The sequence below is a fragment of the Hoplias malabaricus genome, chromosome 2 (assembly GCF_029633855.1).
Source record: "Hoplias malabaricus isolate fHopMal1 chromosome 2, fHopMal1.hap1, whole genome shotgun sequence".
Classification (NCBI taxonomy): domain Eukaryota; kingdom Metazoa; phylum Chordata; class Actinopteri; order Characiformes; family Erythrinidae; genus Hoplias; species Hoplias malabaricus.
In genome coordinates this window covers 47,595,344-47,667,432 of record NC_089801.1, presented here as the reverse complement: position 1 = coordinate 47,667,432, position 72,089 = coordinate 47,595,344, and positions in this window count along the sequence as shown.

Below are 72,089 nucleotides of genomic sequence, written 5' to 3'. Positions count from 1 at the left end.
AACAAATCATCAACGTCTATTGATGTTAGAATGGCAAGTTGAACTGACGTTAAAATTCAGAGGTTTATCAGACGTTGGGATTTGGTCACCATACCTTACAGCTTAATGTTGGTAATTTATGTCAATTTGACATCAGGATGTGACGTTTGGAAGATGTTAGATTTTGTTTACATAACATCACTACTTAAAACCAACAAATTATCAATGTCTATTGATGTTAGAATGGCAGGTTGAACTGACGTTAAAATTCAGACATTTATCAGACGTTGGGACTTGGTCACCATACCTTACAGCTTAATGTTGGTAATTTACGTCAATTTGACATCAGGATGTGACGTTTGGAAGATGTTGGATTTTGGTTACATAACATCACTACTTAAAACCAACAAATTATCAACGTCTATTGATGTTAGAATGGCAGGTTGAACTGACGTTAAAATTCAGACGTTTATCAGACGTTGGGACTTGGTCACCATACCTTACAGCTTAATGTTGGTAATTTATGTCAATTTGACATCAGGATGTGACGTTTGGAAGATGTTGGATTCTGGTTACATAACAGCACAAATTAAAACCAACACATTTTCAATGTCTATTGATGTTAGAATGGCAGGTTGATCTGACATTAGAAGTTTGACGTTTACAAGATGTTGGGTCTTAGTCACCATACCTTACAACTAAATGTTGGTAAGTTACGTCAATTTGACATCAGGATGAGATGTTTGGAAGATGTTGGATTTTGGTTACATAACATCACAAAATAAAACCAACACATTTTCAACGTCTACTGATGTTAGAATGGCAGGTTGAACTGACGTTAAAATTCAGAGGTTTATCAGACGTTGGGATTTGGTCACCATACCTTACAGCTTAATGTTGGTAATTTATGTCAATTTGACATCAGGATGTGACGTTTGGAAGATGTTAGATTTTGTTTACATAACATCACTACTTAAAACCAACAAATTATCAATGTCTATTGATGTTAGAATGGCAGGTTGAACTGACGTTAAAATTCAGACATTTATCAGACGTTGGGATTTGGTCACCATACCTTACAGCTTAATGTTGGTAATTTACGTCAATTTGACATCAGGATGTGACGTTTGGAAGATGTTGGATTTTGGTTACATAACATCACTACTTAAAACCAACAAATTATCAACGTCTATTGATGTTAGAATGGCAGGTTGAACTGACGTTAAAATTCAGACATTTATCAGACGTTGGGACTTGGTCACCATACCTTACAGCTTAATGTTGGTAATTTATGTCAATTTGACATCAGGATGTGACATTTGGAAGATGTTGGATTCTGGTTACATAACAGCACAAATTAAAACCAACACATTTTCAATGTCTATTGATGTTAGAATGGCAGGTTGATCTGACATTAGAAGTTTGACGTTTACAAGATGTTGGGTCTTAGTCACCATACCTTACAACTAAATGTTGGTAAGTTACGTCAATTTGACATCAGGATGAGATGTTTGGAAGATGTTGGATTTTGGTTACATAACATCACAAAATAAAACCAACACATTTTCAACGTCTACTGATGTTAGAATGGCAGGTTGAACTGACGTTAAAATTCAGACACTCATCAGACGTTGGGATTTGGTCACCATACCTAACAACTTATTGTTGGTAATTTACATCAATTTGACATCAGGATGTGACGTTTGGAAGATGTTGGATTTGGGTTAAAATAACATCACAAATTAAAATTAAAATTAAAATTAAAACCAACAAATTATCAATGTCTATTGATGTTAGAATGGCAGGTTGAACTGATGTTAAAATTCAGACGTTGGAATTTGGTCACCATAACTTACAGCTTAATGTTCGTAATTTACATCAATTTGACATCAGGATGTGACGTTTGGAAGATGTTGTATTTTGGTTACAAAACAGCACATATTAAAACCAACAAATTATCAACATCTATTGATGTTAGAATGGCAAGTTGAACTGACGTTAAAATTCAGACTTAGGGATTTGGTCACCATACCTTACAGCTTAATGTTGGTAAGTTACGTGAATTTGACATCAGGATGTGACGTTTGGAAGATGTTGTATTTTGGTTACATAACAGCACAAATTAAAACCAACAAATTATCAATGTCTATTGATGTTAGAATGGCAGGTTGAACTGACGTTAAAATTCAGACGTTGGAATTTGGTCACCATATCTTACAGCTTAATGTTCGTAATTTACGTCAATTTGACATCAGGATGTGATGTTTGGAAGATGTTTTATTTTGGTTACATAACATCACTGCTTAAAACCAACAAATTATCAATGTCTATTGATGTTAGAATGGCAGGTTGAACTGACATTAAAATTCAGACGTTTATCAGACGTTGGAATTTGGTCACCATAACTTACAGCTTAATGTTGGAAATTTACGTCAATTTGACATCAGGATGTGACGTTTGGAAGATGTTGGATTTTGGTTACATAACATCACTACTTAAAACCAACAAATTATCAACGTCTATTGATGTTAGAATGGCAAGTTGAACTGACGTTAAAATTCAGAGGTTTATCAGACGTTGGGATTTGGTCACCATACCTTACAGCTTAATGTTGGTAATTTATGTCAATTTGACATCAGGATGTGACGTTTGGAAGATGTTAGATTTTGTTTACATAACATCACTACTTAAAACCAACAAATTATCAATGTCTATTGATGTTAGAATGGCAGGTTGAACTGACGTTAAAATTCAGACATTTATCAGACGTTTGGATTTGGTCACCATACCTTACAGCTTAATGTTGGTAATTTACGTCAATTTGACATCAGGATGTGACGTTTGGAAGATGTTGGATTTTGGTTACATAACATCACTACTTAAAACCAACAAATTATCAACGTCTATTGATGTTAGAATGGCAGGTTGAACTGACGTTAAAATTCAGAGGTTTATCAGACGTTGGGATTTGGTCACCATACCTTACAGCTTAATGTTGGTAATTTATGTCAATTTGACATCAGGATGTGACGTTTGGAAGATGTTAGATTTTGTTTACATAACATCACTACTTAAAACCAACAAATTATAAATGTCTATTGATGTTAGAATGGCAGGTTGAACTGACGTTAAAATTCAGACATTTATCAGACGTTGGGACTTGGTCACCATACCTTACAGCTTAATGTTGGTAATTTACGTCAATTTGACATCAGGATGTGACGTTTGGAAGATGTTGGATTTTGGTTACATAACATCACTACTTAAAACCAACAAATTATCAACGTCTATTGATGTTAGAATGGCAGGTTGAACTGACGTTAAAATTCAGACATTTATCAGACGTTGGGACTTGGTCACCATACCTTACAGCTTAATGTTGGTAATTTATGTCAATTTGACATCAGGATGTGACGTTTGGAAGATGTTGGATTCTGGTTACATAACAGCACAAATTAAAACCAACACATTTTCAATGTCTATTGATGTTAGAATGGCAGGTTGATCTGACATTAGAAGTTTGACGTTTACAAGATGTTGGGTCTTAGTCACCATACCTTACAACTAAATGTTGATAAGTTACGTCAATTTGACATCAGGATGAGATGTTTGGAAGATGTTGGATTTTGGTTACATAACATCACAAAATAAAACCAACACATTTTCAACGTCTACTGATGTTAGAATGGCAGGTTGAACTGACGTTAAAATTCAGACACTCATCAGACGTTGGGATTTGGTCACCATACCTAACAACTTATTGTTGGTAATTTACATCAATTTGACATCAGGATGTGACGTTTGGAAGATGTTGGATTTGGGTTAAAATAACATCACAAATTAAAATTAAAATTAAAATTAAAACCAACAAATTATCAATGTCTATTGATGTTAGAATGGCAGGTTGAACTGATGTTAAAATTCAGACGTTGGAATTTGGTCACCATAACTTACAGCTTAATGTTCGTAATTTACATCAATTTGACATCAGGATGTGACGTTTGGAAGATGTTGTATTTTGGTTACAAAACAGCACATATTAAAACCAACAAATTATCAACATCTATTGATGTTAGAATGGCAAGTTGAACTGACGTTAAAATTCAGACTTAGGGATTTGGTCACCATACCTTACAGCTTAATGTTGGTAAGTTACGTGAATTTGACATCAGGATGTGACGTTTGGAAGATGTTGTATTTTGGTTACATAACAGCACAAATTAAAACCAACAAATTATCAATGTCTATTGATGTTAGAATGGCAGGTTGAACTGACGTTAAAATTCAGACGTTGGAATTTGGTCACCATATCTTACAGCTTAATGTTCGTAATTTACGTCAATTTGACATCAGGATGTGACGTTTGGAAGATGTTTTATTTTGGTTACATAACATCACTGCTTAAAACCAACAAATTATCAATGTCTATTGATGTTAGAATGGCAGGTTGAACTGACGTTAAAATTCAGACGTTTATCAGACGTTGGAATTTGGTCACCATAACTTACAGCTTAATGTTGGAAATTTACATCAATTTGACATCAGGATGTGACGTTTGGAAGATGTTGGATTTTGGTTACATAACATCACTGCTTAAAAGCAACAAATTATCAATGTCTATTGATGTTAGAATGGCAGGTTGAACTGACGTTAAAATTCAGACGTTTATCAGACGTTGGAATTTGGTCACCATAACTTACAGCTTAATGTTGGTAATTTATGTCAATTTGACATCAGGATGTGACGTTTGGAAGATGTTGGATTTTGGTTACATAACAGCACAAATTAAAACCAACACATTTTCAATGCCTATTGATGTTAGAATGGCAGGTTGATCTGACGTTAAAATTCAGACGTTTATCAAACGTTGGGATTTGGTCACCATACCTTACAGCTTATTGTTGGTAATTTACATCAATTTGACATCAGGATGTTACGTTTGGAAGATGTTGGATTTGGGTTAAAATAACATCACAAATTAAAACCAACAAATTATAAACGTCTATTGATGTTAGAATGGCAGGTTGAACTGACGTTAAAATTCACATGTTTATCAGACGTTGGGATTTGGTCACCATACCTTACAGCTTAATGTTGGTAATTTACGTGAATTTGACATCAGGATGTGACGTTTGGAAGATGTTTTATTTTGATTACATAACAGCATAAATTAAAACCAACAAATTATCAATGTCTATTGATGTTAGAATGGCAGGTTGAACTGATGTTAAAATTCAGACGTTGGAATTTGGTCACCATAACTTACAGCTTTATGTTCGTAATTTACATCAACTTGACATCAGGATGTGACGTTTGGAAGATGTTGTATTTTGGTTACAAAACAGCACATATTAAAACCAACAAATTATCAACATCTATTGATGTTAGAATGGCAAGTTGAACTGACGTTAAAATTCAGACGTTGGGATTTGGTCACCATACCTTACAGCTTAATGTTGGTAATTTACGTGAATTTGACATCAGGATGTGACGTTTGGAAGATGTTGGATTTTGGTTACATAACATCACTACTTAAAACCAACAAATTATCAACGTCTATTGATGTTAGAATGGCAAGTTGAACTGACGTTAAAATTCAGAGGTTTATCAGACGTTGGGATTTGGTCACCATACCTTACAGCTTAATGTTGGTAATTTATGTCAATTTGACATCAGGATGTTACGTTTGGAAGATGTTAGATTTTGTTTACATAACATCACTACTTAAAACCAACAAATTATCAATGTCTATTGATGTTAGAATGGCAGGTTGAACTGACGTTAAAATTCAGACATTTATCAGACGTTGGGATTTGGTCACCATACCTTACAGCTTAATGTTGGTAATTTACGTCAATTTGACATCAGGATGTGACGTTTGGAAGATGTTGGATTTTGGTTACATAACATCACTACTTAAAACCAACAAATTATCAACGTCTATTGATGTTAGAATGGCAGGTTGAACTGACGTTAAAATTCAGACGTTTATCAGACGTTGGGACTTGGTCACCATACCTTACAGCTTAATGTTGGTAATTTATGTCAATTTGACATCAGGATGTGATGTTTGGAAGATGTTGGATTTTGGTTACATAACAGCACAAATTAAAACCAACACATTTTCAATGTCTATTGATGTTAGAATGGCAGGTTGATCTGACATTAGAAGTTTGACGTTTACAAGATGTTGGGTCTTAGTCACCATACCTTACAACTAAATGTTGGTAAGTTACGTCAATTTGACATCATGATGAGATGTTTGGAAGATGTTGGATTTTGGTTACATAACATCACAAAATAAAACCAACACATTTTCAACGTCTACTGATGTTAGAATGGCAGGTTGAACTGACGTTAAATTTCAGACGTTTATCAAACGTTGGGATTTGGTCACCATACCTAACAACTTATTGTTGGTAATTTACATCAATTTGACATCAGGATGTGACGTTTGGAAGATGTTGGATTTGGGTTAAAATAACATCACAAATTAAAATTAAAATTAAAATTAAAACCAACAAATTATCAATGTCTATTGATGTTAGAATGGCAGGTTGAACTGATGTTAAAATTCAGACGTTGGAATTTGGTCACCATAACTTACAGCTTAATGTTCGTAATTTACATCAATTTGACATCAGGATGTGACGTTTGGAAGATGTTGTATTTTGGTTACAAAACAGCACATATTAAAACCAACAAATTATCGACATCTATTGATGTTAGAATGGCAAGTTGAACTGACGTTATAATTCAGACGTTGGGATTTCGTCACCATACCTTACAGCTTAATGTTGGTAATTTACGTGAATTTGACATCAGGATGTGACGTTTGGAAGATGTTGGATTTTGGTTACATAACAGCACAAATTAAAACCAACAAATTATCAATGTCTATTGATGTTAGAATGGCAGGTTGAACTGACGTTAAAATTCAGACGTTAGAACTTGGTCACCATATCTTAAAGCTTAATGTTCGTAATTTACGTCAATTTGACATCAGGATGTGACGTTTGGAAGATGTTTTATTTTGGTTACATAACATCACTGCTTAAAACCAACAAATTATCAATGTCTATTGATGTTAGAATGGCAGGTTGAACTGAAGTTATAATTCAGATGTTTATCAGACGTTGGGATTTGGTCACCATACCTTACAGCTTAATGTTGGTAATTTACGTCAATTTGACATCAGGATGTGACGTTTGGAAGATGTTTTATTTTGGTTACATAACATCACTGCTTAAAACCAACAAATTATCAATGTCTATTGATGTTAGAATGGCAGGTTGAACTGACGTTAAAATTCAGACGTTTATCAGACGTTGGAATTTGGTCACCATAACTTACAGCTTAATGTTGGTAATTTACGTCAATTTGACATCAGGATATGACGTTTGGAAGATGTTTTATTTTGGTTACATAACATCACTGCTTAAAACCAACAAATTATCAATGTCTATTGATGTTAGAATGGCAGGTTGAACTGACGTTAAAATTCAGACATTTATCAGACGTTGGGACTTGGTCACCATACCTTACAGCTTAATGTTGGTAATTTATGTCAATTTGACATCAGGATGTGACGTTTGGAAGATGTTGGATTCTGGTTACATAACAGCACAAATTAAAACCAACACATTTTCAATGTCTATTGATGTTAGAATGGCAGGTTGATCTGACATTAGAAGTTTGACGTTTACAAGATGTTGGGTCTTAGTCACCATACCTTACAACTAAATGTTGGTAAGTTACGTCAATTTGACATCAGGATGAGATGTTTGGAAGATGTTGGATTTTGGTTACATAACATCACAAAATAAAACCAACACATTTTCAACGTCTACTGATGTTAGAATGGCAGGTTGAACTGACGTTAAAATTCAGAGGTTTATCAGACGTTGGGATTTGGTCACCATACCTTACAGCTTAATGTTGGTAATTTATGTCAATTTGACATCAGGATGTGACGTTTGGAAGATGTTAGATTTTGTTTACATAACATCACTACTTAAAACCAACAAATTATCAATGTCTATTGATGTTAGAATGGCAGGTTGAACTGACGTTAAAATTCAGACATTTATCAGACGTTGGGATTTGGTCACCATACCTTACAGCTTAATGTTGGTAATTTACGTCAATTTGACATCAGGATGTGACGTTTGGAAGATGTTGGATTTTGGTTACATAACATCACTACTTAAAACCAACAAATTATCAACGTCTATTGATGTTAGAATGGCAGGTTGAACTGACGTTAAAATTCAGACATTTATCAGACGTTGGGACTTGGTCACCATACCTTACAGCTTAATGTTGGTAATTTATGTCAATTTGACATCAGGATGTGACGTTTGGAAGATGTTGGATTCTGGTTACATAACAGCACAAATTAAAACCAACACATTTTCAATGTCTATTGATGTTAGAATGGCAGGTTGATCTGACATTAGAAGTTTGACGTTTACAAGATGTTGGGTCTTAGTCACCATACCTTACAACTAAATGTTGGTAAGTTACGTCAATTTGACATCAGGATGAGATGTTTGGAAGATGTTGGATTTTGGTTACATAACATCACAAAATAAAACCAACACATTTTCAACGTCTACTGATGTTAGAATGGCAGGTTGAACTGACGTTAAAATTCAGACACTTTTCAGACGTTGGGATTTGGTCACCATACCTAACAACTTATTGTTGGTAATTTACATCAATTTGACATCAGGATGTGACGTTTGGAAGATGTTGGATTTGGGTTAAAATAACATCACAAATTAAAATTAAAATTAAAATTAAAACCAACAAATTATCAATGTCTATTGATGTTAGAATGGCAGGTTGAACTGATGTTAAAATTCAGACGTTGGAATTTGGTCACCATAACTTACAGCTTAATGTTCGTAATTTACATCAATTTGACATCAGGATGTGACGTTTGGAAGATGTTGTATTTTGGTTACAAAACAGCACATATTAAAACCAACAAATTATCGACATCTATTGATGTTAGAATGGCAAGTTGAACTGACGTTATAATTCAGACGTTGGGATTTCGTCACCATACCTTACAGCTTAATGTTGGTAATTTACGTGAATTTGACATCAGGATGTGACGTTTGGAAGATGTTGGATTTTGGTTACATAACAGCACAAATTAAAACCAACAAATTATCAATGTCTATTGATGTTAGAATGGCAGGTTGAACTGACGTTAAAATTCAGACGTTGGAACTTGGTCACCATATCTTAAAGCTTAATGTTCGTAATTTACGTCAATTTGACATCAGGATGTGACGTTTGGAAGATGTTTTATTTTGGTTACATAACATCACTGCTTAAAACCAACAAATTATCAATGTCTATTGATGTTAGAATGGCAGGTTGAACTGAAGTTATAATTCAGATGTTTATCAGACGTTGGGATTTGGTCACCATACCTTACAGCTTAATGTTGGTAATTTACGTCAATTTGACATCAGGATGTGACGTTTGGAAGATGTTTTATTTTGGTTACATAACATCACTGCTTAAAACCAACAAATTATCAATGTCTATTGATGTTAGAATGGCAGGTTGAACTGACGTTAAAATTCAGACGTTTATCAGACGTTGGAATTTGGTCACCATAACTTACAGCTTAATGTTGGTAATTTACGTCAATTTGACATCAGGATATGACGTTTGGAAGATGTTTTATTTTGGTTACATAACATCACTGCTTAAAACCAACAAATTATCAATGTCTATTGATGTTAGAATGGCAGGTTGAACTGACGTTAAAATTCAGACATTTATCAGACGTTGGGACTTGGTCACCATACCTTACAGCTTAATGTTGGTAATTTATGTCAATTTGACATCAGGATGTGACGTTTGGAAGATGTTGGATTCTGGTTACATAACAGCACAAATTAAAACCAACACATTTTCAATGTCTATTGATGTTAGAATGGCAGGTTGATCTGACATTAGAAGTTTGACGTTTACAAGATGTTGGGTCTTAGTCACCATACCTTACAACTAAATGTTGGTAAGTTACGTCAATTTGACATCAGGATGAGATGTTTGGAAGATGTTGGATTTTGGTTACATAACATCACAAAATAAAACCAACACATTTTCAACGTCTACTGATGTTAGAATGGCAGGTTGAACTGACGTTAAAATTCAGAGGTTTATCAGACGTTGGGATTTGGTCACCATACCTTACAGCTTAATGTTGGTAATTTATGTCAATTTGACATCAGGATGTGATGTTTGGAAGATGTTGGATTTTGGTTACATAACAGCACAAATTAAAACCAACACATTTTCAATGTCTATTGATGTTAGAATGGCAGGTTGATCTGACATTAGAAGTTTGACGTTTACAAGATGTTGGGTCTTAGTCACCATACCTTACAACTAAATGTTGGTAAGTTACGTCAATTTGACATCATGATGAGATGTTTGGAAGATGTTGGATTTTGGTTACATAACATCACAAAATAAAACCAACACATTTTCAACGTCTACTGATGTTAGAATGGCAGGTTGAACTGACGTTAAATTTCAGACGTTTATCAAACGTTGGGATTTGGTCACCATACCTAACAACTTATTGTTGGTAATTTACATCAATTTGACATCAGGATGTGACGTTTGGAAGATGTTGGATTTGGGTTAAAATAACATCACAAATTAAAATTAAAATTAAAATTAAAACCAACAAATTATCAATGTCTATTGATGTTAGAATGGCAGGTTGAACTGATGTTAAAATTCAGACGTTGGAATTTGGTCACCATAACTTACAGCTTAATGTTCGTAATTTACATCAATTTGACATCAGGATGTGACGTTTGGAAGATGTTGTATTTTGGTTACAAAACAGCACATATTAAAACCAACAAATTATCGACATCTATTGATGTTAGAATGGCAAGTTGAACTGACGTTATAATTCAGACGTTGGGATTTCGTCACCATACCTTACAGCTTAATGTTGGTAATTTACGTGAATTTGACATCAGGATGTGACGTTTGGAAGATGTTGGATTTTGGTTACATAACAGCACAAATTAAAACCAACAAATTATCAATGTCTATTGATGTTAGAATGGCAGGTTGAACTGACGTTAAAATTCAGACGTTAGAACTTGGTCACCATATCTTAAAGCTTAATGTTCGTAATTTACGTCAATTTGACATCAGGATGTGACGTTTGGAAGATGTTTTATTTTGGTTACATAACATCACTGCTTAAAACCAACAAATTATCAATGTCTATTGATGTTAGAATGGCAGGTTGAACTGAAGTTATAATTCAGATGTTTATCAGACGTTGGGATTTGGTCACCATACCTTACAGCTTAATGTTGGTAATTTACGTCAATTTGACATCAGGATGTGACGTTTGGAAGATGTTTTATTTTGGTTACATAACATCACTGCTTAAAACCAACAAATTATCAATGTCTATTGATGTTAGAATGGCAGGTTGAACTGACGTTAAAATTCAGACGTTTATCAGACGTTGGAATTTGGTCACCATAACTTACAGCTTAATGTTGGTAATTTACGTCAATTTGACATCAGGATATGACGTTTGGAAGATGTTTTATTTTGGTTACATAACATCACTGCTTAAAACCAACAAATTATCAATGTCTATTGATGTTAGAATGGCAGGTTGAACTGACGTTAAAATTCAGACATTTATCAGACGTTGGGACTTGGTCACCATACCTTACAGCTTAATGTTGGTAATTTATGTCAATTTGACATCAGGATGTGACGTTTGGAAGATGTTGGATTCTGGTTACATAACAGCACAAATTAAAACCAACACATTTTCAATGTCTATTGATGTTAGAATGGCAGGTTGATCTGACATTAGAAGTTTGACGTTTACAAGATGTTGGGTCTTAGTCACCATACCTTACAACTAAATGTTGGTAAGTTACGTCAATTTGACATCAGGATGAGATGTTTGGAAGATGTTGGATTTTGGTTACATAACATCACAAAATAAAACCAACACATTTTCAACGTCTACTGATGTTAGAATGGCAGGTTGAACTGACGTTAAAATTCAGAGGTTTATCAGACGTTGGGATTTGGTCACCATACCTTACAGCTTAATGTTGGTAATTTATGTCAATTTGACATCAGGATGTGACGTTTGGAAGATGTTAGATTTTGTTTACATAACATCACTACTTAAAACCAACAAATTATCAATGTCTATTGATGTTAGAATGGCAGGTTGAACTGACGTTAAAATTCAGACATTTATCAGACGTTGGGATTTGGTCACCATACCTTACAGCTTAATGTTGGTAATTTACGTCAATTTGACATCAGGATGTGACGTTTGGAAGATGTTGGATTTTGGTTACATAACATCACTACTTAAAACCAACAAATTATCAACGTCTATTGATGTTAGAATGGCAGGTTGAACTGACGTTAAAATTCAGACATTTATCAGACGTTGGGACTTGGTCACCATACCTTACAGCTTAATGTTGGTAATTTATGTCAATTTGACATCAGGATGTGACGTTTGGAAGATGTTGGATTCTGGTTACATAACAGCACAAATTAAAACCAACACATTTTCAATGTCTATTGATGTTAGAATGGCAGGTTGATCTGACATTAGAAGTTTGACGTTTACAAGATGTTGGGTCTTAGTCACCATACCTTACAACTAAATGTTGGTAAGTTACGTCAATTTGACATCAGGATGAGATGTTTGGAAGATGTTGGATTTTGGTTACATAACATCACAAAATAAAACCAACACATTTTCAACGTCTACTGATGTTAGAATGGCAGGTTGAACTGACGTTAAAATTCAGACACTTATCAGACGTTGGGATTTGGTCACCATACCTAACAACTTATTGTTGGTAATTTACATCAATTTGACATCAGGATGTGACGTTTGGAAGATGTTGGATTTGGGTTAAAATAACATCACAAATTAAAATTAAAATTAAAATTAAAACCAACAAATTATCAATGTCTATTGATGTTAGAATGGCAGGTTGAACTGATGTTAAAATTCAGACGTTGGAATTTGGTCACCATAACTTACAGCTTAATGTTCGTAATTTACATCAATTTGACATCAGGATGTGACGTTTGGAAGATGTTGTATTTTGGTTACAAAACAGCACATATTAAAACCAACAAATTATCGACATCTATTGATGTTAGAATGGCAAGTTGAACTGACGTTATAATTCAGACGTTGGGATTTCGTCACCATACCTTACAGCTTAATGTTGGTAATTTACGTGAATTTGACATCAGGATGTGACGTTTGGAAGATGTTGGATTTTGGTTACATAACAGCACAAATTAAAACCAACAAATTATCAATGTCTATTGATGTTAGAATGGCAGGTTGAACTGACGTTAAAATTCAGACGTTGGAACTTGGTCACCATATCTTAAAGCTTAATGTTCGTAATTTACGTCAATTTGACATCAGGATGTGACGTTTGGAAGATGTTTTATTTTGGTTACATAACATCACTGCTTAAAACCAACAAATTATCAATGTCTATTGATGTTAGAATGGCAGGTTGAACTGAAGTTATAATTCAGATGTTTATCAGACGTTGGGATTTGGTCACCATACCTTACAGCTTAATGTTGGTAATTTACGTCAATTTGACATCAGGATGTGACGTTTGGAAGATGTTTTATTTTGGTTACATAACATCACTGCTTAAAACCAACAAATTATCAATGTCTATTGATGTTAGAATGGCAGGTTGAACTGACGTTAAAATTCAGACGTTTATCAGACGTTGGAATTTGGTCACCATAACTTACAGCTTAATGTTGGTAATTTACGTCAATTTGACATCAGGATATGACGTTTGGAAGATGTTTTATTTTGGTTACATAACATCACTGCTTAAAACCAACAAATTATCAATGTCTATTGATGTTAGAATGGCAGGTTGAACTGACGTTAAAATTCAGACATTTATCAGACGTTGGGACTTGGTCACCATACCTTACAGCTTAATGTTGGTAATTTATGTCAATTTGACATCAGGATGTGACGTTTGGAAGATGTTGGATTCTGGTTACATAACAGCACAAATTAAAACCAACACATTTTCAATGTCTATTGATGTTAGAATGGCAGGTTGATCTGACATTAGAAGTTTGACGTTTACAAGATGTTGGGTCTTAGTCACCATACCTTACAACTAAATGTTGGTAAGTTACGTCAATTTGACATCAGGATGAGATGTTTGGAAGATGTTGGATTTTGGTTACATAACATCACAAAATAAAACCAACACATTTTCAACGTCTACTGATGTTAGAATGGCAGGTTGAACTGACGTTAAAATTCAGAGGTTTATCAGACGTTGGGATTTGGTCACCATACCTTACAGCTTAATGTTGGTAATTTATGTCAATTTGACATCAGGATGTGACGTTTGGAAGATGTTAGATTTTGTTTACATAACATCACTACTTAAAACCAACAAATTATCAATGTCTATTGATGTTAGAATGGCAGGTTGAACTGACGTTAAAATTCAGACATTTATCAGACGTTGGGATTTGGTCACCATACCTTACAGCTTAATGTTGGTAATTTACGTCAATTTGACATCAGGATGTGACGTTTGGAAGATGTTGGATTTTGGTTACATAACATCACTACTTAAAACCAACAAATTATCAACGTCTATTGATGTTAGAATGGCAGGTTGAACTGACGTTAAAATTCAGACATTTATCAGACGTTGGGACTTGGTCACCATACCTTACAGCTTAATGTTGGTAATTTATGTCAATTTGACATCAGGATGTGACGTTTGGAAGATGTTGGATTCTGGTTACATAACAGCACAAATTAAAACCAACACATTTTCAATGTCTATTGATGTTAGAATGGCAGGTTGATCTGACATTAGAAGTTTGACGTTTACAAGATGTTGGGTCTTAGTCACCATACCTTACAACTAAATGTTGGTAAGTTACGTCAATTTGACATCAGGATGAGATGTTTGGAAGATGTTGGATTTTGGTTACATAACATCACAAAATAAAACCAACACATTTTCAACGTCTACTGATGTTAGAATGGCAGGTTGAACTGACGTTAAAATTCAGACACTTTTCAGACGTTGGGATTTGGTCACCATACCTAACAACTTATTGTTGGTAATTTACATCAATTTGACATCAGGATGTGACGTTTGGAAGATGTTGGATTTGGGTTAAAATAACATCACAAATTAAAATTAAAATTAAAATTAAAACCAACAAATTATCAATGTCTATTGATGTTAGAATGGCAGGTTGAACTGATGTTAAAATTCAGACGTTGGAATTTGGTCACCATAACTTACAGCTTAATGTTCGTAATTTACATCAATTTGACATCAGGATGTGACGTTTGGAAGATGTTGTATTTTGGTTACAAAACAGCACATATTAAAACCAACAAATTATCGACATCTATTGATGTTAGAATGGCAAGTTGAACTGACGTTATAATTCAGACGTTGGGATTTCGTCACCATACCTTACAGCTTAATGTTGGTAATTTACGTGAATTTGACATCAGGATGTGACGTTTGGAAGATGTTGGATTTTGGTTACATAACAGCACAAATTAAAACCAACAAATTATCAATGTCTATTGATGTTAGAATGGCAGGTTGAACTGACGTTAAAATTCAGACGTTGGAACTTGGTCACCATATCTTAAAGCTTAATGTTCGTAATTTACGTCAATTTGACATCAGGATGTGACGTTTGGAAGATGTTTTATTTTGGTTACATAACATCACTGCTTAAAACCAACAAATTATCAATGTCTATTGATGTTAGAATGGCAGGTTGAACTGAAGTTATAATTCAGATGTTTATCAGACGTTGGGATTTGGTCACCATACCTTACAGCTTAATGTTGGTAATTTACGTCAATTTGACATCAGGATGTGACGTTTGGAAGATGTTTTATTTTGGTTACATAACATCACTGCTTAAAACCAACAAATTATCAATGTCTATTGATGTTAGAATGGCAGGTTGAACTGACGTTAAAATTCAGACGTTTATCAGACGTTGGAATTTGGTCACCATAACTTACAGCTTAATGTTGGTAATTTACGTCAATTTGACATCAGGATATGACGTTTGGAAGATGTTTTATTTTGGTTACATAACATCACTGCTTAAAACCAACAAATTATCAATGTCTATTGATGTTAGAATGGCAGGTTGAACTGACGTTAAAATTCAGACATTTATCAGACGTTGGGACTTGGTCACCATACCTTACAGCTTAATGTTGGTAATTTATGTCAATTTGACATCAGGATGTGACGTTTGGAAGATGTTGGATTCTGGTTACATAACAGCACAAATTAAAACCAACACATTTTCAATGTCTATTGATGTTAGAATGGCAGGTTGATCTGACATTAGAAGTTTGACGTTTACAAGATGTTGGGTCTTAGTCACCATACCTTACAACTAAATGTTGGTAAGTTACGTCAATTTGACATCAGGATGAGATGTTTGGAAGATGTTGGATTTTGGTTACATAACATCACAAAATAAAACCAACACATTTTCAACGTCTACTGATGTTAGAATGGCAGGTTGAACTGACGTTAAAATTCAGAGGTTTATCAGACGTTGGGATTTGGTCACCATACCTTACAGCTTAATGTTGGTAATTTATGTCAATTTGACATCAGGATGTGACGTTTGGAAGATGTTAGATTTTGTTTACATAACATCACTACTTAAAACCAACAAATTATCAATGTCTATTGATGTTAGAATGGCAGGTTGAACTGACGTTAAAATTCAGACATTTATCAGACGTTGGGATTTGGTCACCATACCTTACAGCTTAATGTTGGTAATTTACGTCAATTTGACATCAGGATGTGACGTTTGGAAGATGTTGGATTTTGGTTACATAACATCACTACTTAAAACCAACAAATTATCAACGTCTATTGATGTTAGAATGGCAGGTTGAACTGACGTTAAAATTCAGACATTTATCAGACGTTGGGACTTGGTCACCATACCTTACAGCTTAATGTTGGTAATTTATGTCAATTTGACATCAGGATGTGACGTTTGGAAGATGTTGGATTCTGGTTACATAACAGCACAAATTAAAACCAACACATTTTCAATGTCTATTGATGTTAGAATGGCAGGTTGATCTGACATTAGAAGTTTGACGTTTACAAGATGTTGGGTCTTAGTCACCATACCTTACAACTAAATGTTGGTAAGTTACGTCAATTTGACATCAGGATGAGATGTTTGGAAGATGTTGGATTTTGGTTACATAACATCACAAAATAAAACCAACACATTTTCAACGTCTACTGATGTTAGAATGGCAGGTTGAACTGACGTTAAAATTCAGACACTTATCAGACGTTGGGATTTGGTCACCATACCTAACAACTTATTGTTGGTAATTTACATCAATTTGACATCAGGATGTGACGTTTGGAAGATGTTGGATTTGGGTTAAAATAACATCACAAATTAAAATTAAAATTAAAATTAAAACCAACAAATTATCAATGTCTATTGATGTTAGAATGGCAGGTTGAACTGATGTTAAAATTCAGACGTTGGAATTTGGTCACCATAACTTACAGCTTAATGTTCGTAATTTACATCAATTTGACATCAGGATGTGACGTTTGGAAGATGTTGTATTTTGGTTACAAAACAGCACATATTAAAACCAACAAATTATCGACATCTATTGATGTTAGAATGGCAAGTTGAACTGACGTTATAATTCAGACGTTGGGATTTCGTCACCATACCTTACAGCTTAATGTTGGTAATTTACGTGAATTTGACATCAGGATGTGACGTTTGGAAGATGTTGGATTTTGGTTACATAACAGCACAAATTAAAACCAACAAATTATCAATGTCTATTGATGTTAGAATGGCAGGTTGAACTGACGTTAAAATTCAGACGTTGGAACTTGGTCACCATATCTTAAAGCTTAATGTTCGTAATTTACGTCAATTTGACATCAGGATGTGACGTTTGGAAGATGTTTTATTTTGGTTACATAACATCACTGCTTAAAACCAACAAATTATCAATGTCTATTGATGTTAGAATGGCAGGTTGAACTGAAGTTATAATTCAGATGTTTATCAGACGTTGGGATTTGGTCACCATACCTTACAGCTTAATGTTGGTAATTTACGTCAATTTGACATCAGGATGTGACGTTTGGAAGATGTTTTATTTTGGTTACATAACATCACTGCTTAAAACCAACAAATTATCAATGTCTATTGATGTTAGAATGGCAGGTTGAACTGACGTTAAAATTCAGACGTTTATCAGACGTTGGAATTTGGTCACCATAACTTACAGCTTAATGTTGGTAATTTACGTCAATTTGACATCAGGATATGACGTTTGGAAGATGTTTTATTTTGGTTACATAACATCACTGCTTAAAACCAACAAATTATCAATGTCTATTGATGTTAGAATGGCAGGTTGAACTGACGTTAAAATTCAGACATTTATCAGACGTTGGGACTTGGTCACCATACCTTACAGCTTAATGTTGGTAATTTATGTCAATTTGACATCAGGATGTGACGTTTGGAAGATGTTGGATTCTGGTTACATAACAGCACAAATTAAAACCAACACATTTTCAATGTCTATTGATGTTAGAATGGCAGGTTGATCTGACATTAGAAGTTTGACGTTTACAAGATGTTGGGTCTTAGTCACCATACCTTACAACTAAATGTTGGTAAGTTACGTCAATTTGACATCAGGATGAGATGTTTGGAAGATGTTGGATTTTGGTTACATAACATCACAAAATAAAACCAACACATTTTCAACGTCTACTGATGTTAGAATGGCAGGTTGAACTGACGTTAAAATTCAGAGGTTTATCAGACGTTGGGATTTGGTCACCATACCTTACAGCTTAATGTTGGTAATTTATGTCAATTTGACATCAGGATGTGACGTTTGGAAGATGTTAGATTTTGTTTACATAACATCACTACTTAAAACCAACAAATTATCAATGTCTATTGATGTTAGAATGGCAGGTTGAACATACGTTAAAATTCAGACATTTATCAGACGTTGGGATTTGGTCACCATACCTTACAGCTTAATGTTGGTAATTTACGTCAATTTGACATCAGGATGTGACGTTTGGAAGATGTTGGATTTTGGTTACATAACATCACTACTTAAAACCAACAAATTATCAACGTCTATTGATGTTAGAATGGCAGGTTGAACTGACGTTAAAATTCAGACACTTATCAGACGTTGGGATTTGGTCACCATACCTAACAACTTATTGTTGGTAATTTACATCAATTTGACATCAGGATGTGACGTTTGGAAGATGTTGGATTTGGGTTAAAATAACATCACAAATTAAAATTAAAATTAAAATTAAAACCAACAAATTATCAATGTCTATTGATGTTAGAATGGCAGGTTGAACTGATGTTAAAATTCAGACGTTGGAATTTGGTCACCATAACTTACAGCTTAATGTTCGTAATTTACATCAATTTGACATCAGGATGTGACGTTTGGAAGATGTTGTATTTTGGTTACAAAACAGCACATATTAAAACCAACAAATTATCGACATCTATTGATGTTAGAATGGCAAGTTGAACTGACGTTATAATTCAGACGTTGGGATTTCGTCACCATACCTTACAGCTTAATGTTGGTAATTTACGTGAATTTGACATCAGGATGTGACGTTTGGAAGATGTTGGATTTTGGTTACATAACAGCACAAATTAAAACCAACAAATTATCAATGTCTATTGATGTTAGAATGGCAGGTTGAACTGACGTTAAAATTCAGACGTTGGAACTTGGTCACCATATCTTAAAGCTTAATGTTCGTAATTTACGTCAATTTGACATCAGGATGTGACGTTTGGAAGATGTTTTATTTTGGTTACATAACATCACTGCTTAAAACCAACAAATTATCAATGTCTATTGATGTTAGAATGGCAGGTTGAACTGAAGTTATAATTCAGATGTTTATCAGACGTTGGGATTTGGTCACCATACCTTACAGCTTAATGTTGGTAATTTACGTCAATTTGACATCAGGATGTGACGTTTGGAAGATGTTTTATTTTGGTTACATAACATCACTGCTTAAAACCAACAAATTATCAATGTCTATTGATGTTAGAATGGCAGGTTGAACTGACGTTAAAATTCAGACGTTTATCAGACGTTGGAATTTGGTCACCATAACTTACAGCTTAATGTTGGTAATTTACGTCAATTTGACATCAGGATATGACGTTTGGAAGATGTTTTATTTTGGTTACATAACATCACTGCTTAAAACCAACAAATTATCAATGTCTATTGATGTTAGAATGGCAGGTTGAACTGACGTTAAAATTCAGACATTTATCAGACGTTGGGACTTGGTCACCATACCTTACAGCTTAATGTTGGTAATTTATGTCAATTTGACATCAGGATGTGACGTTTGGAAGATGTTGGATTCTGGTTACATAACAGCACAAATTAAAACCAACACATTTTCAATGTCTATTGATGTTAGAATGGCAGGTTGATCTGACATTAGAAGTTTGACGTTTACAAGATGTTGGGTCTTAGTCACCATACCTTACAACTAAATGTTGGTAAGTTACGTCAATTTGACATCAGGATGAGATGTTTGGAAGATGTTGGATTTTGGTTACATAACATCACAAAATAAAACCAACACATTTTCAACGTCTACTGATGTTAGAATGGCAGGTTGAACTGACGTTAAAATTCAGAGGTTTATCAGACGTTGGGATTTGGTCACCATACCTTACAGCTTAATGTTGGTAATTTATGTCAATTTGACATCAGGATGTGACGTTTGGAAGATGTTAGATTTTGTTTACATAACATCACTACTTAAAACCAACAAATTATCAATGTCTATTGATGTTAGAATGGCAGGTTGAACTGACGTTAAAATTCAGACATTTATCAGACGTTGGGATTTGGTCACCATACCTTACAGCTTAATGTTGGTAATTTACGTCAATTTGACATCAGGATGTGACGTTTGGAAGATGTTGGATTTTGGTTACATAACATCACTACTTAAAACCAACAAATTATCAACGTCTATTGATGTTAGAATGGCAGGTTGAACTGACGTTAAAATTCAGACATTTATCAGACGTTGGGACTTGGTCACCATACCTTACAGCTTAATGTTGGTAATTTATGTCAATTTGACATCAGGATGTGACGTTTGGAAGATGTTGGATTCTGGTTACATAACAGCACAAATTAAAACCAACACATTTTCAATGTCTATTGATGTTAGAATGGCAGGTTGATCTGACATTAGAAGTTTGACGTTTACAAGATGTTGGGTCTTAGTCACCATACCTTACAACTAAATGTTGGTAAGTTACGTCAATTTGACATCAGGATGAGATGTTTGGAAGATGTTGGATTTTGGTTACATAACATCACAAAATAAAACCAACACATTTTCAACCTCTACTGATGTTAGAATGGCAGGTTGAACTGCCGTTAAAATTCAGAGGTTTATCAGACGTTGGGATTTGGTCACCATACCTTACAGCTTAATGTTGGTAATTTATGTCAATTTGACATCAGGATGTGACGTTTGGAAGATGTTAGATTTTGTTTACATAACATCACTACTTAAAACCAACAAATTATCAATGTCTATTGATGTTAGAATGGCAGGTTGAACTGACGTTAAAATTCAGACATTTATCAGACGTTGGGATTTGGTCACCATACCTTACAGCTTAATGTTGGTAATTTACGTCAATTTGACATCAGGATGTGACGTTTGGAAGATGTTGGATTTTGGTTACATAACATCACTACTTAAAACCAACAAATTATCAACGTCTATTGATGTTAGAATGGCAGGTTGAACTGACGTTAAAATTCAGACATTTATCAGACGTTGGGACTTGGTCACCATACCTTACAGCTTAATGTTGGTAATTTATGTCAATTTGACATCAGGATGTGACGTTTGGAAGATGTTGGATTCTGGTTACATAACAGCACAAATTAAAACCAACACATTTTCAATGTCTATTGATGTTAGAATGGCAGGTTGATCTGACATTAGAAGTTTGACGTTTACAAGATGTTGGGTCTTAGTCACCATACCTTACAACTAAATGTTGGTAAGTTACGTCAATTTGACATCAGGATGAGATGTTTGGAAGATGTTGGATTTTGGTTACATAACATCACAAAATAAAACCAACACATTTTCAACGTCTACTGATGTTAGAATGGCAGGTTGAACTGACGTTAAAATTCAGACACTTATCAGACGTTGGGATTTGGTCACCATACCTAACAACTTATTGTTGGTAATTTACATCAATTTGACATCAGGATGTGACGTTTGGAAGATGTTGGATTTGGGTTAAAATAACATCACAAATTAAAATTAAAATTAAAATTAAAACCAACAAATTATCAATGTCTATTGATGTTAGAATGGCAGGTTGAACTGATGTTAAAATTCAGACGTTGGAATTTGGTCACCATAACTTACAGCTTAATGTTCGTAATTTACATCAATTTGACATCAGGATGTGACGTTTGGAAGATGTTGTATTTTGGTTACAAAACAGCACATATTAAAACCAACAAATTATCGACATCTATTGATGTTAGAATGGCAAGTTGAACTGACGTTATAATTCAGACGTTGGGATTTCGTCACCATACCTTACAGCTAAATTTTTTGATAATTTACGTGAATTTGACATCAGGATGTGACGTTTGGAAGATGTTGGATTTTGGTTACATAACAGCACAAATTAAAACCAACAAATTATCAATGTCTATTGATGTTAGAATGGCAGGTTGAACTGACGTTAAAATTCAGACGTTGGAACTTGGTCACCATATCTTAAAGCTTAATGTTCGTAATTTACGTCAATTTGACATCAGGATGTGACGTTTGGAAGATGTTTTATTTTGGTTACATAACATCACTGCTTAAAACCAACAAATTATCAATGTCTATTGATGTTAGAATGGCAGGTTGAACTGAAGTTATAATTCAGATGTTTATCAGACGTTGGGATTTGGTCACCATACCTTACAGCTTAATGTTGGTAATTTACGTCAATTTGACATCAGGATGTGACGTTTGGAAGATGTTTTATTTTGGTTACATAACATCACTGCTTAAAACCAACAAATTATCAATGTCTATTGATGTTAGAATGGCAGGTTGAACTGACGTTAAAATTCAGACGTTTATCAGACGTTGGAATTTGGTCACCATAACTTACAGCTTAATGTTGGTAATTTACGTCAATTTGACATCAGGATATGACGTTTGGAAGATGTTTTATTTTGGTTACATAACATCACTGCTTAAAACCAACAAATTATCAATGTCTATTGATGTTAGAATGGCAGGTTGAACTGACGTTAAAATTCAGACATTTATCAGACGTTGGGACTTGGTCACCATACCTTACAGCTTAATGTTGGTAATTTATGTCAATTTGACATCAGGATGTGACGTTTGGAAGATGTTGGATTCTGGTTACATAACAGCACAAATTAAAACCAACACATTTTCAATGTCTATTGATGTTAGAATGGCAGGTTGATCTGACATTAGAAGTTTGACGTTTACAAGATGTTGGGTCTTAGTCACCATACCTTACAACTAAATGTTGGTAAGTTACGTCAATTTGACATCAGGATGAGATGTTTGGAAGATGTTGGATTTTGGTTACATAACATCACAAAATAAAACCAACACATTTTCAACGTCTACTGATGTTAGAATGGCAGGTTGAACTGCCGTTAAAATTCAGAGGTTTATCAGACGTTGGGATTTGGTCACCATACCTTACAGCTTAATGTTGGTAATTTATGTCAATTTGACATCAGGATGTGACGTTTGGAAGATGTTAGATTTTGTTTACATAACATCACTACTTAAAACCAACAAATTATCAATGTCTATTGATGTTAGAATGGCAGGTTGAACTGACGTTAAAATTCAGACATTTATCAGACGTTGGGATTTGGTCACCATACCTTACAGCTTAATGTTGGTAATTTACGTCAATTTGACATCAGGATGTGACGTTTGGAAGATGTTGGATTTTGGTTACATAACATCACTACTTAAAACCAACAAATTATCAACGTCTATTGATGTTAGAATGGCAGGTTGAACTGACGTTAAAATTCAGACATTTATCAGACGTTGGGACTTGGTCACCATACCTTACAGCTTAATGTTGGTAATTTATGTCAATTTGACATCAGGATGTGACGTTTGGAAGATGTTGGATTCTGGTTACATAACAGCACAAATTAAAACCAACACATTTTCAATGTCTATTGATGTTAGAATGGCAGGTTGATCTGACATTAGAAGTTTGACGTTTACAAGATGTTGGGTCTTAGTCACCATACCTTACAACTAAATGTTGGTAAGTTACGTCAATTTGACATCAGGATGAGATGTTTGGAAGATGTTGGATTTTGGTTACATAACATCACAAAATAAAACCAACACATTTTCAACGTCTACTGATGTTAGAATGGCAGGTTGAACTGACGTTAAAATTCAGACACTTATCAGACGTTGGGATTTGGTCACCATACCTAACAACTTATTGTTGGTAATTTACATCAATTTGACATCAGGATGTGACGTTTGGAAGATGTTGGATTTGGGTTAAAATAACATCACAAATTAAAATTAAAATTAAAATTAAAACCAACAAATTATCAATGTCTATTGATGTTAGAATGGCAGGTTGAACTGATGTTAAAATTCAGACGTTGGAATTTGGTCACCATAACTTACAGCTTAATGTTCGTAATTTACATCAATTTGACATCAGGATGTGACGTTTGGAAGATGTTGTATTTTGGTTACAAAACAGCACATATTAAAACCAACAAATTATCAACATCTATTGATGTTAGAATGGCAAGTTGAACTGACGTTAAAATTCAGACTTAGGGATTTGGTCACCATACCTTACAGCTTAATGTTGGTAAGTTACGTGAATTTGACATCAGGATGTGACGTTTGGAAGATGTTGTATTTTGGTTACATAACAGCACAAATTAAAACCAACAAATTATCAATGTCTATTGATGTTAGAATGGCAGGTTGAACTGACGTTAAAATTCAGACGTTGGAACTTGGTCACCATATCTTAAAGCTTAATGTTCGTAATTTACGTCAATTTGACATCAGGATGTGACGTTTGGAAGATGTTTTATTTTGGTTACATAACATCACTGCTTAAAACCAACAAATTATCAATGTCTATTGATGTTAGAATGGCAGGTTGAACTGAAGTTATAATTCAGATGTTTATCAGACGTTGGGATTTGGTCACCATACCTTACAGCTTAATGTTGGTAATTTACGTCAATTTGACATCAGGATGTGACGTTTGGAAGATGTTTTATTTTGGTTACATAACATCACTGCTTAAAACCAACAAATTATCAATGTCTATTGATGTTAGAATGGCAGGTTGAACTGACGTTAAAATTCAGACGTTTATCAGACGTTGGAATTTGGTCACCATAACTTACAGCTTAATGTTGGTAATTTACGTCAATTTGACATCAGGATATGACGTTTGGAAGATGTTTTATTTTGGTTACATAACATCACTGCTTAAAACCAACAAATTATCAATGTCTATTGATGTTAGAATGGCAGGTTGAACTGACGTTAAAATTCAGACATTTATCAGACGTTGGGACTTGGTCACCATACCTTACAGCTTAATGTTGGTAATTTATGTCAATTTGACATCAGGATGTGACGTTTGGAAGATGTTGGATTCTGGTTACATAACAGCACAAATTAAAACCAACACATTTTCAATGTCTATTGATGTTAGAATGGCAGGTTGATCTGACATTAGAAGTTTGACGTTTACAAGATGTTGGGTCTTAGTCACCATACCTTACAACTAAATGTTGGTAAGTTACGTCAATTTGACATCAGGATGAGATGTTTGGAAGATGTTGGATTTTGGTTACATAACATCACAAAATAAAACCAACACATTTTCAACGTCTACTGATGTTAGAATGGCAGGTTGAACTGCCGTTAAAATTCAGAGGTTTATCAGACGTTGGGATTTGGTCACCATACCTTACAGCTTAATGTTGGTAATTTATGTCAATTTGACATCAGGATGTGACGTTTGGAAGATGTTAGATTTTGTTTACATAACATCACTACTTAAAACCAACAAATTATCAATGTCTATTGATGTTAGAATGGCAGGTTGAACTGACGTTAAAATTCAGACATTTATCAGACGTTGGGATTTGGTCACCATACCTTACAGCTTAATGTTGGTAATTTACGTCAATTTGACATCAGGATGTGACGTTTGGAAGATGTTGGATTTTGGTTACATAACATCACTACTTAAAACCAACAAATTATCAACGTCTATTGATGTTAGAATGGCAGGTTGAACTGACGTTAAAATTCAGACATTTATCAGACGTTGGGACTTGGTCACCATACCTTACAGCTTAATGTTGGTAATTTATGTCAATTTGACATCAGGATGTGACGTTTGGAAGATGTTGGATTCTGGTTACATAACAGCACAAATTAAAACCAACACATTTTCAATGTCTATTGATGTTAGAATGGCAGGTTGATCTGACATTAGAAGTTTGACGTTTACAAGATGTTGGGTCTTAGTCACCATACCTTACAACTAAATGTTGGTAAGTTACGTCAATTTGACATCAGGATGAGATGTTTGGAAGATGTTGGATTTTGGTTACATAACATCACAAAATAAAACCAACACATTTTCAACGTCTACTGATGTTAGAATGGCAGGTTGAACTGACGTTAAAATTCAGACACTTATCAGACGTTGGGATTTGGTCACCATACCTAACAACTTATTGTTGGTAATTTACATCAATTTGACATCAGGATGTGACGTTTGGAAGATGTTGGATTTGGGTTAAAATAACATCACAAATTAAAATTAAAATTAAAATTAAAACCAACAAATTATCAATGTCTATTGATGTTAGAATGGCAGGTTGAACTGATGTTAAAATTCAGACGTTGGAATTTGGTCACCATAACTTACAGCTTAATGTTCGTAATTTACATCAATTTGACATCAGGATGTGACGTTTGGAAGATGTTGTATTTTGGTTACAAAACAGCACATATTAAAACCAACAAATTATCAACATCTATTGATGTTAGAATGGCAAGTTGAACTGACGTTAAAATTCAGACTTAGGGATTTGGTCACCATACCTTACAGCTTAATGTTGGTAAGTTACGTGAATTTGACATCAGGATGTGACGTTTGGAAGATGTTGTATTTTGGTTACATAACAGCACAAATTAAAACCAACAAATTATCAATGTCTATTGATGTTAGAATGGCAGGTTGAACTGACGTTAAAATTCAGACGTTGGAATTTGGTCACCATATCTTACAGCTTAATGTTCGTAATTTACGTCAATTTGACATCAGGATGTGACGTTTGGAAGATGTTTTATTTTGGTTACATAACATCACTGCTTAAAACCAACAAATTATCAATGTCTATTGATGTTAGAATGGCAGGTTGAACTGACGTTAAAATTCAGACGTTTATCAGACGTTGGAATTTGGTCACCATAACTTACAGCTTAATGTTGGAAATTTACATCAATTTGACATCAGGATGTGACGTTTGGAAGATGTTGGATTTTGGTTACATAACATCACTGCTTAAAAGCAACAAATTATCAATGTCTATTGATGTTAGAATGGCAGGTTGAACTGACGTTAAAATTCAGACGTTTATCAGACGTTGGAATTTGGTCACCATAACTTACAGCTTAATGTTGGTAATTTATGTCAATTTGACATCAGGATGTGACGTTTGGAAGATGTTGTATTCTGGTTACAAAACAGCACAAATTAAAACCAACACATTTTCAATGTCTATTGATGTTAGAATGGCAGGTTGATCTGACATTAGAAGTTTGACGTTTACAAGATGTTGGGTCTTAGTCACCATACCTTACAACTAAATGTTGGTAAGTTACGTCAATTTGACATCAGGATGTGACGTTTGGAAGATGTTGGATTTTGGTTACATAACAGCACAAATTAAAACCAACACATTTTCAATGCCTATTGATGTTAGAATGGCAGGTTGATCTGACGTTAAAATTCAGACGTTTATCAAACGTTGGGATTTGGTCACCATACCTTACAGCTTATTGTTGGTAATTTACATCAATTTGACATCAGGATGTTACGTTTGGAAGATGTTGGATTTGGGTTAAAATAACATCACAAATTAAAACCAACAAATTATAAACGTCTATTGATGTTAGAATGGCAGGTTGAACTGACGTTAAAATTCACATGTTTATCAGACGTTGGGATTTGGTCACCATACCTTACAGCTTAATGTTGGTAATTTACGTGAATTTGACATCAGGATGTGACGTTTGGAAGATGTTTTATTTTGATTACATAACAGCATAAATTAAAACCAACAAATTATCAATGTCTATTGATGTTAGAATGGCAGGTTGAACTGATGTTAAAATTCAGACGTTGGAATTTGGTCACCATAACTTACAGCTTTATGTTCGTAATTTACATCAATTTGACATCAGGATGTGACGTTTGGAAGATGTTGTATTTTGGTTACATAACATCACTACTTAAAACCAACAAATTATCAACGTCTATTGATGTTAGAATGGCAAGTTGAACTGACGTTAAAATTCAGAGGTTTATCAGACGTTGGGATTTGGTCACCATACCTTACAGCTTAATGTTGGTAATTTATGTCAATTTGACATCAGGATGTGACGTTTGGAAGATGTTGGATTTGGGTTAAAATAACATCACAAATTAAAATTAAAATTAAAATTAAAACCAACAAATTATCAATGTCTATTGATGTTAGAATGGCAGGTTGAACTGATGTTAAAATTCAGACGTTGGAATTTGGTCACCATAACTTACAGCTTAATGTTCGTAATTTACATCAATTTGACATCAGGATGTGACGTTTGGAAGATGTTGTATTTTGGTTACAAAACAGCACATATTAAAACCAACAAATTATCAACATCTATTGATGTTAGAATGGCAAGTTGAACTGACGTTAAAATTCAGACTTAGGGATTTGGTCACCATACCTTACAGCTTAATGTTGGTAAGTTACGTGAATTTGACATCAGGATGTGACGTTTGGAAGATGTTGTATTTTGGTTACATAACAGCACAAATTAAAACCAACAAATTATCAATGTCTATTGATGTTAGAATGGCAGGTTGAACTGACGTTAAAATTCAGACGTTGGAATTTGGTCACCATATCTTACAGCTTAATGTTCGTAATTTACGTCAATTTGACATCAGGATGTGACGTTTGGAAGATGTTTTATTTTGGTTACATAACATCACTGCTTAAAACCAACAAATTATCAATGTCTATTGATGTTAGAATGGCAGGTTGAACTGACGTTAAAATTCAGACGTTTATCAGACGTTGGAATTTGGTCACCATAACTTACAGCTTAATGTTGGAAATTTACATCAATTTGACATCAGGATGTGACGTTTGGAAGATGTTGGATTTTGGTTACATAACATCACTGCTTAAAAGCAACAAATTATCAATGTCTATTGATGTTAGAATGGCAGGTTGAACTGACGTTAAAATTCAGACGTTTATCAGACGTTGGAATTTGGTCACCATAACTTACAGCTTAATGTTGGTAATTTATGTCAATTTGACATCAGGATGTGACGTTTGGAAGATGTTGTATTCTGGTTACAAAACAGCACAAATTAAAACCAACACATTTTCAATGTCTATTGATGTTAGAATGGCAGGTTGATCTGACATTAGAAGTTTGACGTTTACAAGATGTTGGGTCTTAGTCACCATACCTTACAACTAAATGTTGGTAAGTTACGTCAATTTGACATCAGGATGTGACGTTTGGAAGATGTTGGATTTTGGTTACATAACAGCACAAATTAAAACCAACACATTTTCAATGCCTATTGATGTTAGAATGGCAGGTTGATCTGACGTTAAAATTCAGACGTTTATCAAACGTTGGGATTTGGTCACCATACCTTACAGCTTATTGTTGGTAATTTACATCAATTTGACATCAGGATGTTACGTTTGGAAGATGTTGGATTTGGGTTAAAATAACATCACAAATTAAAACCAACAAATTATAAACGTCTATTGATGTTAGAATGGCAGGTTGAACTGACGTTAAAATTCACATGTTTATCAGACGTTGGGATTTGGTCACCATACCTTACAGCTTAATGTTGGTAATTTACGTGAATTTGACATCAGGATGTGACGTTTGGAAGATGTTTTATTTTGATTACATAACAGCATAAATTAAAACCAACAAATTATCAATGTCTATTGATGTTAGAATGGCAGGTTGAACTGATGTTAAAATTCAGACGTTGGAATTTGGTCACCATAACTTACAGCTTTATGTTCGTAATTTACATCAATTTGACATCAGGATGTGACGTTTGGAAGATGTTGTATTTTGGTTACATAACATCACTACTTAAAACCAACAAATTATCAACGTCTATTGATGTTAGAATGGCAAGTTGAACTGACGTTAAAATTCAGAGGTTTATCAGACGTTGGGATTTGGTCACCATACCTTACAGCTTAATGTTGGTAATTTATGTCAATTTGACATCAGGATGTTACATTTGGAAGATGTTAGATTTTGTTTACATAACATCACTACTTAAAACCAACAAATTATCAATGTCTATTGATGTTAGAATGGCAGGTTGAACTGACGTTAAAATTCAGACATTTATCAGACGTTGGGATTTGGTCACCATACCTTACAGCTTAATGTTGGTAATTTACGTCAATTTGACATCAGGATGTGACGTTTGGAAGATGTTGGATTTTGGTTACATAACATCACTACTTAAAACCAACAAATTATCAACGTCTATTGATGTTAGAATGGCAGGTTGAACTGACGTTAAAATTCAGACGTTTATCAGACGTTGGGACTTGGTCACCATACCTTACAGCTTAATGTTGGTAATTTATGTCAATTTGACATCAGGATGTGACGTTTGGAAGATGTTGGATTTTGGTTACATAACAGCACAAATTAAAACCAACACATTTTCAATGTCTATTGATGTTAGAATGGCAGGTTGATCTGACATTAGAAGTTTGACGTTTACAAGATGTTGGGTCTTAGTCACCATACCTTACAACTAAATGTTGTTAAGTTACGTCAATTTGACATCATGATGAGATGTTTGGAAGATGTTGGATTTTGGTTACATAACATCACAAAATAAAACCAACACATTTTCAACGTCTACTGATGTTAGAATGGCAGGTTGAACTGACGTTAAATTTCAGACGTTTATCAAACGTTGGGATTTGGTCACCATACCTAACAACTTATTGTTGGTAATTTACATCAATTTGACATCAGGATGTGACGTTTGGAAGATGTTGGATTTGGGTTAAAATAACATCACAAATTAAAATTAAAATTAAAATTAAAACCAACAAATTATCAATGTCTATTGATGTTAGAATGGCAGGTTGAACTGATGTTAAAATTCAGACGTTGGAATTTGGTCACCATAACTTACAGCTTAATGTTCGTAATTTACATCAATTTGACATCAGGATGTGACGTTTGGAAGATGTTGTATTTTGGTTACAAAACAGCACATATTAAAACCAACAAATTATCGACATCTATTGATGTTAGAATGGCAAGTTGAACTGACGTTATAATTCAGACGTTGGGATTTCGTCACCATACCTTACAGCTTAATGTTGGTAATTTACGTGAATTTGACATCAGGATGTGACGTTTGGAAGATGTTGGATTTTGGTTACATAACAGCACAAATTAAAACCAACAAATTATCAATGTCTATTGATGTTAGAATGGCAGGTTGAACTGACGTTAAAATTCAGACGTTGGAACTTGGTCACCATATCTTAAAGCTTAATGTTCGTAATTTACGTCAATTTGACATCAGGATGTGACGTTTGGAAGATGTTTTATTTTGGTTACATAACATCACTGCTTAAAACCAACAAATTATCAATGTCTATTGATGTTAGAATGGCAGGTTGAACTGAAGTTATAATTCAGATGTTTATCAGACGTTGGGATTTGGTCACCATACCTTACAGCTTAATGTTGGTAATTTACGTCAATTTGACATCAGGATGTGACGTGTGGAAGATGTTTTATTTTGGTTACATAACATCACTGCTTAAAACCAACAAATTATCAATGTCTATTGATGTTAGAATGGCAGGTTGAACTGACGTTAAAATTCAGACATTTATCAGACGTTGGGACTTGGTCACCATACCTTACAGCTTAATGTTGGTAATTTATGTCAATTTGACATCAGGATGTGACGTTTGGAAGATGTTGGATTCTGGTTACATAACAGCGCAAATTAAAACCAACACATTTTCAATGTCTATTGATGTTAGAATGGCAGGTTGATCTGACATTAGAAGTTTGACGTTTACAAGATGTTGGGTCTTAGTCACCATACCTTACAACTAAATGTTGGTAAGTTACGTCAATTTGACATCAGGATGAGATGTTTGGAAGATGTTGGATTTTGGTTACATAACATCACAAAATAAAACCAACACATTTTCAACGTCTACTGATGTTAGAATGGCAGGTTGAACTGACGTTAAAATTCAGAGGTTTATCAGACGTTGGGATTTGGTCACCATACCTTACAGCTTAATGTTGGTAATTTATGTCAATTTGACATCAGGATGTGACGTTTGGAAGATGTTAGATTTTGTTTACATAACATCACTACTTAAAACCAACAAATTATCAATGTCTATTGATGTTAGAATGGCAGGTTGAACTGACGTTAAAATTCAGACACTCATCAGACGTTGGGATTTGGTCACCATACCTAACAACTTATTGTTGGTAATTTACATCAATTTGACATCAGGATGTGACGTTTGGAAGATGTTGGATTTGGGTTAAAATAACATCACAAATTAAAATTAAAATTAAAATTAAAACCAACAAATTATCAATGTCTATTGATGTTAGAATGGCAGGTTGAACTGATGTTAAAATTCAGACGTTGGAATTTGGTCACCATAACTTACAGCTTAATGTTCGTAATTTACATCAATTTGACATCAGGATGTGACGTTTGGAAGATGTTGTATTTTGGTTACAAAACAGCACATATTAAAACCAACAAATTATCAACATCTATTGATGTTAGAATGGCAAGTTGAACTGACGTTAAAATTCAGACTTAGGGATTTGGTCACCATACCTTACAGCTTAATGTTGGTAAGTTACGTGAATTTGACATCAGGATGTGACGTTTGGAAGATGTTGTATTTTGGTTACATAACAGCACAAATTAAAACCAACAAATTATCAATGTCTATTGATGTTAGAATGGCAGGTTGAACTGACGTTAAAATTCAGACGTTGGAATTTGGTCACCATATCTTACAGCTTAATGTTCGTAATTTACGTCAATTTGACATCAGGATGTGACGTTTGGAAGATGTTTTATTTTGGTTACATAACATCACTGCTTAAAACCAACAAATTATCAATATCTATTGATGTTAGAATGGCAGGTTGAACTGACGTTAAAATTCAGACGTTTATCAGACGTTGGAATTTGGTCACCATAACTTACAGCTTAATGTTGGAAATTTACATCAATTTGACATCAGGATGTGACGTTTGGAAGATGTTGGATTTTGGTTACATAACATCACTGCTTAAAAGCAACAAATTATCAATGTCTATTGATGTTAGAATGGCAGGTTGAACTGACGTTAAAATTCAGACGTTTATCAGACGTTGGAATTTGGTCACCATAACTTACAGCTTAATGTTGGTAATTTATGTCAATTTGACATCAGGATGTGACGTTTGGAAGATGTTGTATTCTGGTTACAAAACAGCACAAATTAAAACCAACACATTTTCAATGTCTATTGATGTTAGAATGGCAGGTTGATCTGACATTAGAAGTTTGACGTTTACAAGATGTTGGGTCTTAGTCACCATACCTTACAACTAAATGTTGGTAAGTTACGTCAATTTGACATCAGGATGTGACGTTTGGAAGATGTTGGATTTTGGTTATATAACAGCACAAATTAAAACCAACACATTTTCAATGCCTATTGATGTTAGAATGGCAGGTTGATCTGACGTTAAAATTCAGACGTTTATCAAACGTTGGGATTTGGTCATACCTTACAGCTTATTGTTGGTAATTTACATCAATTTGACATCAGGATGTTACGTTTGGAAGATGTTGGATTTGGGTTAAAATAACATCACAAATTAAAACCAACAAATTATAAACGTCTATTGATGTTAGAATGGCAGGTTGAACTGACGTTAAAATTCACATGTTTATCAGACGTTGGGATTTGGTCACCATACCTTACAGCTTAATGTTGGTAATTTACGTGAATTTGACATCAGGATTTGACGTTTGGAAGATGTTTTATTTTGATTACATAACAGCATAAATTAAAACCAACAAATTATCAATGTCTATTGATGTTAGAATGGCAGGTTGAACTGATGTTAAAATTCAGACGTTGGAATTTGGTCACCATAACTTACAGCTTTATGTTCGTAATTTACATCAATTTGACATCAGGATGTGACGTTTGGAAGATGTTGTATTTTGGTTACAAAACAGCATATATTAAAACCAACAAATTATCAACATCTATTGATGTTAGAATGGCAAGTTGAACTGACGTTAAAATTCAGACGTTGGGATTTGGTCACCATACCTTACAGCTTAATGTTGGTAATTTACGTGAATTTGACATCAGGATGTGACGTTTGGAAGATGTTGGATTTTGGTTACATAACATCACTACTTAAAACCAACAAATTATCAACGTCTATTGATGTTAGAATGGCAAGTTGAACTGACGTTAAAATTCAGAGGTTTATCAGACGTTGGGATTTGGTCACCATACCTTACAGCTTAATGTTGGTAATTTATGTCAATTTGACATCAGGATGTTACGTTTGGAAGATGTTAGATTTTGTTTACATAACATCACTACTTAAAACCAACAAATTATCAATGTCTGTTGATGTTAGAATGGCAGGTTGAACTGACGTTAAAATTCAGACATTTATCAGACGTTGGGATTTGGTCACCATACCTTACAGCTTAATGTTGGTAATTTACGTCAATTTGACATCAGGATGTGACGTTTGGAAGATGTTGGATTTTGGTTACATAACATCACTACTTAAAACCAACAAATTATCAACGTCTATTGATGTTAGAATGGCAGGTTGAACTGACGTTAAAATTCAGACGTTTATCAGACGTTGGGACTTGGTCACCATACCTTACAGCTTAATGTTGGTAATTTATGTCAATTTGACATCAGGATGTGACGTTTGGAAGATGTTGGATTTTGGTTACATAACAGCACAAATTAAAACCAACACATTTTCAATGTCTATTGATGTTAGAATGGCAGGTTGATCTGACATTAGAAGTTTGACGTTTACAAGATGTTGGGTCTTAGTCACCATACCTTACAACTAAATGTTGGTAAGTTACGTCAATTTGACATCATGATGAGATGTTTGGAAGATGTTGGATTTTGGTTACATAACATCACAAAATAAAACCAACACATTTTCAACGTCTACTGATGTTAGAATGGCAGGTTGAACTGACGTTAAATTTCAGACGTTTATCAAACGTTGGGATTTGGTCACCATACCTAACAACTTATTGTTGGTAATTTACATCAATTTGACATCAGGATGTGACGTTTGGAAGATGTTGGATTTGGGTTAAAATAACATCACAAATTAAAATTAAAATTAAAATTAAAACCAACAAATTATCAATGTCTATTGATGTTAGAATGGCAGGTTGAACTGATGTTAAAATTCAGACGTTGGAATTTGGTCACCATAACTTACAGCTTAATGTTCGTAATTTACATCAATTTGACATCAGGATGTGACGTTTGGAAGATGTTGTATTTTGGTTACAAAACAGCACATATTAAAACCAACAAATTATCGACATCTATTGATGTTAGAATGGCAAGTTGAACTGACGTTATAATTCAGACGTTGGGATTTCGTCACCATACCTTACAGCTTAATGTTGGTAATTTACGTGAATTTGACATCAGGATGTGACGTTTGGAAGATGTTGGATTTTGGTTACATAACAGCACAAATTAAAACCAACAAATTATCAATGTCTATTGATGTTAGAATGGCAGGTTGAACTGACGTTAAAATTCAGACGTTGGAACTTGGTCACCATATCTTAAAGCTTAATGTTCGTAATTTACGTCAATTTGACATCAGGATGTGACGTTTGGAAGATGTTTTATTTTGGTTACATAACATCACTGCTTAAAACCAACAAATTATCAATGTCTATTGATGTTAGAATGGCAGGTTGAACTGAAGTTATAATTCAGATGTTTATCAGACGTTGGGATTTGGTCACCATACCTTACAGCTTAATGTTGGTAATTTACGTCAATTTGACATCAGGATGTGACGTTTGGAAGATGTTTTATTTTGGTTACATAACATCACTGCTTAAAACCAACAAATTATCAATGTCTATTGATGTTAGAATGGCAGGTTGAACTGACGTTAAAATTCAGACGTTTATCAGACGTTGGAATTTGGTCACCATAACTTACAGCTTAATGTTGGTAATTTACGTCAATTTGACATCAGGATATGACGTTTGGAAGATGTTTTATTTTGGTTACATAACATCACTGCTTAAAACCAACAAATTATCAATGTCTATTGATGTTAGAATGGCAGGTTGAACTGACGTTAAAATTCAGACGTTTATTAGACGTTGGAATTTGGTCACCATAACTTACAGCTTAATGTTGGTAATTTATGTCAATTTGACATCAGGATGTGACGTTTGGAAGATGTTGTATTCTGGTTACAAAACAGCACAAATTAAAACCAACACATTTTCAATGTCTATTGATGTTAGAATGGCAGGTTGATCTGACATTAGAAGTTTGACGTTTACAAGATGTTGGGTCTTAGTCACCATACCTTACAACTAAATGTTGGTAAGTTACGTCAATTTGACATCAGGATGAGATGTTTGGAAGATGTTGGATTTTGGTTACATAACATCACAAAATAAAACCAACACATTTTCAACGTCTATTGATGTTAGAATGGCAGGTTGAACTGACGTTAAAATTCAGACGTTTATCAAACGTTGGGATTTGGTCACCATACCTTACAGCTTAATGTTGGTATTTTACGTCAATTTAACATCAGGATGTGACGTTTGGAAGATGTTTTATTTTGGTTACATAACATCACTGCTTAAAACCAACAAATTATAAACGTCTATTGATGTTAGAATGGCAGGTTGAACTGACGTTAAAATTCAGATGTTTATCAGACGTTGGGATTTGGTCACCATACCTTACAGCTTAATGTTGGTAATTTACGTGAATTTGACATCAGGATGTGACGTTTGGAAGATGTTTTATTTTGGTTACATAACAGCACAAATTAAAACCAACAAATTATCAATGTCTATTGATGTTAGAATGGCAGGTTGAACTGATGTTAAAATTCAGACGTTGGAATTTGGTCACCATAACTTACAGCTTAATGTTCGTAATTTACATCAATTTGACATCAGGATGTGACGTTTGGAAGATGTTGTATTTTGGTTACAAAACAGCACATATTAAAACCAACAAATTATCAACATCTATAGATGTTAGAATGGCAAGTTGAACTGACGTTAAAATTCAGACGTTGGGATTTGGTCACCATACCTTTAATGTTGGTAATTTACGTGAATTTGACATCAGGATGTGACGTTTGGAAGATGTTGGATTTTGGTTACATAACATTACTACTTAAAACCAACAAATTATCAACGTCTATTGATGTTAGAATGGCAAGTTGAACTGACGTTAAAATTCAGAGGTTTATCAGACGTTGGGATTTGGTCACCATACCTTACAGCTTAATGTTGGTAATTTATGTCAATTTGACATCAGGATGTGACGTTTGGAAGATGTTGGATTTTGTTTACATAACATCACTACTTAAAACCAACAAATTATCAATGTCTATTGATGTTAGAATGGCAGGTTGAACTGACGTTAAAATTCAGACATTTATCAGACGTTGGGATTTGGTCACCATACCTTACAGCTTAATGTTGGTAATTTACGTCAATTTGACATCAAGATGTGACGTTTGGAAGATGTTGGATTTTGGTTACATAACATCACTACTTAAAACCAACAAATTATCAACGTCTATTGATGTTAGAATGGCAAGTTGAACTGACGTTAAAATTCAGACGTTTATCAGACGTTGGGATTTGGTCACCATACCTTACAGCTTAATGTTGGAAATTTACATCAATTTGACATCAGGATGTGACGTTTGGAAGATGTTGGATTTTGGTTACATAACATCACTAATTAAAACCAACAAATTATCAACGTCTATTGATGTTAGAATGGCAGGTTGAATTGACGTTAAAATTCAGACACTCATCAGACGTTGGGATTTGGTCACCATACCTTACAGCTTAATGTTGGTAATTTACGTCAATTTGACATCAGGATGTGACGTTTGGAAGATGTTGGATTTTGGTTACATAACATCACTGCTTATAACCAACAAATTATCAACGTCTATTAATGTTAGAATGGCAAGTTGAACTGACGTTAAAATTCAGACGTTTATCAGACGTTGGGATTTGGTCACCATACCTTACAGCTTAATGTTGGTAATTTATGTCAATTTGACATCAGGATGTGACGTTTGGAAGATGTTGTATTTTGGTTACAAAACAGCACATATTAAAACCAACAAATTATCAACATCTATTGATGTTAGAATGGCAAGTTGAACTGACGTTATAATTCAGACGTTGGGATTTGGTCACCATACCTTACAGCTTAATGTTGGTAATTTACGTGAATTTGACATCAGGATGTGACGTTTGGAAGATGTTGGATTTTGGTTACATAACAGCACAAATTAAAACCAACAAATTATCAATGTCTATTGATGTTAGAATGGCAGGTTGAACTGACGTTAAAATTCAGACGTTGGAACTTGGTCACCATATATTAAAGCTTAATGTTCGTAATTTACGTCAATTTGACATCAGGATGTGACGTTTGGAAGATGTTTTATTTTGGTTACATAACATCACTGCTTAAAACCAACAAATTATCAATGTCTATTGATGTTAGAATGGCAGGTTGAACTGACATTAAAATTCAGATGTTTATCAGACGTTGGGATTTGGTCACCATACCTTACAGCTTAATGTTGGTAATTTACGTCAATTTGACATCAGGATGTGACGTTTGGAAGATGTTTTATTTTGGTTACATAACATCACTGCTTAAAACCAACAAATTATCATTGTCTATTGATGTTAGAATGGCAGGTTGAACTGACGTTAAAATTCAGACGTTTATCAAACGTTGGAATTTGGTCACCATAACTTACAGCTTAATGTTGGTAATTTATGTCAATTTGACATCAGAATGTGACGTTTGGAAGATGTTGTATTCTGGTTACAAAACAGCACAAATTAAAACCAACACATTTTCAATGTCTATTGATGTTAGAATGGCAGGTTGATCTGACATTAGAAGTTTGACATTTACAAGATGTTGGGTCTTAGTCACCATACCTTACAACTAAATGTTGGTAAGTTACGTCAATTTGACATCAGGATGAGATGTTTGGAAGATGTTGGATTTTGGTTACATAACATCACAAAATAAAACCAACACATTTTCAACGTCTATTGATGTTAGAATGGCAGGTTGAACTGACGTTAAAATTCAGACGTTTATCAAACGTTGGGATTTGGTCACCATACCTTACAGCTTATTGTTGGTAATTTACATCAATTTGACATCAGGATGTGACGTTTGGAAGATGTTAGATTTGGGTTAAAATAACATCACAAATTAAAACCAACAAATTATAAACGTCTATTGATGTTAGAATGGCAGGTTGAACTGACGTTAAAATTCAGATGTTTATCAGACGTTGGGATTTGGTCACCATACCTTACAGCTTAATGTTGGTAATTTACGTGAATTTGACATCAGGATTTGACGTTTGGAAGATGTTTTATTTTGGTTACATAACAGCACAAATTAAAACCAACAAATTATCAATGTCTATTGATGTTAGAATGGTAGGTTGAACTGATGTTAAAATTCAGACGTTGGAATTTGGTCACCATAACTTACAGCTTAATGTTCGTAATTTACATCAATTTGACATCAGGATGTGACGTTTGGAAGATGTTGTATTTTGGTTACAAAACAGCACATATTAAAACCAACAAATTATCAACATCTATAGATGTTAGAATGGCAAGTTGAACTGACGTTAAAATTCAGACGTTGGGATTTGGTCACCATACCTTACAGCTTAATGTTGGTAATTTACGTGAATTTGACATCAGGATGTGACGTTTGGAAGATGTTGGATTTTGGTTACATAACATCACTACTTAAAACCAACAAATTATCAACGTCTATTGATGTTAGAATGGCAAGTTGAACTGACGTTAAAATTCAGAGGTTTATCAGACGTTGGGATTTGGTCACCATACCTTACAGCTTAATGTTGGTAATTTATGTCAATTTGACATCAGGATGTTACGTTTGGAAGATGTTAGATTTTGTTTACATAACATCACTACTTAAAACCAACAAATTATCAATGTCTGTTGATGTTAGAATGGCAGGTTGAACTGACGTTAAAATTCAGACATTTATCAGACGTTGGGATTTGGTCACCATACCTTACAGCTTAATGTTGGTAATTTATGTCAATTTGACATCAGGATGTGACGTTTGGAAGATGTTGGATTTTGGTTACATAACATCACTACTTAAAACCAACAAATTATCAACGTCTATTGATGTTAGAATGGCAGGTTGAACTGACGTTAAAATTCAGACGTTTATCAGACGTTGGGACTTGGTCACCATACCTTACAGCTTAATGTTGGTAATTTATGTCAATTTGACATCAGGATGTGACGTTTGGAAGATGTTGGATTTTGGTTACATAACAGCACAAATTAAAACCAACACATTTTCAATGTCTATTGATGTTAGAATGGCAGGTTGATCTGACATTAGAAGTTTGACGTTTACAAGATGTTGGGTCTTAGTCACCATACCTTACAACTAAATGTTGGTAAGTTACGTCAATTTGACATCATGATGAGATGTTTGGAAGATGTTGGATTTTGGTTACATAACATCACAAAATAAAACCAACACATTTTCAACGTCTACTGATGTTAGAATGGCAGGTTGAACTGACGTTAAATTTCAGACGTTTATCAAACGTTGGGATTTGGTCACCATACCTAACAACTTATTGTTGGTAATTTACATCAATTTGACATCAGGATGTGACGTTTGGAAGATGTTGGATTTGGGTTAAAATAACATCACAAATTAAAATTAAAATTAAAATTAAAACCAACAAATTATCAATGTCTATTGATGTTAGAATGGCAGGTTGAACTGATGTTAAAATTCAGACGTTGGAATTTGGTCACCATAACTTACAGCTTAATGTTCGTAATTTACATCAATTTGACATCAGGATGTGACGTTTGGAAGATGTTGTATTTTGGTTACAAAACAGCACATATTAAAACCAACAAATTATCGACATCTATTGATGTTAGAATGGCAAGTTGAACTGACGTTATAATTCAGACGTTGGGATTTCGTCACCATACCTTACAGCTTAATGTTGGTAATTTACGTGAATTTGACATCAGGATGTGACGTTTGGAAGATGTTGGATTTTGGTTACATAACAGCACAAATTAAAACCAACAAATTATCAATGTCTATTGATGTTAGAATGGCAGGTTGAACTGACGTTAAAATTCAGACGTTGGAACTTGGTCACCATATCTTAAAGCTTAATGTTCGTAATTTACGTCAATTTGACATCAGGATGTGACGTTTGGAAGATGTTTTATTTTGGTTACATAACATCACTGCTTAAAACCAACAAATTATCAATGTCTATTGATGTTAGAATGGCAGGTTGAACTGAAGTTATAATTCAGATGTTTATCAGACGTTGGGATTTGGTCACCATACCTTACAGCTTAATGTTGGTAATTTACGTCAATTTGACATCAGGATGTGACGTTTGGAAGATGTTTTATTTTGGTTACATAACATCACTGCTTAAAACCAACAAATTATCAATGTCTATTGATGTTAGAATGGCAGGTTGAACTGACGTTAAAATTCAGACGTTTATCAGACGTTGGAATTTGGTCACCATAACTTACAGCTTAATGTTGGTAATTTACGTCAATTTGACATCAGGATATGACGTTTGGAAGATGTTTTATTTTGGTTACATAACATCACTGCTTAAAACCAACAAATTATCAATGTCTATTGATGTTAGAATGGCAGGTTGAACTGACGTTAAAATTCAGACATTTATCAGACGTTGGGATTTGGTCACCATACCTTACAGCTTAATGTTGGTAATTTACGTCAATTTGACATCAGGATGTGACGTTTGGAAGATGTTGGATTTTGGTTACATAACATCACTACTTAAAACCAACAAATTATCAACGTCTATTGATGTTAGAATGGCAGGTTGAACTGACGTTAAAATTCAGACATTTATCAGACGTTGGGACTTGGTCACCATACCTTACAGCTTAATGTTGGTAATTTATGTCAATTTGACATCAGGATGTGACGTTTGGAAGATGTTGGATTCTGGTTACATAACAGCACAAATTAAAACCAACACATTTTCAATGTCTATTGATGTTAGAATGGCAGGTTGATCTGACATTAGAAGTTTGACGTTTACAAGATGTTGGGTCTTAGTCACCATACCTTACAACTAAATGTTGGTAAGTTACGTCAATTTGACATCAGGATGAGATGTTTGGAAGATGTTGGATTTTGGTTACATAACATCACAAAATAAAACCAACACATTTTCAACGTCTACTGATGTTAGAATGGCAGGTTGAACTGACGTTAAAATTCAGACACTTATCAGACGTTGGGATTTGGTCACCATACCTAACAACTTATTGTTGGTAATTTACATCAATTTGACATCAGGATGTGACGTTTGGAAGATGTTGGATTTGGGTTAAAATAACATCACAAATTAAAATTAAAATTAAAATTAAAACCAACAAATTATCAATGTCTATTGATGTTAGAATGGCAGGTTGAACTGATGTTAAAATTCAGACGTTGGAATTTGGTCACCATAACTTACAGCTTAATGTTCGTAATTTACATCAATTTGACATCAGGATGTGACGTTTGGAAGATGTTGTATTTTGGTTACAAAACAGCACATATTAAAACCAACAAATTATCGACATCTATTGATGTTAGAATGGCAAGTTGAACTGACGTTATAATTCAGACGTTGGGATTTCGTCACCATACCTTACAGCTTAATGTTGGTAATTTACGTGAATTTGACATCAGGATGTGACGTTTGGAAGATGTTGGATTTTGGTTACATAACAGCACAAATTAAAACCAACAAATTATCAATGTCTATTGATGTTAGAATGGCAGGTTGAACTGACGTTAAAATTCAGACGTTGGAACTTGGTCACCATATCTTAAAGCTTAATGTTCGTAATTTACGTCAATTTGACATCAGGATGTGACGTTTGGAAGATGTTTTATTTTGGTTACATAACATCACTGCTTAAAACCAACAAATTATCAATGTCTATTGATGTTAGAATGGCAGGTTGAACTGAAGTTATAATTCAGATATTTATCAGACGTTGGGATTTGGTCACCATACCTTACAGCTTAATGTTGGTAATTTACGTCAATTTGACATCAGGATGTGACGTTTGGAAGATGTTTTATTTTGGTTACATAACATCACTGCTTAAAACCAACAAATTATCAATGTCTATTGATGTTAGAATGGCAGGTTGAACTGACGTTAAAATTCAGACGTTTATCAGACGTTGGAATTTGGTCACCATAACTTACAGCTTAATGTTGGTAATTTACGTCAATTTGACATCAGGATATGACGTTTGGAAGATGTTTTATTTTGGTTACATAACATCACTGCTTAAAACCAACAAATTATCAATGTCTATTGATGTTAGAATGGCAGGTTGAACTGACGTTAAAATTCAGACATTTATCAGACGTTGGGACTTGGTCACCATACCTTACAGCTTAATGTTGGTAATTTATGTCAATTTGACATCAGGATGTGACGTTTGGAAGATGTTGGATTCTGGTTACATAACAGCACAAATTAAAACCAACACATTTTCAATGTCTATTGATGTTAGAATGGCAGGTTGATCTGACATTAGAAGTTTGACGTTTACAAGATGTTGGGTCTTAGTCACCATACCTTACAACTAAATGTTGGTAAGTTACGTCAATTTGACATCAGGATGAGATGTTTGGAAGATGTTGGATTTTGGTTACATAACATCACAAAATAAAACCAACACATTTTCAACGTCTACTGATGTTAGAATGGCAGGTTGAACTGACGTTAAAATTCAGAGGTTTATCAGACGTTGGGATTTGGTCACCATACCTTACAGCTTAATGTTGGTAATTTATGTCAATTTGACATCAGGATGTGACGTTTGGAAGATGTTAGATTTTGTTTACATAACATCACTACTTAAAACCAACAAATTATCAATGTCTATTGATGTTAGAATGGCAGGTTGAACTGACGTTAAAATTCAGACATTTATCAGACGTTGGGATTTGGTCACCATACCTTACAGCTTAATGTTGGTAATTTACGTCAATTTGACATCAGGATGTGACGTTTGGAAGATGTTGGATTTTGGTTACATAACATCACTACTTAAAACCAACAAATTATCAACGTCTATTGATGTTAGAATGGCAGGTTGAACTGACGTTAAAATTCAGACATTTATCAGACGTTGGGACTTGGTCACCATACCTTACAGCTTAATGTTGGTAATTTACATCAATTTGACATCAGGATGTGACGTTTGGAAGATGTTAGATTTGGGTTAAAATAACATCACAAATTAAAACCAACAAATTATAAACGTCTATTGATGTTAGAATGGCAGGTTGAACTGACGTTAAAATTCAGATGTTTATCAGACGTTGGGATTTGGTCACCATACCTTACAGCTTAATGTTGGTAATTTACGTGAATTTGACATCAGGATTTGACGTTTGGAAGATGTTTTATTTTGGTTACATAACAGCACAAATTAAAACCAACAAATTATCAATGTCTATTGATGTTAGAATGGTAGGTTGAACTGATGTTAAAATTCAGACGTTGGAATTTGGTCACCATAACTTACAGCTTAATGTTCGTAATTTACATCAATTTGACATCAGGATGTGACGTTTGGAAGATGTTGTATTTTGGTTACAAAACAGCACATATTAAAACCAACAAATTATCAACATCTATAGATGTTAGAATGGCAAGTTGAACTGACGTTAAAATTCAGACGTTGGGATTTGGTCACCATACCTTTAATGTTGGTAATTTACGTGAATTTGACATCAGGATGTGACGTTTGGAAGATGTTGGATTTTGGTTACATAACATTACTACTTAAAACCAACAAATTATCAACGTCTATTGATGTTAGAATGGCAAGTTGAACTGACGTTAAAATTCAGAGGTTTATCAGACGTTGGGATTTGGTCACCATACCTTACAGCTTAATGTTGGTAATTTATGTCAATTTGACATCAGGATGTGACGTTTGGAAGATGTTGGATTTTGTTTACATAACATCACTACTTAAAACCAACAAATTATCAATGTCTATTGATGTTAGAATGGCAGGTTGAACTGACGTTAAAATTCAGACATTTATCAGACGTTGGGATTTGGTCACCATACCTTACAGCTTAATGTTGGTAATTTACGTCAATTTGACATCAAGATGTGACGTTTGGAAGATGTTGGATTTTGGTTACATAACATCACTACTTAAAACCAACAAATTATCAACGTCTATTGATGTTAGAATGGCAAGTTGAACTGACGTTAAAATTCAGACGTTTATCAGACGTTGGGATTTGGTCACCATACCTTACAGCTTAATGTTGGAAATTTACATCAATTTGACATCAGGATGTGACGTTTGGAAGATGTTGGATTTTGGTTACATAACATCACTAATTAAAACCAACAAATTATCAACGTCTATTGATGTTAGAATGGCAGGTTGAATTGACGTTAAAATTCAGACACTCATCAGACGTTGGGATTTGGTCACCATACCTTACAGCTTAATGTTGGTAATTTACGTCAATTTGACATCAGGATGTGACGTTTGGAAGATGTTGGATTTTGGTTACATAACATCACTGCTTATAACCAACAAATTATCAACGTCTATTAATGTTAGAATGGCAAGTTGAACTGACGTTAAAATTCAGACGTTTATCAGACGTTGGGATTTGGTCACCATACCTTACAGCTTAATGTTGGTAATTTATGTCAATTTGACATCAGGATGTGACGTTTGGAAGATGTTGTATTTTGGTTACAAAACAGCACATATTAAAACCAACAAATTATCAACATCTATTGATGTTAGAATGGCAAGTTGAACTGACGTTATAATTCAGACGTTGGGATTTCGTCACCATACCTTACAGCTTAATGTTGGTAATTTACGTGAATTTGACATCAGGATGTGACGTTTGGAAGATGTTGGATTTTGGTTACATAACAGCACAAATTAAAACCAACAAATTATCAATGTCTATTGATGTTAGAATGGCAGGTTGAACTGACGTTAAAATTCAGACGTTGGAACTTGGTCACCATATCTTAAAGCTTAATGTTCGTAATTTACGTCAATTTGACATCAGGATGTGACGTTTGGAAGATGTTTTATTTTGGTTACATAACATCACTGCTTAAAACCAACAAATTATCAATGTCTATTGATGTTAGAATGGCAGGTTGAACTGAAGTTATAATTCAGATGTTTATCAGACGTTGGGATTTGGTCACCATACCTTACAGCTTAATGTTGGTAATTTACGTCAATTTGACATCAGGATGTGACGTTTGGAAGATGTTTTATTTTGGTTACATAACATCACTGCTTAAAACCAACAAATTATCAATGTCTATTGATGTTAGAATGGCAGGTTGAACTGACGTTAAAATTCAGACGTTTATCAGACGTTGGAATTTGGTCACCATAACTTACAGCTTAATGTTGGTAATTTACGTCAATTTGACATCAGGATATGACGTTTGGAAGATGTTTTATTTTGGTTACATAACATCACTGCTTAAAACCAACAAATTATCAATGTCTATTGATGTTAGAATGGCAGGTTGAACTGACGTTAAAATTCAGACGTTTATTAGACGTTGGAATTTGGTCACCATAACTTACAGCTTAATGTTGGTAATTTATGTCAATTTGACATCAGGATGTGACGTTTGGAAGATGTTGTATTCTGGTTACAAAACAGCACAAATTAAAACCAACACATTTTCAATGTCTATTGATGTTAGAATGGCAGGTTGATCTGACATTAGAAGTTTGACGTTTACAAGATGTTGGGTCTTAGTCACCATACCTTACAACTAAATGTTGGTAAGTTACGTCAATTTGACATCAGGATGAGATGTTTGGAAGATGTTGGATTTTGGTTACATAACATCACAAAATAAAACCAACACATTTTCAACGTCTATTGATGTTAGAATGGCAGGTTGAACTGACGTTAAAATTCAGACGTTTATCAAACGTTGGGATTTGGTCACCATACCTTACAGCTTAATGTTGGTATTTTACGTCAATTTAACATCAGGATGTGACGTTTGGAAGATGTTTTATTTTGGTTACATAACATCACTGCTTAAAACCAACAAATTATAAACGTCTATTGATGTTAGAATGGCAGGTTGAACTGACGTTAAAATTCAGATGTTTATCAGACGTTGGGATTTGGTCACCATACCTTACAGCTTAATGTTGGTAATTTACGTGAATTTGACATCAGGATGTGACGTTTGGAAGATGTTTTATTTTGGTTACATAACAGCACAAATTAAAACCAACAAATTATCAATGTCTATTGATGTTAGAATGGCAGGTTGAACTGATGTTAAAATTCAGACGTTGGAATTTGGTCACCATAACTTACAGCTTAATGTTCGTAATTTACATCAATTTGACATCAGGATGTGACGTTTGGAAGATGTTGTATTTTGGTTACAAAACAGCACATATTAAAACCAACAAATTATCAACATCTATAGATGTTAGAATGGCAAGTTGAACTGACGTTAAAATTCAGACGTTGGGATTTGGTCACCATACCTTTAATGTTGGTAATTTACGTGAATTTGACATCAGGATGTGACGTTTGGAAGATGTTGGATTTTGGTTACATAACATTACTACTTAAAACCAACAAATTATCAACGTCTATTGATGTTAGAATGGCAAGTTGAACTGACGTTAAAATTCAGAGGTTTATCAGACGTTGGGATTTGGTCACCATACCTTACAGCTTAATGTTGGTAATTTATGTCAATTTGACATCAGGATGTGACGTTTGGAAGATGTTGGATTTTGTTTACATAACATCACTACTTAAAACCAACAAATTATCAATGTCTATTGATGTTAGAATGGCAGGTTGAACTGACGTTAAAATTCAGACATTTATCAGACGTTGGGATTTGGTCACCATACCTTACAGCTTAATGTTGGTAATTTACGTCAATTTGACATCAAGATGTGACGTTTGGAAGATGTTGGATTTTGGTTACATAACATCACTACTTAAAACCAACAAATTATCAACGTCTATTGATGTTAGAATGGCAAGTTGAACTGACGTTAAAATTCAGACGTTTATCAGACGTTGGGATTTGGTCACCATACCTTACAGCTTAATGTTGGAAATTTACATCAATTTGACATCAGGATGTGACGTTTGGAAGATGTTGGATTTTGGTTACATAACATCACTAATTAAAACCAACAAATTATCAACGTCTATTGATGTTAGAATGGCAGGTTGAATTGACGTTAAAATTCAGACACTCATCAGACGTTGGGATTTGGTCACCATACCTTACAGCTTAATGTTGGTAATTTACGTCAATTTGACATCAGGATGTGACGTTTGGAAGATGTTGGATTTTGGTTACATAACATCACTGCTTATAACCAACAAATTATCAACGTCTATTAATGTTAGAATGGCAAGTTGAACTGACGTTAAAATTCAGACGTTTATCAGACGTTGGGATTTGGTCACCATACCTTACAGCTTAATGTTGGTAATTTATGTCAATTTGACATCAGGATGTGACGTTTGGAAGATGTTGTATTTTGGTTACAAAACAGCACATATTAAAACCAACAAATTATCAACATCTATTGATGTTAGAATGGCAAGTTGAACTGACGTTATAATTCAGACGTTGGGATTTGGTCACCATACCTTACAGCTTAATGTTGGTAATTTACGTGAATTTGACATCAGGATGTGACGTTTGGAAGATGTTGGATTTTGGTTACATAACAGCACAAATTAAAACCAACAAATTATCAATGTCTATTGATGTTAGAATGGCAGGTTGAACTGACGTTAAAATTCAGACGTTGGAACTTGGTCACCATATATTAAAGCTTAATGTTCGTAATTTACGTCAATTTGACATCAGGATGTGACGTTTGGAAGATGTTTTATTTTGGTTACATAACATCACTGCTTAAAACCAACAAATTATCAATGTCTATTGATGTTAGAATGGCAGGTTGAACTGACATTAAAATTCAGATGTTTATCAGACGTTGGGATTTGGTCACCATACCTTACAGCTTAATGTTGGTAATTTACGTCAATTTGACATCAGGATGTGACGTTTGGAAGATGTTTTATTTTGGTTACATAACATCACTGCTTAAAACCAACAAATTATCATTGTCTATTGATGTTAGAATGGCAGGTTGAACTGACGTTAAAATTCAGACGTTTATCAAACGTTGGAATTTGGTCACCATAACTTACAGCTTAATGTTGGTAATTTATGTCAATTTGACATCAGAATGTGACGTTTGGAAGATGTTGTATTCTGGTTACAAAACAGCACAAATTAAAACCAACACATTTTCAATGTCTATTGATGTTAGAATGGCAGGTTGATCTGACATTAGAAGTTTGACATTTACAAGATGTTGGGTCTTAGTCACCATACCTTACAACTAAATGTTGGTAAGTTACGTCAATTTGACATCAGGATGAGATGTTTGGAAGATGTTGGATTTTGGTTACATAACATCACAAAATAAAACCAACACATTTTCAACGTCTATTGATGTTAGAATGGCAGGTTGAACTGACGTTAAAATTCAGACGTTTATCAAACGTTGGGATTTGGTCACCATACCTTACAGCTTATTGTTGGTAATTTACATCAATTTGACATCAGGATGTGACGTTTGGAAGATGTTAGATTTGGGTTAAAATAACATCACAAATTAAAACCAACAAATTATAAACGTCTATTGATGTTAGAATGGCAGGTTGAACTGACGTTAAAATTCAGATGTTTATCAGACGTTGGGATTTGGTCACCATACCTTACAGCTTAATGTTGGTAATTTACGTGAATTTGACATCAGGATTTGACGTTTGGAAGATGTTTTATTTTGGTTACATAACAGCACAAATTAAAACCAACAAATTATCAATGTCTATTGATGTTAGAATGGTAGGTTGAACTGATGTTAAAATTCAGACGTTGGAATTTGGTCACCATAACTTACAGCTTAATGTTCGTAATTTACATCAATTTGACATCAGGATGTGACGTTTGGAAGATGTTGTATTTTGGTTACAAAACAGCACATATTAAAACCAACAAATTATCAACATCTATAGATGTTAGAATGGCAAGTTGAACTGACGTTAAAATTCAGACGTTGGGATTTGGTCACCATACCTTACAGCTTAATGTTGGTAATTTACGTGAATTTGACATCAGGATGTGACGTTTGGAAGATGTTGGATTTTGGTTACATAACATCACTACTTAAAACCAACAAATTATCAACGTCTATTGATGTTAGAATGGCAAGTTGAACTGACGTTAAAATTCAGAGGTTTATCAGACGTTGGGATTTGGTCACCATACCTTACAGCTTAATGTTGGTAATTTATGTCAATTTGACATCAGGATGTTACGTTTGGAAGATGTTAGATTTTGTTTACATAACATCACTACTTAAAACCAACAAATTATCAATGTCTGTTGATGTTAGAATGGCAGGTTGAACTGACGTTAAAATTCAGACATTTATCAGACGTTGGGATTTGGTCACCATACCTTACAGCTTAATGTTGGTAATTTACGTCAATTTGACATCAGGATGTGACGTTTGGAAGATGTTGGATTTTGGTTACATAACATCACTACTTAAAACCAACAAATTATCAACGTCTATTGATGTTAGAATGGCAGGTTGAACTGACGTTAAAATTCAGACGTTTATCAGACGTTGGGACTTGGTCACCATACCTTACAGCTTAATGTTGGTAATTTATGTCAATTTGACATCAGGATGTGACGTTTGGAAGATGTTGGATTTTGGTTACATAACAGCACAAATTAAAACCAACACATTTCCAATGTCTATTGATGTTAGAATGGCAGGTTGATCTGACATTAGAAGTTTGACGTTTACAAGATGTTGGGTCTTAGTCACCATACCTTACAACTAAATGTTGGTAAGTTACGTCAATTTGACATCATGATGAGATGTTTGGAAGATGTTGGATTTTGGTTACATAACATCACAAAATAAAACCAACACATTTTCAACGTCTACTGATGTTAGAATGGCAGGTTGAACTGACGTTAAATTTCAGACGTTTATCAAACGTTGGGATTTGGTCACCATACCTAACAACTTATTGTTGGTAATTTACATCAATTTGACATCAGGATGTGACGTTTGGAAGATGTTGGATTTGGGTTAAAATAACATCACAAATTAAAATTAAAATTAAAATTAAAACCAACAAATTATCAATGTCTATTGATGTTAGAATGGCAGGTTGAACTGATGTTAAAATTCAGACGTTGGAATTTGGTCACCATAACTTACAGCTTAATGTTCGTAATTTACATCAATTTGACATCAGGATGTGACGTTTGGAAGATGTTGTATTTTGGTTACAAAACAGCACATATTAAAACCAACAAATTATCGACATCTATTGATGTTAGAATGGCAAGTTGAACTGACGTTATAATTCAGACGTTGGGATTTCGTCACCATACCTTACAGCTTAATGTTGGTAATTTACGTGAATTTGACATCAGGATGTGACGTTTGGAAGATGTTGGATTTTGGTTACATAACAGCACAAATTAAAACCAACAAATTATCAATGTCTATTGATGTTAGAATGGCAGGTTGAACTGACGTTAAAATTCAGACGTTGGAACTTGGTCACCATATCTTAAAGCTTAATGTTCGTAATTTACGTCAATTTGACATCAGGATGTGACGTTTGGAAGATGTTTTATTTTGGTTACATAACATCACTGCTTAAAACCAACAAATTATCAATGTCTATTGATGTTAGAATGGCAGGTTGAACTGAAGTTATAATTCAGATGTTTATCAGACGTTGGGATTTGGTCACCATACCTTACAGCTTAATGTTGGTAATTTACGTCAATTTGACATCAGGATGTGACGTTTGGAAGATGTTTTATTTTGGTTACATAACATCACTGCTTAAAACCAACAAATTATCAATGTCTATTGATGTTAGAATGGCAGGTTGAACTGACGTTAAAATTCAGACGTTTATCAGACGTTGGAATTTGGTCACCATAACTTACAGCTTAATGTTGGTAATTTACGTCAATTTGACATCAGGATATGACGTTTGGAAGATGTTTTATTTTGGTTACATAACATCACTGCTTAAAACCAACAAATTATCAATGTCTATTGATGTTAGAATGGCAGGTTGAACTGACGTTAAAATTCAGACGTTTATTAGACGTTGGAATTTGGTCACCATAACTTACAGCTTAATGTTGGTAATTTATGTCAATTTGACATCAGGATGTGACGTTTGGAAGATGTTGTATTCTGGTTACAAAACAGCACAAATTAAAACCAACACATTTTCAATGTCTATTGATGTTAGAATGGCAGGTTGATCTGACATTAGAAGTTTGACGTTTACAAGATGTTGGGTCTTAGTCACCATACCTTACAACTAAATGTTGGTAAGTTACGTCAATTTGACATCAGGATGAGATGTTTGGAAGATGTTGGATTTTGGTTACATAACATCACAAAATAAAACCAACACATTTTCAACGTCTATTGATGTTAGAATGGCAGGTTGAACTGACGTTAAAATTCAGACGTTTATCAAACGTTGGGATTTGGTCACCATACCTTACAGCTTAATGTTGGTATTTTACGTCAATTTAACATCAGGATGTGACGTTTGGAAGATGTTTTATTTTGGTTACATAACATCACTGCTTAAAACCAACAAATTATAAACGTCTATTGATGTTAGAATGGCAGGTTGAACTGACGTTAAAATTCAGATGTTTATCAGACGTTGGGATTTGGTCACCATACCTTACAGCTTAATGTTGGTAATTTACGTGAATTTGACATCAGGATGTGACGTTTGGAAGATGTTTTATTTTGGTTACATAACAGCACAAATTAAAACCAACAAATTATCAATGTCTATTGATGTTAGAATGGCAGGTTGAACTGATGTTAAAATTCAGACGTTGGAATTTGGTCACCATAACTTACAGCTTAATGTTCGTAATTTACATCAATTTGACATCAGGATGTGACGTTTGGAAGATGTTGTATTTTGGTTACAAAACAGCACATATTAAAACCAACAAATTATCAACATCTATAGATGTTAGAATGGCAAGTTGAACTGACGTTAAAATTCAGACGTTGGGATTTGGTCACCATACCTTTAATGTTGGTAATTTACGTGAATTTGACATCAGGATGTGACGTTTGGAAGATGTTGGATTTTGGTTACATAACATTACTACTTAAAACCAACAAATTATCAACGTCTATTGATGTTAGAATGGCAAGTTGAACTGACGTTAAAATTCAGAGGTTTATCAGACGTTGGGATTTGGTCACCATACCTTACAGCTTAATGTTGGTAATTTATGTCAATTTGACATCAGGATGTGACGTTTGGAAGATGTTGGATTTTGTTTACATAACATCACTACTTAAAACCAACAAATTATCAATGTCTATTGATGTTAGAATGGCAGGTTGAACTGACGTTAAAATTCAGACATTTATCAGACGTTGGGATTTGGTCACCATACCTTACAGCTTAATGTTGGTAATTTACGTCAATTTGACATCAAGATGTGACGTTTGGAAGATGTTGGATTTTGGTTACATAACATCACTACTTAAAACCAACAAATTATCAACGTCTATTGATGTTAGAATGGCAAGTTGAACTGACGTTAAAATTCAGACGTTTATCAGACGTTGGGATTTGGTCACCATACCTTACAGCTTAATGTTGGAAATTTACATCAATTTGACATCAGGATGTGACGTTTGGAAGATGTTGGATTTTGGTTACATAACATCACTAATTAAAACCAACAAATTATCAACGTCTATTGATGTTAGAATGGCAGGTTGAATTGACGTTAAAATTCAGACACTCATCAGACGTTGGGATTTGGTCACCATACCTTACAGCTTAATGTTGGTAATTTACGTCAATTTGACATCAGGATGTGACGTTTGGAAGATGTTGGATTTTGGTTACATAACATCACTGCTTATAACCAACAAATTATCAACGTCTATTAATGTTAGAATGGCAAGTTGAACTGACGTTAAAATTCAGACGTTTATCAGACGTTGGGATTTGGTCACCATACCTTACAGCTTAATGTTGGTAATTTATGTCAATTTGACATCAGGATGTGACGTTTGGAAGATGTTGTATTTTGGTTACAAAACAGCACATATTAAAACCAACAAATTATCAACATCTATTGATGTTAGAATGGCAAGTTGAACTGACGTTATAATTCAGACGTTGGGATTTGGTCACCATACCTTACAGCTTAATGTTGGTAATTTACGTGAATTTGACATCAGGATGTGACGTTTGGAAGATGTTGGATTTTGGTTACATAACAGCACAAATTAAAACCAACAAATTATCAATGTCTATTGATGTTAGAATGGCAGGTTGAACTGACGTTAAAATTCAGACGTTGGAACTTGGTCACCATATATTAAAGCTTAATGTTCGTAATTTACGTCAATTTGACATCAGGATGTGACGTTTGGAAGATGTTTTATTTTGGTTACATAACATCACTGCTTAAAACCAACAAATTATCAATGTCTATTGATGTTAGAATGGCAGGTTGAACTGACATTAAAATTCAGATGTTTATCAGACGTTGGGATTTGGTCACCATACCTTACAGCTTAATGTTGGTAATTTACGTCAATTTGACATCAGGATGTGACGTTTGGAAGATGTTGGATTTTGGTTACATAACATTACTACATAAAACCAACAAATTATCAACGTCTATTGATGTTAGAATGGCAAGTTGAACTGACGTTAAAATTCAGAGGTTTATCAGACGTTGGGATTTGGTCACCATACCTTACAGCTTAATGTTGGTAATTTATGTCAATTTGACATCAGGATGTGACGTTTGGAAGATGTTGGATTTTGTTTACATAACATCACTACTTAAAACCAACAAATTATCAATGTCTATTGATGTTAGAATGGCAGGTTGAACTGACGTTAAAATTCAGACATTTATCAGACGTTGGGATTTGGTCACCATACCTTACAGCTTAATGTTGGTAATTTACGTCAATTTGACATCAAGATGTGACGTTTGGAAGATGTTGGATTTTGGTTACATAACATCACTACTTAAAACCAACAAATTATCAACGTCTATTGATGTTAGAATGGCAAGTTGAACTGACGTTAAAATTCAGACGTTTATCAGACGTTGGGATTTGGTCACCATACCTTACAGCTTAATGTTGGAAATTTACATCAATTTGACATCAGGATGTGACGTTTGGAAGATGTTGGATTTTGGTTACATAACATCACTAATTAAAACCAACAAATTATCAACGTCTATTGATGTTAGAATGGCAGGTTGAATTGACGTTAAAATTCAGACACTCATCAGACGTTGGGATTTGGTCACCATACCTTACAGCTTAATGTTGGTAATTTACGTCAATTTGACATCAGGATGTGACGTTTGGAAGATGTTGGATTTTGGTTACATAACATCACTGCTTATAACCAACAAATTATCAACGTCTATTAATGTTAGAATGGCAAGTTGAACTGACGTTAAAATTCAGACGTTTATCAGACGTTGGGATTTGGTCACCATACCTTACAGCTTAATGTTGGTAATTTATGTCAATTTGACATCAGGATGTGACGTTTGGAAGATGTTGTATTTTGGTTACAAAACAGCACATATTAAAACCAACAAATTATCAACATCTATTGATGTTAGAATGGCAAGTTGAACTGACGTTATAATTCAGACGTTGGGATTTGGTCACCATACCTTACAGCTTAATGTTGGTAATTTACGTGAATTTGACATCAGGATGTGACGTTTGGAAGATGTTGGATTTTGGTTACATAACAGCACAAATTAAAACCAACAAATTATCAATGTCTATTGATGTTAGAATGGCAGGTTGAACTGACGTTAAAATTCAGACGTTGGAACTTGGTCAGCATATATTAAAGCTTAATGTTCGTAATTTACGTCAATTTGACATCAGGATGTGACGTTTGGAAGATGTTTTATTTTGGTTACATAACATCACTGCTTAAAACCAACAAATTATCAATGTCTATTGATGTTAGAATGGCAGGTTGAACTGACATTAAAATTCAGATGTTTATCAGACGTTGGGATTTGGTCACCATACCTTACAGCTTAATGTTGGTAATTTACGTCAATTTGACATCAGGATGTGACGTTTGGAAGATGTTTTATTTTGGTTACATAACATCACTGCTTAAAACCAACAAATTATCATTGTCTATTGATGTTAGAATGGCAGGTTGAACTGACGTTAAAATTCAGACGTTTATCAAACGTTGGAATTTGGTCACCATAACTTACAGCTTAATGTTGGTAATTTATGTCAATTTGACATCAGAATGTGACGTTTGGAAGATGTTGTATTCTGGTTACAAAACAGCACAAATTAAAACCAACACATTTTCAATGTCTATTGATGTTAGAATGGCAGGTTGATCTGACATTAGAAGTTTGACATTTACAAGATGTTGGGTCTTAGTCACCATACCTTACAACTAAATGTTGGTAAGTTACGTCAATTTGACATCAGGATGAGATGTTTGGAAGATGTTGGATTTTGGTTACATAACATCACAAAATAAAACCAACACATTTTCAACGTCTATTGATGTTAGAATGGCAGGTTGAACTGACGTTAAAATTCAGACGTTTATCAAACGTTGGGATTTGGTCACCATACCTTACAGCTTATTGTTGGTAATTTACATCAATTTGACATCAGGATGTGACGTTTGGAAGATGTTAGATTTGGGTTAAAATAACATCACAAATTAAAACCAACAAATTATAAACGTCTATTGATGTTAGAATGGCAGGTTGAACTGACGTTAAAATTCAGATGTTTATCAGACGTTGGGATTTGGTCACCATACCTTACAGCTTAATGTTGGTAATTTACGTGAATTTGACATCAGGATTTGACGTTTGGAAGATGTTTTATTTTGGTTACTAAACAGCACAAATTAAAACCAACAAATTATCAATGTCTATTGATGTTAGAATGGTAGGTTGAACTGATGTTAAAATTCAGACGTTGGAATTTGGTCACCATAACTTACAGCTTAATGTTCGTAATTTACATCAATTTGACATCAGGATGTGACGTTTGGAAGATGTTGTATTTTGGTTACAAAACAGCACATATTAAAACCAACAAATTATCAACATCTATAGATGTTAGAATGGCAAGTTGAACTGACGTTAAAATTCAGACGTTGGGATTTGGTCACCATAACTTACAGCTTAATGTTGGTAATTTACGTGAATTTGACATCAGGATGTGACGTTTGGAAGATGTTGGATTTTGGTTACATAACATCACTACTTAAAACCAACAAATTATCAACGTCTATTGATGTTAGAATGGCAGGTTGAATTGACGTTAAAATTCAGACACTCATCAGACGTTGGGATTTGGTCACCATACCTTACAGCTTAATGTTGGTAATTTACGTCAATTTGACATCAGGATGTGACGTTTGGAAGATGTTGGATTTTGGTTACATAACATCACTGCTTATAACCAACAAATTATCAACGTCTATTAATGTTAGAATGGCAAGTTGAACTGATGTTAAAATTCAGACGTTTATCAGACGTTGGGATTTGGTCACCATACCTTACAGCTTAATGTTGGTAATTTATGTCAATTTGACATCAGGATGTGACGTTTGGAAGATGTTGTATTTTGGTTACAAAACAGCACATATTAAAACCAACAAATTATCAACATCTATTGATGTTAGAATGGCAAGTTGAACTGACGTTATAATTCAGACGTTGGGATTTGGTCACCATACCTTACAGCTTAATGTTGGTAATTTACGTGAATTTGACATCAGGATGTGACGTTTGGAAGATGTTGGATTTTGGTTACATAACAGCACAAATTAAAACCAACAAATTATCAATGTCTATTGATGTTAGAATGGCAGATTGAACTGACGTTAAAATTCAGACGTTGGAACTTGGTCACCATATATTAAAGCTTAATGTTCGTAATTTACGTCAATTTGACATCAGGATGTGACGTTTGGAAGATGTTTTATTTTGGTTACATAACATCACTGCTTAAAACCAACAAATTATCAATGTCTATTGATGTTAGAATGGCAGGTTGAACTGACATTAAAATTCAGATGTTTATCAGACGTTGGGATTTGGTCACCATACCTTACAGCTTAATGTTGGTAATTTACGTCAATTTGACATCAGGATGTGACGTTTGGAAGATGTTTTATTTTGGTTACATAACATCACTGCTTAAAACCAACAAATTATCATTGTCTATTGATGTTAGAATGGCAGGTTGAACTGACGTTAAAATTCAGACGTTTATCAAACGTTGGAATTTGGTCACCATAACTTACAGCTTAATGTTGGTAATTTATGTCAATTTGACATCAGAATGTGACGTTTGGAAGATGTTGTATTCTGGTTACAAAACAGCACAAATTAAAACCAACACATTTTCAATGTCTATTGATGTTAGAATGGCAGGTTGATCTGACATTAGAAGTTTGACATTTACAAGATGTTGGGTCTTAGTCACCATACCTTACAACTAAATGTTGGTAAGTTACGTCAATTTGACATCAGGATGAGATGTTTGGAAGATGTTGGATTTTGGTTACATAACATCACAAAATAAAACCAACACATTTTCAACGTCTATTGATGTTAGAATGGCAGGTTGAACTGACGTTAAAATTCAGACGTTTATCAAACGTTGGGATTTGGTCACCATACCTTACAGCTTATTGTTGGTAATTTACATCAATTTGACATCAGGATGTGACGTTTGGAAGATGTTAGATTTGGGTTAAAATAACATCACAAATTAAAACCAACAAATTATAAACGTCTATTGATGTTAGAATGGCAGGTTGAACTGACGTTAAAATTCAGATGTTTATCAGACGTTGGGATTTGGTCACCATACCTTACAGCTTAATGTTGGTAATTTACGTGAATTTGACATCAGGATTTGACGTTTGGAAGATGTTTTATTTTGGTTACATAACAGCACAAATTAAAACCAACAAATTATCAATGTCTATTGATGTTAGAATGGTAGGTTGAACTGATGTTAAAATTCAGACGTTGGAATTTGGTCACCATAACTTACAGCTTAATGTTCGTAATTTACATCAATTTGACATCAGGATGTGACGTTTGGAAGATGTTGTATTTTGGTTACAAAACAGCACATATTAAAACCAACAAATTATCAACATCTATAGATGTTAGAATGGCAAGTTGAACTGACGTTAAAATTCAGACGTTGGGATTTGGTCACCATAACTTACAGCTTAATGTTGGTAATTTACGTGAATTTGACATCAGGATGTGACGTTTGGAAGATGTTGGATTTTGGTTACATAACATCACTACTTAAAACCAACAAATTATCAACGTCTATTGATGTTAGAATGGCAAGTTGAACTGACGTTAAAATTCAGACGTTTATCAGACGTTGGGATTTGGTCACCATACCTTACAGCTTAATGTTGGTAATTTACGTGAATTTGACATCAGGATGTGACGTTTGGAAGATGTTGGATTTTGGTTACATAACATTACTACTTAAAACCAACAAATTATCAACGTCTATTGATGTTAGAATGGCAAGTTGAACTGACGTTAAAATTCAGAGGTTTATCAGACGTTGGGATTTGGTCACCATACCTTACAGCTTAATGTTGGTAATTTATGTCAATTTGACATCAGGATGTGACGTTTGGAAGATGTTGGATTTTGTTTACATAACATCACTACTTAAAACCAACAAATTATCAATGTCTATTGATGTTAGAATGGCAGGTTGAACTGACGTTAAAATTCAGACATTTATCAGACGTTGGGATTTGGTCACCATAACTTACAGCTTAATGTTGGTAATTTACGTCAATTTGACATCAGGATGTGACGTTTGGAAGATGTTGGATTTTGGTTACATAACATCACTACTTAAAACCAACAAATTATCAACGTCTATTGATGTTAGAATGGCAAGTTGAACTGACGTTAAAATTCAGACGTTTATCAGACGTTGGGATTTGGTCACCATACCTTACAGCTTAATGTTGGTAATTTACGTGAATTTGACATCAGGATGTGACGTTTGGAAGATGTTGGATTTTGGTTACATAACATTACTACTTAAAACCAACAAATTATCAACGTCTATTGATGTTAGAATGGCAAGTTGAACTGACGTTAAAATTCAGAGGTTTATCAGACGTTGGGATTTGGTCACCATACCTTACAGCTTAATGTTGGTAATTTATGTCAATTTGACATCAGGATGTGACGTTTGGAAGATGTTGGATTTTGTTTACATAACATCACTACTTAAAACCAACAAATTATCAATGTCTATTGATGTTAGAATGGCAGGTTGAACTGACGTTAAAATTCAGACATTTATCAGACGTTGGGATTTGGTCACCATACCTTACAGCTTAATGTTGGTAATTTACGTCAATTTGACATCAGGATGTGACGTTTGGAAGATGTTGGATTTTGGTTACTTAACATCAGTACTTAAAACCAACAAATTATCAACGTCTATTGATGTTAGAATGGCAGGTTGAATTGACGTTAAAATTCAGACACTCATCAGACGTTGGGATTTGGTCACCATACCTTACAGCTTAATGTTGGTAATTTATGTCAATTTGACATCAGGATGTGATGTTTGGAAGATGTTGGATTTTGGTTGCATAACATCACTACTTAAAACCAACAAATTATCAATGTCTATTGATGTTAGAATGGCAAGTTAAACTGACGTTAAAATTCAGACGTTTATGAGATGTTGGGATTTGGTCACCATACCTTACAGCTTAATGTTGGTGATTTACGTCAATTTGACATCAGGATGTGACGTTTGGAAGATGTTGGATTTTGGTTACATAACATCACTACTTAAAACCAATAAATTATCAACGTCTATTGATGTTAAAATGGCAGGTTGAACTGACGTTAAAATTCAGACGTTTATCAGACGTTGGGATTTGGTCACCATACCTTACAACTAAATGTTGGTATTTTACGTTTATTTGACATGAGGATATGACGTTTATTAGACGTTGGATTGTGGTTACATAATATCATGACTTAAAACTAACAAAATATCAGTGTCAGATGTCGTCAGTTTTTTACGTCAGTTTAACATCAGTATTAGACGTTACCCTGACATAAAATTTTGGTCATCCGACGTCACGACCAACATTCAACCACATATCAACGTGTTTTGACGTTGGTGGCCAGCTGGGTCCCACCTCTACTATACAAAGCTTCGTATGGACAACAGCCTGTAATTGAAAAAATGCAACGTGCTCCTCTATGGTCAATGGATCTGAGGACAATGTTCAGTTCATGGTTATGTCCTTGATTAGTACACTGCTGTGAGGATCTGTTTGCATTCATATATACATAAGAGGGCGGCATAACACTGGGTCAGGGAATATGCAAGGAGGAGTAAGAAGTGAGCTAACAGAATCGTATCTGGGAAGTAATCAGAGATAACAGGACAAGTGTATGTGACAAAAGCCCTATATAAACTGTTGATTGTCTAAATAAACTAGAGATTGGAGTGAATACTTGACTCCCTTGTCTTTATTACTCGAATCTAAGAAGAATCAGTCTTCCTTTCTGGTGGCTAGACTAATTGCCATAACAAAAACCATTGTGAGCTTGAAACCTAAACCTTGCTTTACCTTTGTTTAGATACTGTAAAATATAGTGACAAATTAGCATTGATTGTACAACAGAAGCATAATTTTGAAATCTTTTTTTTTTTCACTGTAGTACCCCCAAACTCCACAACACCTCTGCATCTGCACATAGACCATGTGACTTACATATATCTTATTTAACACAATCAAATATATGATAAATTAGACTATTTATTATACTGCAGAGTTGACCTCATGAAGTATGCTGTACTTCCTGTCACCAGACACATAAACTACTGTCACTCAGCAATTCACAGGGTCACATTTAGGGTTACAGTTATTAGAGTTAAGATCTTTCAGAACAGAATGGAAATGATGGGTAATGTTTATGAAAATTCAGGAATTCCTGACAACAAATCAGATACAGAGAGCAGTGATAATTCATATGAAGATATATTTGCGAATGAGCAAAGTGTAGAAACATACAAGACCAGTAGAAACCCTAGAAACTTCCGTGCAGTAAATCCAGAGAAAATTTGCATTAAAAATATTGAGAAAGTGGACAAAACCTCCCCCTCACATTCAGGAGCTCATCAGTACAAAGGTAAGTTAAAGGCAATATTAGAGTTTTTAATTAAGCTATGTAAAGCTCTTCTCATATTAGAATGTAGTGCTAACCAAAATATACCAGTAATACAAATTAATGCTTTTGCATGTGAATTTTACTCAAGGGTAGTTCAGTATAAGTATGTTAGCTAAAGTAAGCCTGTGTTATTGGAGTTGTAGCGTAGTAACAGTATTTGAGTTGGTTATGTTTAATGGTGATTATCACTTACAATAATTTATATTATTATTACTGAATTAAATGACAAAAATATTAATAATTTATCAGAGATTGAAATACTGTCAACACTAGGGATGGGTTTTAAGGATTTTCAGACTCTTAAGGAACAAACTCCACACACTGTATTATTTCAAATAATGGAAATACTTTATTAAAAGGAATGATAATAGGTTGGTAAACATAGCACAATCATCAAAATCTCACGTAAGTGAAACCAGTTCAAATTTAATAATTGGCTAGGCTATATGACTTGTGAATAATGTGTTGCTAAATGATTTAATTATTTATCAAGAGACTTAATTCAGTATCAGCTTCTGAGAATAAGGAATTTACTTGCTTTCTTACTCTTTGTCGTTATTATCACTAAGCCGATATGTCCAGCAGATTTTCAATCTCCGTTCTTCCGGTGCTTGATTTGTTTATACAGCTGAAGGTAGGCAGGGTAGAGAGGAGATTCCCTCCAGGATGAGTCAGTCACTTTCTGCTTCCTTAGACGACGTGATGTCAGTCGGGGATTCCCTTCACAGAGAACTGCTGGCCTGGCTGGCTTTTCCCAGAGTGAGGGAGAACGTTGCAGGGAAGCGTACGGAAGCAAATCTGTCTCATCAGACTTTTAAATACTGCCACCTTTGAATTTGTAGCACGGAATTTTTTTTGCACTGAAATTATGCATTTGAATTTTTTTTTGCACTGAAATTATGCATTTGAATATAATTGCTCTGGAATAGAACTCGTGAATTTTCAAGAACATGTTTTCACTGTTATTATTCAAGGTTAACAAATTCAGATAAAAAAAATTCAAGCTCAAAAATATTCAAACAATATATTTCGAAGTTACTCAAATTCAGAAGACGAAATTCAGATACCAAAATACAAGGTACAAAAAATTCAGATACACATCCAGGATTCAAAGGATGAGCAATCGATTCTGTCTCCAATCGAACCAACATCCAACCAATCATATTACACGCCATTGGTCACATGACGGCGGTGCTTGCAACTACAGGAGTGCAGTAGCTATGGCGGCAAACTTGAACGGTGCCTCTTCGGTGAGTGCATTTACTCTTTTATTTGCATTTCAGTAGGAGAGTTCACTTATGATTTTTATAGTAATTGAGAGAAGATCTGTGTTTTCCTAGGTCATTGTTTTAGTACGTTAAACCACGTTAAACTCACATTTAGCGTTTTAGACTTCCTGAATTTGAGCCTTTGCTTGTTTTTACAGTACTACTAATACAAATATCTTGTGAAGCATGTATTGCATCCAATTACATATATTAAAATAGATAGATATTAGTAGATATTAATAGATATTAATACAGATATTAACAAAAAAAATTGGTAGTACACGATGTTACTTTTTTCTCTCTGTTTAGGAACTACTGCTTAATCATATTTTAGAAAGACTTCGCTCTCGTTTAGAACACATTCTTGGACGCATGCCTTTGGACCTTGACTTCTTTTACATGTACACAAGACCTTGTGTTTTTAGATGCAGTATCTAGTCAACTAGCTGTTTGTCCAGCTATCAGATGAGCTGACACAGCTTCACAATCTCATCAACTTGGAAAAGGAGAAAATGAGTCAATACACTGCAGTTGTGCACTTTGAAGAAGGTCCAGCTGGGCGACAACGAATGGTGATATCTCCAGACCATCTCTGCAGCCTACTGGAACTTAATCTCTCTGTCCCATGTATAGCTAAATTTTTGGGGATATCCAGAAGTAAAGTATACCGACGCATGGCTGAGTCTAATCTCTTGGTAAAGGCACTCTACAGCACCATGACAGATGAAGAGTTGGACCACTGTGTGAGAGATTAAATCCAGACAGCCTTACTCTGGCTATCGAATGTTGAAAGCTCTTCTTCAAGCTAGAGGTTTAAGGGTGCAATTTAACCGTGTCCGAGCTTCCACCGTGTTGACACCACAGGTGTAATATCCCGTATGGTCCACTTAGGATGCATTGCTCGACGGACCTATCCAGTTCCAGGTCCCCAGGCTTTGATGCATATAGATACCAACCACAAACTAATCCGGTAAGTTCTTCTTGAAAAACTTTTTTTTATTTTATTTTATTTTTTTTTAAGTTTTTGAAGTTTAAATAAGGCATGCTTGTAAAGTGCTTCTTTCATGTTACTGTCCTTCACCATCACTGTAAATCACTTACAGCAACACCTATGTAAGAATTGGTATTTTTGCTCCTGAACTCCCCCTACAGCTGCAGAGTGTAGAGTACCATCTTTAATAGGCAAATGGACATTTCCTCAATTTTTGTTGACTTCATATATAGTCCATTGTGTTTACTGGCATGTTGTTTACATAAGAAAGAATGTCACTATTATTTTAGCCATTTGCTCTGTTCTCTTCTCTGGTCTATGTTCTGGAGCTGTCATGTTAACCTATCTGAAAACAATGGAATTTTATTTGTTTTATTTATTTAAGATATTTAAACATTTTATATTCCAATGTCTGAATATTAATAACTAAGTTTTTTCTAAAAAAAATGCATTATGCTATTATATTTTCATTGTATCATTGGAATAAATTGGTCATAAAATGACAATAATATTGTTTATCACAATTATTTCTGAGACAATATATCAACCATAAGAAAATTGCTATCGTGACTGGCCTAGTCTTGAAATCGTCGCCCTTGTCTGGCGTTTCACTTGGTTTCTTCTTCTCTCTTCTTCCTCTTCCTTTTTGTCTTTTTGTTTTCTTTTTAGCTACAACATAATTATCTTTGGAGGCATTGATGGTTTTCCTGAAATGTAAGCAAACATATTGGGACTAATTGTGCATAATTTTATAGTTATTAAATTAATTAATTCATAAAAAAATAATAAAAATAATAAAAATATTTTATTACAGTTGCAAATGTTTGCTCATCAGTTGTATCAAAATTAAAATTGCTAGTATGAGAATTTATGTAAATACAATTTGTAATTTCTAAGATCCCTAACTTTAGAATGTGTGAAAAGACACAAAACCGTACCATTGCACTAGTGGTACAATGCAAAACAGTGGTAAAATACAGTAGAAGAGAAACATTCCCCCCAAGTTTTCCCCAGTAACAGCAACCGACCAGGCCGCAGACAGACAGGCTAAACCGACTGTCTGCGAACTGTCTTGAGACGTCACCCAGGTTCAACTGTATTGAGACTGTGTCTTTCCCCCGAACTAAATGTAAAAGTAGAAAAACAAAATCAGCCTGTTTCAGCAACCTAATCAATATTAAATCATACACAACACCTAGCAGCAACACCTCAGAACTAAAATTTGGGTTACTCAACATAAGATCACTAAACTCAAAAGCACTCATCGTAAATGATATTATAAGTGATCATAAATTCAATGTTTTCTGTCTCACGGAAACGTGGGTTAAACCAAATGAATATTTAGCACTAATTGAAGCCAACCCCCTAGGCTATAATTATGCACATAGCCCAAGAATATCAGGCAAAGGAGGTGGAGTATGTGTAATTTACCAAAATACCCTAGAAATTAGTCTTAAACAATGTGACACCTTCTCTTCTTTTGAGGTTCTCTCCACTATTATTACAAATCCGGTCACAAAAAAGGACGCATTTTTATTATGCAACATTTACAGACCACCAGGGCCTTACTTAGAATTTCTGAAAGAATTCAGCGATTTTGCTACAAACCTAGCGGTGTGCAATCATAAAGTTATAATTGTAGGAGATTTCAATATCCATTTTGAGAAGGAAAGTGACCCACTAAAAAAGGCATTTACCTCAATCTTAGACTCTATTGGTATTACTCAAAATGTAACAGGGCCTACACACTACTACAGCCACACTTTAGACTTAGTTCTGACACTAGGTCTTAACATTGACAAAATTAATATCTTACCGCAATCCTCAGCAATCTCCGATCATTACTTAATTTCATATGAGCTACGTTTTATCCATAATATATGTAAGAACCCTCGCTATTCTACAAGGCGTATAATAAAACCATCTACCGTCCTACAATTTATAGAAAACCTACCAGAACTATCGACCCCAGTTCCAACTCCATCAGACCTAATGGACCTAGATGTACTAACTGATTACCTAGAAAATACCTGTCGATCTACTTTAGAAAAGGTAGCACCACTTAAACATAAAAGTATAAGACAGAAAAAGCTCGCACCATGGTATAACGATAAGACCCGTACTTTAAAACAAACATTACGAAAACTAGAGCGGAAATGGCGATCAACCAAGCTTGAAGTGTTCCATTCTGCCTGGAAGGACAGCCTTATAGAGTATAGAAATGCCCTCACTAAAGCTCGCTCAGCATATCTGGCCTCGCTGATCTCCCATAATAAAAATAATCCGAGAGCACTGTTTAGTGTGTTTTCTAGAATTACAAAAAATCAAGCAGGTTCTCAACAACTAATTCCAGCAACTCTCACCAGTAAAGATTTTATGGACTTTTTTAATAATAAAATTGAGAATATTAGACAACAAACTCTAGCCACAGGATCAAATCCATCCTGGCTGCCACCTGATGTGAATGAAATAAAACATAATATAACTGTAAAAGAAAGACTTGAAACCTTTTACCCACTCTCACAATTAGAACTAGAGAAGATTATCACCTCCGCAAACTGTACAACTTGCACAATTGATGCAATTCCCACAAAGTTGCTCAAAGAAGTACTACCAGCTATTATTGATCCTCTTTTAACTATAGTAAACTCATCGCTTAGTCTGGGCCATGTACCCAAAGCTTTTAAACTAGCAGTTATTAAACCTATGATCAAGAAACCAAATCTTGATGCTAGTACACTGTCTAATTACAGGCCTATTTCTATTTTGCCATTTCTGTCTAAGATCTTAGAAAAAGCTGTGGCCCAACAACTTAGTTCATATCTACATAAGAATCATATATATGAAAAATTCCAATCTGGATTCAGGCAACATCATAGTACAGAGACAGCTATAGTCAAGATAACAAATTATCTTCTTCTTGCCTCTGATCAAGGCCACGTATCCCTGTTGGTGCTTCTTGACCTAAGCGCAGCCTTCGATACAATAGACCACAATATTCTCACAGAAAGGTTAGAAAACATGGTTGGAATCACAGGGACAGCCCTATTATGGTTCAAATCTTACTTAACGGAACGTTATCAATTCGTAAAAGTAAACAATCTAAATTCAAATTATTCTAAAGTAAGATTTGGAATTCCACAAGGCTCTATTTTAGGACCATTATTATTTACATTATACATGTTACCGCTAGGCACAGTTATAAGAAACCATGACATTAACTTTCACTGTTACGCAGACGACACACAATTGTATATTTCAGCCAAGCCCGATGACAAACACAGATTAAAGAAAATAGAGGACTGTGTAAAAGACGTGAAAGGCTGGATGTTGCGTAACTTCCTCCTTCTAAACAGCAACAAAACAGAGGTCCTGCTTTTGGGTCCAAAAGTGACAAGAAATAAATTATCAGACTTATTTTAAATCTAGCTAACTTTCCAGTTAAACCTGGTTCAGCAGCAAAAAATCTTGGTGTCATAATTGACCCGGATTTATCATTTGATCAACACATAGGTAGTATCACTAGGACAGCTTTTTTACATCTTCGCAATATTGCTAAGATTAGAAATGCCTTATCCCTCCAGGACGCAGAAACATTAGTACATGCCTTTATTACTTCAAGGCTTGACTACTGTAACGCACTACTGTCAGGATGCACCAGCAGCAATTTAAGAAAACTTCAACTAGTTCAAAATGCTGCAGCTAGGGTCCTCACTAAAACTAGAAAATTTGAACATATCAGCCCAGTTTTATCATCACTTCATTGGCTGCCTGTTAAATTCCGCATTGACTACAAAATTTTGTTATTAACATATAAAGCTCTACATGGGCTTGCTCCTGAATATCTTCAAGATACAATTTCCTATTATGAGCCTCCACGTTCACTCAGATCACAGAATACTGGATTTTTAAATGTTCCCAGAATTCAGAAGGCCTCAGCTGGGGGAAGAGCCTTTTCTTATAAAGCCCCCCAACTCTGGAATGATCTTCCAGAAAATGTTCGGGACTCAGACACAGTCGCAATCTTCAAATGTAGGCTAAAAACTCATTTGTTTAGTTTATCATTTGGTAGCTAATGCTCCCCCATAGATAAAGGCGGCAGATCCGGGGGGTCCATGGACACAGGGAATTATAGTATACTGAGACGCTGGTGCTGTCGTCCCGCCGCTTCTCGCGATCACTCAGGTTTGTTGACGGTGGAGCGGAGGGATGCCAGTGTTTCAGGATGCTCCCGTGTCTGTGTGTCCTCCTGGTTCTCTCCTTTTAGTTAATGCTGTCATAGTCAGATCTGCCGGAGTCATTAGCCACACTCTGGAAATTTTCATATTTTCTACTTTACAAACACAAAACAGTTCAAAACTAATTCCATCCCTTTACATCTTTCCGAGTAAACGACTGCCCACCTGTCTGTCTGGACACTGATGGATGACTGTCGAGATCCTCCTCCACGCTTCAGACCAGCTGCCCACGCTCCAGCAACCACCAAGTGCCTTGAAGCTGTCCCTACACTGAAGTTCTCATGGACTACTAACTATCATCACCAGTAGATTGACCAGAGGAGGATGGGTCACCCCTTGTGAGCCTTGGTTCCTCCCAAGGTTTCTTCCTCAGCTGGGGGAGTTTTTCCTTGCCACTGTCGCCCCTGGCTTGCTCACTTGAGGGTTTTACATTTGTCTTTACATTTCATGTCAAATCTTGTCTTACTGGAATTCTGTGAAGCTGCTTTGTGACAACATCAGTTGTGAAAAGCGCTATATAAATAAATTTGATTTGATTTGATTTGATTAGTATGTTAGAATACACCTGTTACCAGGAGTTATGTTAGTTGGAAGGTTTGTTGTACCAAGTGAGTCCCTGTGTGAGCAGAGCCAATAATGTTCTGGACAATCACAGTGAATTCATGCTGCACTGTTGTTACCCCCTGTAGTAAGAACACCTCTGAAAACGAAAATCTGCAGTTGTACACTAGATGTGTGAAAGGGCACATGTTAAAACAGCAATACAATTTATAACATAGACAGATCAGCCATAGCATTATGAACACCTAATTGTTTCCACACACGCTGTCCATTCTCTCAGCTCCACTGACCATACAGTAGCACTTTGTAGTTCTTCAATTAGACTGTTGCTCTACATACTTTGTAAGCCCCCTTTCATCCTGTTCTTCAGTGGTCAGGACCCCCACAGAGCAGGTATGATTTCAGGTGGTGGATCCTTCTCAGCACTGCAGTGACACTGACGTAGTGGTGTGTTGGTATGTGTGGTTCAGACACAGCAATGCTGTTAGAGTTTGTAAACCCTGTGTCCACTTGTTAGGAGTGTCTCACTTTTAGATGGTCCACTTTGTAGATTTAAAGTCAGAGACAGTATTTCATCTGTTGCTGCATTTTGTGTTGGTTGTCCTCTTGTCCTTCATCAGTGACATAGGACATTAAGTTGGGTAGTTAGGGATGTGAGAATATGGGTGAAAGTAACGGACTGGGCAAGGGGCAGAATTTTGTCCTGTGTAAATTATGAACACAACACCAAGATATTGAAATGTTAACCATTTAATAAATCTATTTTAGAGTTGGATACAAACCTTTTCTTAAAACCATAATGGAAGCATGTGCTCTTGAATGATCTTGAGGGCACGTTTTATTTATTTTAATGCAAGTTTTTCAATTTTATCAATTTCCAGGATTGAAAGGCTGTGGAGAGATCTATGGGTAGCTGTAACAAGCATCTACTATGATGTTCTCCACTACCTTGAAGGAGAGGGCTACCTCAGCATTTCCATCACACAGCTCTTCTGTTGCCACTATGTGTTCCTGCCACACCTGCAAGAAGACCTAGATACTTTTGGCATTGGTTGGGACAATCATCCGATAAGAACAGTGAGCCACATGATGCCTAACGAGCTGTGGGAGCTGGGTCATTCACATCACCCAATTCCTGGACCAGATAATGCAGGGGTACTGGCAAATGTAATATTGACAAATTGTGGTTTATGTATAAACTTTTTAGAAACCAAAAAGAAAAAAAGTGAGTGACACTTTTTATCCACATAACTAAAAAAAAACTTATTTGTATGGAATGTGCCATTGAGTGGCACAACAGTGGACTTCCCACTGATGACCACTCAAGCATCATTGTCCCACACACAGAATGCCCACTGACAGATGCATTTAACCCAAGAGCTGCATCCCAGTCCTTTGGCTGTGATATTTATATTGCTGCCGTTCAGTTTTGTGAGAAATACCTCTCTCTTTAAAATAACTGATCTAAGAATAGGAATGAATTAACTTAAAGTAAAAACAATTGCTGCTGAGAGGG